Source organism: Coenobita brevimanus, chromosome 51 (genome assembly GCF_032717465.1).
Source record: "Coenobita brevimanus isolate Jiangsu-jjx chromosome 51, ASM3271746v2, whole genome shotgun sequence".
Classification (NCBI taxonomy): domain Eukaryota; kingdom Metazoa; phylum Arthropoda; class Malacostraca; order Decapoda; family Coenobitidae; genus Coenobita; species Coenobita brevimanus.
The window spans coordinates 42177499-42249587 of record NC_137004.1 but is presented as its reverse complement, the minus strand read 5'-3'; the positions used below and the strand labels follow the sequence as shown (position 1 = coordinate 42249587).

General features: G+C 40.5%; 2 protein-coding genes across 2 annotated transcripts; one reads left to right on the top strand and one right to left on the bottom strand.

Annotated features, from left to right (window-relative positions):
• Window positions 1–13211: 13211 nt before the first annotated feature.
• LOC145400132 (uncharacterized protein KIAA1143 homolog) lies at window positions 13212–19834 on the bottom strand. Its single transcript, XM_080272645.1, has 4 exons — window positions 19557–19834; window positions 17460–17522; window positions 14315–14441; window positions 13212–13424 (listed from the first exon to the last, which is right to left on the bottom strand). Exons 1-4 carry the CDS (start codon window positions 19674–19676, stop codon window positions 13231–13233), a joined length of 504 nt encoding a protein of 167 aa, XP_080128771.1. The 5' UTR covers window positions 19677–19834; the 3' UTR covers window positions 13212–13230.
• A 385-nt stretch (window positions 19835–20219) lies between these two features.
• On the top strand, window positions 20220–42714 carry PIG-S (phosphatidylinositol glycan anchor biosynthesis class S). The gene is made up of 11 exons (XM_080272644.1): window positions 20220–20271; window positions 23261–23588; window positions 23903–24124; window positions 27709–27833; window positions 30469–30565; window positions 31028–31204; window positions 31428–31539; window positions 32371–32563; window positions 36547–36672; window positions 37344–37567; window positions 42576–42714. The coding sequence occupies exons 2-11, from the start codon at window positions 23330–23332 to the stop codon at window positions 42688–42690; spliced, it is 1650 nt and encodes a 549-aa protein (XP_080128770.1). The 5' UTR covers window positions 20220–20271; window positions 23261–23329; the 3' UTR covers window positions 42691–42714.
• The last annotated feature ends 29375 nt before the right edge of the window (window positions 42715–72089 follow it).

Here is a 72089-nt window from a genome sequence, read left to right as displayed (position 1 = left end):
CTGGCGAAATTTGCATGTCTTCCAGCACCATGACCCCCTACGGTGAAGTGATAATTGTTGAATGAAGGCTCCTGTCATAGTTTGGTATTTTTTTTCTAATGTTTTTCATGATCACAGTTAACTTCAGCGGTTGTACTGAAAAATGAGTAGGAAACTAGATACCTGTACGCTGATAATTACTAAAATCAGTCAGCTTCATGTACAGTTGCGAACATAAACATCGATTCACATCCTTATGATAAATAGCGAAACAGTTATTATTTTCGAAATCAGGCAGCTTTTCGTAACTTTGCGTGAACAGTTGCATAACTGTCTAACAAAAAAAAGATGTGGTGTGATAATAGTATCCATAATTTGCTGAGTAAAAATTGGAGCTATACCATTGTTCGCAACTGTACCATGCGAACCGTTGACGTCATGTGGACTGGTAAGGGTGTTGACGTCAAGGGGACCGTCAAGGGCGTTGACGTCAAAGGACCGCTAAGGGTGTTGACGTCAAGGGGACCGGTAAGGACGTTGACGTCAAGGGTGTTCAGGGCTTTGATGCCAAGGGAACCGTTAAGGGCGTTGACGTCAAAGGAGCGTTAAGAGTGTTGACGTCAAGGGGACCGGTAAGGACTTTGACGTCAAGGGTGTTAAGGGCTTTGATGCCAAGGGAACCGTTAAGGGTGTTGACGTCAAGGGGACCGTTAAGGGCGTTGGGGCGAGGTGACGTCAGGGCTCGAGGGGGGTGAAGTCACTTCCTCACTCGAACTGCGTCAGTGTTGCTCATACAAATTACATGTGTTAAGCGATGTTTGTGCCTCAGGTATGTTCTTTCAGTACTGTCTGTCATCAAACGATAGTCACACGTTGTCCCTTGTAGTCTGACCTTTAGTTACGTGACGTAGTGTGTCCTTGGCTAGATTGGTACGTATTTATATGGATCGTGTTCTGAGTGACCTTGAAGATGTCGTAACGCCTCTTCTGTAGCGATTTATTCTGTTCATCACACAACAGTATCGTCGTGTATATTATTGATGCAAACTGTCGGCATTAAAGCAATGTAAATAGCATACAGGAGAATGTTAACGTGTCTTATGCAAAATAAATCGCCAAGGAAGAGGTGCAACGATCTCCTGTGCCACAGTACGATCCAGTGTGTGTCTGGGTAGAGTCTAGGGCCGTATTCTAGTCAGTGTAGGAGGTTTCATAGCGCCTCTTTCTTACTAGTTTATTTATCTAAGACATTTATATAGGTTCTTGTATGGTATTTATGCAAACTGTATCGGTATAGAACAGATATAAATAACATACAGACGAATAATAAGGTGTAATATGTAAAATAAATTGCTACGTAAGAAACGCTACGAAGCCTCTTGGGTATAGGAACCTTCGTAAGCACCTCTTTCTCAGCTGTTTGTTCTTCATATTACATTACTTTTTCCTATTCTGAATTACTGAGGCAAATTAGGTCGATACCAGAACTATTTAAATATCACGAAACATTTCGAAATGTAATAGGCAAAATAATTCACAAAGGAATAGGTGCTACGAAACTTCCTGTGTCACCCAGAACACGGCCCTGTTATGGTGCGTTGTGCCTCGTCAGATGTCAGACTTCTTGTAACTCATCCTCCGTCTGGCAGTTATTTTCCAAGCTAAGAATACTCATGCATCCTGGGAATAGAGAGGTTGGCTTTCTTTTGTACATCATATCCACTCCTGCTGGAAAAACCACCGTGGGGCGTATTTATGAGAGATTCTAATGATTTTTTTTTTCTTAGGATAAACAAGAGAAACAGTTGACTCGTATTTCCAGATCATTTTCATTTTTTTTCTTTTCACTTTAATATTGACTCTGTTTGAGAAGTATTCATGCTGTTATTTTTTTACTCTTTTGGCCAAAAATTACCATCTCTCCAAATTGAATGCTGAGTTATAACAATAGACTACTACTGGAATATGATGGCATGGAAAGGATGTAGGGCTGTACCATTGTCCTGTTCAGCCATTGAACTACGTAAAATAAGCTGCAAAAGGATAAAAATCTGGGCCAAGCTGAATATATATATATATATATATATATATATATATATATATATATATATATATATACATAGAGAGAGAGAGAGAGAGAGAGAGAGAGAGAGAGAGAGAGAGAAACGCGATCTTATGTACAGCTTCTTTGTAGAATTTATAAGTACAGCCCCATGTGTCTGTTAAGTCGAAGAGTTTTTGAGTACAGTAGTTTTTTTTTTATGCCGACTTTGATTCTGCTACTTGACCTTTACTTGTCGTGAGACTCGACCGTGTAAATCGAGCGTCACCTTCAGCTTTCGTTTCGGCGTTAGGGACAATTTTTTCTGCTAGTGGGCGAACTGGAGTCGTAGCCTAAATTTAAGAAGGATCCAAACCAGTTTAAAGGTTGAACAGATTCCATAACAGTCTGCTATTTTCCCAATTCGTTTTTTTGCTTCTCATACCGTTTCATTTTAATATTAACAGTTAATTTTCATCACAGTTCGTTGTTCTTCGTTCTTTTGTCACCCTAATGTTCCTCTGATTTGACCGTAGTGTGTTTGAGAGTTTTTGAGTTAAGATAAACGTATATACAAACAATTCTGCACGCAGCTAGAGCTTAGGAGAGTTAATAAATACAGATCCTTGTCAATTATTAGTGGGCTGAGCACCCACGCCGGGGTAAAGGAGAGGTCAGCGTGCCAACAGCCAATCTAGACGCCTCACGCAACGCAATAGCAATCTGATCCCCATCTTACCATCGGCGGTCACTGTCACCCAAAATATCACAGCTAAGGTTCTTATAACCAGAAGGGCAATCTATGCAAAATTAATGCTGAAATAATCGTGAGTAATTTTTTTTTTTTTTTAACATATCAGTAACCAGGATTCTTTTCATGAACACTGAAAGATAGGAAATTTGATCAGCAAAAGCATTCAGTATTATGACCTGTGTTGGAGAAATTATCCGTTTGACTAAAAAAAAAAAAATAATAATAATAATAATAATTTTCAGTTAACGGAGAAACCGCATCTTTAAAAAGTAAAAATTAAACCAGTCTTTGGGGAACATAGAAATTTTCAGTGTTGTTCTCGAACATTTATGGCCTGAATTTCAGACATTTCAGTAACCTTGGATCCTCATAAATCCGATAAGCCTTGGCCCTCAAACACGAAGGAAATATTGATTATAAGCTCCTATCATCAACAGATCCGTCTCCGAGACCATTTTTTGCCAGCTGAATAATATCGTCCGTCGTAAGCTGTAATAAGATAGGAAGTGATTTGTTGTCGAGTAGAGCGTTATCCATGAAATTTATTCTCCTACGGTTTTTTTTTCTTTTCCTACGTTTCTTTTGAACTTAGGAAAATCGTCTGACGCTAGCTGTATTAAAATGAAAGTCTGGTAATTCGTCTCCACAGGATAAATCCGTGCTGTTTAAAACTTCATCAGAAAATCACACGACTGACTGAGCGGGTGAGGATCCATGAGGGCCGTGCATAAAATGGCGGTGACATTCTGACCTTTCCCGCTCCACAAGTAATTAAACTCCAGCCCGCCAGAGGTCTCCACCGCCTGCGGGGCGTGACGGAGATTAATCCCTTCACTCCCAGGACGTATTTCTCATTTTCAGTCCTCGTTTCTCCAGATGATTTAGTAAAACTTGAAAGACTTACATATTAAAGGAGTTAATGAAGCCCATACCCAGTGGCTCTAAATCGGAGCCTCTCGTATACAGAATCTAATCGTCTGGTAATGTCTAAGATCAAATATACACAAAAATAGAAATACGTCATCAGATTAAAGGGCTTAGGAGTCGTGCCGTATACATAAAGGATCTTAGCCTTTTTTTTTTCATTAATTAAGTCCCGAGTGCACTGAATTAAAATCAGGAATAATTTTCTTGTATATTTCACTTTGATTTATTCACCCCAAATTGATTGATGTTCCGTTGCTATATACGTGATGATGGAGGCATAAGCGATATTTTTATAAACAACTAAGGCTCAAAAAAGTTTGTGAATACACTTAGGATAATTGTCAGGGGCGACGTCTCAACAGTGATTTCGCCCCGAGTGTTTATGAATTTTTTTTGCAATTTTCGTTACCACATTTTGCTGATTTTTTTTTTTTAATGTTAACACGGCAGATTATTCTAGCTTTTTAAAACTATATTTCAAACTTAGGTTTCGGCTACAGCGTTTTATGATTTTTTTAAAGATTATTATTCATAGTAAAATATCTGTCATGTAATTCAGGCATGGCAAAATGTACTAACTTTAAATTATATTTCAACTTTGATTTCGGTCCAAGCGTTTTATGAATTTATTTTTATTTACATGTGTTTTATTATTCATAGTCTGGGTAATATTGTTCATAATGTAATTGATTATAACATGCAGGGTGCATTAAGCTTAGGTTGTATAGCATCTTACATTTCGTTCAAGGAGTTTTGTGAAGTATTTTTGCTATTATTTTTTAGCTGACTTGATCTTTACTCTGTAATGGAAGGTTACATGACAACATTTATATCTCAGCTTAACCTGCTTTCGGCCAGCGTCCCAAGTATCTAAAGTTGATACAGGGGGAACCCCGGGGCGCGGGCCTTTGAGCTGCGCGACAGTGACTCGATATGCGGAGGGCGGTGTGCTTCGTACCCTTCCAGCAATATCCCTCACACAGGAACCCTGGGCGCTAATGGGTTAAAATTCTCCCTTTTCTTTTTTCTTTTTTCTTTTTTTTTAATAAATTTATCTCGGGGTTATTCTTTGCTACAGTATTCCTGGGTAAAAATATTGACAGTGTAATTCATGGTACCGCGAAAAAATGTATTAAGTTTTCTCAGTGTTCTCATAAATGAATAACTTGCGTCTTTTCGAAGAATCATTCCCAAATGAGGTAATCAGTCCTTAATTATAATATTATTTGGTAGTTTTGGAAATAGGATGAAAGTTATATCATTATGAGGCTTTCCAGTAAATAAATAAATAAATAACAGACCTCATACTGAAGGATATGAAGCAGTAATTTAGTTGAACGCCAAGGCCATATAAATGAAACTTTCCGCAGGGATTTGACCTCTAGCATCAAAGAAATAATTCGCACCCTGGCTGATGCCACGAAATTCTAGTTCCACTGATATCCTGAACTAACATTCACAAACTATCTTTCAGCTCTTTTATTATTATTATTATTATTATTATTATTATTATTATTGAGCTGGTGCAGGTTTATATCCAAGGGTGGTTGGGGTAATGCTCACGTAATGCCACTCAGGGATGAGTGAGACTGGTCACTCTCATCATAAATATCAGGACCAACTTGCCAACCCCCGGGCATGTAAGTTCCTCATGGAGCAACATAGGATTTGATGATGGATGGATTTATTACAATGAAATACGAGGAGTGTAGACTCTTCCAATGTCGCATGTTATTTCCTTAAAAACAAGTCGTATTTATGAAAAAAAAAAAATCAGGAGCTGCTGTCTTTTTGCAGGAAGGAGGAGAGTGTAAAATCTTCCCATAACTTATACCCCTGAAAAATCACCGAGTTGATCCTGAATGTGAATCTGGTTAGGATCCTTTATAAATACTGCCCATTGGTTAGGATCCTTTATGAATGCTGCCCATTGGTTAGGATCCTTTATAAATACTGCCCACTTGTTAGGATCCTTTATGAATACTGCCCACTGGTTAGGATCCTTTATGAATACTGCCCATTGGTTAGGATCCTTTATGAATACTGCCCACTGGTTAGGATCCTTTATGAATACTGCCCACTGGTTAGGATCCTTTATGAATACTGCCCACTGGTTAGGATCCTCTATGAATACTGCCCACTGGTTAGGATCCTTTATGAATACTGCCCATTGGTTAGGATCCTTTATTAATACAGCCCTCGGACCCTCGTCGCTGCAGCTCCATTTCCACGTGGTACACCCGAATTATCATTCTGTTATTATGCATTTTTCATTGCAGTATAAAACTACTTCCTGAACCTACATGTTGTGGTGACGGAGAGGCGTATTTCAAGTGGCTACGGAGATTTCGTAACACTTCTCCCGTAGCGATTTATTTTGCACAGTACACCTCAGTGGCCTCTTGTACGTTCTATCTATCTATTGCCAGACGCTTTTATCCCGTAAGGGGTGGCCACAAACAAATCACCTCCATGTCACCCTCTCCCCTGCCATTTCACTGCCCTCCCCCCCTCACACTCTCCTTTCTCAAGTACGTCTCCACTCCATCCCTCCATCTCATCCTCGGCCTCCCTATCCCTCCCCCCCCCTCTTGTACGTTATTGGTGCAGATTATGTCGATATCAGCACTATATTAACATACTGTACAAGAAATGTTTTGGTATAATGTGCAAATAAATCGCTAAAATACAGGTGCTTCGAAGTCTCTCATGCCAGCTAGAGTACGGACCTAAATCCTGATATTGCTTATGCCAAGACTACCTTTCAGTTCCGTCATGGCACGGTCAGTTGTAAGTGTTGTAACAGCTCAAAATTACAGCCTCTGGTGTTCTCAAGATTTCACTGATAAGTACGTTTCTCTCTAACAAAACATATGAACATGTGTTCTTCGACCTTATCTAAGTACTGGAAAGTATAGTCTTAAGAACTCTTCTGAACAACTCAGAAATCAAATAATAGATAAGCAGTTTCCATCTATTCTATGGTAATGTGATTATATTCCTAGCCACAGCTCATAATTTTAATGCATATATATATATATATATATATATATATATATATATATATATATATATATATATATATATATATATTAATCCAAGCAAAGATAAAACTTGCATGTGAGATGAATGCCTTATAGCTCAAGCTTGAATGATGCAAAAAAATATGCGTCAAAGCAATTCATATCTTTTCCTGAACCATGCTTACAGAGATCTCAGCTCTGTATCAAACAGATGCTACCGACACTTTCTAGAGTATTGACATTCTTTGACTACCGATACCAGCGCTTGTCCTGACTTCAAAAACAATTCACTGTTGACAGAGAGAAGTTTTAATCAAGGAAATACCCACATAAAGGAATGTTGCGTACGTTAGAAAGTTCACTGATTTTATACAAAGTTAGAAAAAAAAAAAAATGCGACATGACGCGCTGCATAATGTTGGTATTACGGTCATCAGTTTGCTGACACTTTACTGCAGGCTGCGACGATAGGCGTTACATAAATATTTTTGCGTTACAGCACACAGCAAAGGAGTATGAGAAGGATGAATACTTTCTAATATACAAAGAGGAATAAGTAATAGGGAAGACAGGATACAAGTTGGCAGGGAATTGTTAGTGAACTTTTGCTTGTGATCGTACATCCAAGGTATCTGGCTTATCTTAACCTTTCTTTTGAATGAAGATAAATGTAGAAAGACTTTCTTTAACTCCATCCTTAGGATGTCATTTGTATAATATTCATACTACCTTTAGCTTGTGTTGTTCAGTATGGAAGGGACGACTTGTAGTGAAGGGGTTAATGGAGACTTTCTAACCCTTTCACTATGAGATATTCCCAAGACAAATACACTCGTCTGGAGATAGCAAAAGTGAACTGAATAGGCCGTCATTTTAGAGAAATTGTTACTATACCTGCCGTCAGGCAACTTGTCTCATAAAGTCCCTCCCCCTTCCTGATGATTGCGACCGTCCACTCTCTGGGTAGTGGGTGAGAGAGCGGGCCTTAAGAGACAAGTTGCCTGTTGACGGGATTATCGCCGATGATCAGAGTACATGCAAGTTCTCATGAGAGTATGAGCCAGAGAGCGTATTCAAAAGGTTCTTGGCCATTTTGTACAATAAAGCAGCCTCTGTGGAAGTGAGTCTGTTGTCAGGAAAAATATTTTGTCGTATATTACACATAATATATATTTCGGTTTGATTATGAAGTGTTCGGTAACAAATAGAGTGAAGATAAAGTTATAAACAGTTGACTACTATGTTCACTCAAAATTTGTTGAGAAACGTTTGGTTTCTATGAGTGGAGATAAAACTATAAACAAATGATTTAATGCACAATTTTGGCTGAAGAAAATTTATGAATACACCCCCAGGTTCTAAGCCTTCGATTTCTTCTTTCAGTGCTGCCTGTAAAGTTGATTTGTTGCTTTCTCCCAGTTTAAACTTGTATCGGAAGAGTTGTGCTATTTTGGAACACATCCTTGTCTATAGTCTCGAAGTGGTTCTGTTTGTTCAGTTCTCCTAAACTTGCAGTACTAGCTTCATGAAAGAAGTTGTAGTAATATGCAGTCGTGGGCTTGCAAACCACTCCCATCCCATCCAGACCCACATTTGCACGCCAGTGTAAGTGCAGGATTAACCCCTTCACTACGATACCTTTCTTCTTTTAGTTTTACGATATCCTGATCATTTTAGTCTTTTTACGATACTCTTTTCGAGTCCCAGGGGATGGATACAAGGTTCATTAATCCCATCAATACTAGCTCAAAACTTTTAAAAATTATCTTGTGGTGCCGGTACGCAGATTGAAAATATTAAGAGCATTGTAGTGCGGAGGTTAACCACTTAAGTGCAATAGCGTCATTTACTTATTTATTTACTTATTTTGCCACCGCCAGACGATTAATTACCGCTTCAGGGAGACCATTTTTCCGTGAGAAGATTCTTGAGAATTGTATGTAACCCTTCCAGCTCACAGTCACATTTAAATAAAATCGTGTGAAAGTAGCCAGAGGTAAACGAAAGTGAGTGCATTATAGGGGTAATTAAAACAAAAAAATTAGCTAACATGGAAAATCGATCTTCATAGAGTGAATGTAAAGGAGCTACCTGCATATTGGGTACGTGCAGTAAGTTCAGAATATGGGATTGTAAAAATTATGACAATCCTTTCTCGGACGACTCACGCACATAACATTTTACTCAGGCTGCCGACAGACGATTAATTCAGTCAAGGTTAATCGATAGGAGGTAACGGGTTAAGCAGCATCGACTACCCTTCTCAGTGCAGGAATGTGGCTTTGCTGAATAAAATCGTAAAATTAAAATGCATCACATTTTCCAGTTTAACTAGGCCAAAAATTTCCATCTCTCCAAATTGGATGATGAATATTACCAAGAGATCGGCATCTAATATGCCAGTCACGAAGAAGTGCTATGGAAAGTAAGTAAAGCCGTCACAGAGCTACAGGAAACAGGCTGCCAAAGGAAGACAGTGCCCATCAAGCTAAGGTGGATGAACTCTTTAAGCGCGTCTATAATATGCGAAAAGGTTAAATAGCATCACAAATCACGAGTCATTATAGTGGCAGTACAGTGAAGGGGTGTGAGGGTAGCAGCAGGATTATCTGTTTGTTTAGAGTTGCAGTCCCCATGTGCAGGATACGTGGGCTTTCTCATTTGGCATAGGAAACTTCATAGCACCTCTTCCCTAGCGATTTATTTTGCATATTACATTTTAATAACTGCCATGTTTGATATTGGTGGAAACTACATCGATTAAAAAATAACTTAAAAGGAAATACTGGAGTGTAATATGGAAAATATAATGCTACGGAGCCTCTTATGCCACCAAGAATGCGGCTTACAATGTTCTTGGGAAACCCACCAAAGTAGCACCACCCAATGGTCTCTCTCACCACCATCACCACCACCACAACTCACCCTTGCTCACCTCTCATCACCCTTGTTTCACATCCCTTCAGATACCTTCTCTTCTCGCTGTCTCTCATCAGCTTAGTCTCTCATAGTAAAGTTATCTTAATAAAACAGCTGTTTTATTTTCCTTGATGATAACCAGTGTTTTTCCATAGCATCCACACATAACCTATTGTATTTTGTTATGGCCAATGTTGGGTGTACCACAGAATGCCCCAGCTCTGTAATAAGACTGTAGGCAACGTTACTGATGACAGCATAAAACGCATCGTTAAAGGCAAGAGCATCCTGATTTTTTTTTTTTCCAGGCATTTGCAAATACTGTACAGGCAAGATTTAAGATTGGCTCTGGCTTCTTGCTGAAAATGTCAGTACAATATGGTACTGGATAGCTAGAGGTAGTTTGCATGGAGCCTGGGAATTACTACCACAGATATACTGTAGTATGTGACTAATAACAAGTCAGTTATCACTCGGGCGGAGAATTGATCGCACGCACACAATGAAAATCCAGCCTGATACCTCATAGATTACTCATCAATTCTTTCTTTTTCTCCTCCGTTTCCAGCAACAGTCGAGAAGTCCTTCGCTATTTCTTATTGCTTAAGCTTCCAACCAGTACAGCCAATGCATGGAGATCCTTAAGAGTAGGAATGGCATCACTTCTTTAAGTCATAGGGTTGACATATGGACCAACAACATATGGGTTATTTACTGAAAAGCAGGCATATAATAAACTAGCAAAATGAACTGTTTAAATAAAGGCTAATGATGATGACAATTAACACTTTTTTTTTTGGAAACTCCCATACTGGTAGTCCTGTGTTTTCTGTGTTCGGTAGGCTTAAACAAGGATTAGAACCAATTACTTGCTGTAATTCTCAACAATTAATATGTAAGAAGCAGAAGGTAACACAAGAAAAACGGTTGCACTATTATTTTCATGTTAGCTCCCCATTCTATCAATACATTCACACAAATGTTAAAAAAATGATGGTGTTATCAGCATCTGGAATCAATTTCATTAGCTGTCAGCATATGATGGAGGTTTGGACGGTGAAATGCTTGAAAGGGTACAGCAGGGAAGAAAGGTTGCTGGTTCCTTGAAGGCAGTGATAAGAAGCAGGGAAGTGAGCATGGAAGTGAAAAAGTTACTACATGACAGTATTGTGCTACCAACTCTAACGTATGGAAGTGAAGCTTGGACGTTGCTGGAAGGACACAAGAGTGAGAGCTGTGGAAATGAGTAATTTAAGAGGAGCCTGTGGAGTCACATGGAGTGATAGGCTGACAAATGAGGATATAAAGGAGCGTTGTGGTGTGGATGTGGATGTGATAGGAAGCGTTAGGAGGAATACAGTGAGGTGGTTTGGCCCTGTGGAGAGGATGGAGGGTGAAAGACTGACGAAGAGAGTGTATGTGATTGAGGTGGAGGGGGGAAGAGGGAGGGGGAGGCCGAGGATGAGATGGAGGGATGGGGTGTGGAGAGGTATATGAGAGGGGGGTGTGAGTTGGGAGCGGGGCAGTGAAATGGCGGGGGACCGGGCGACGTGGAGGCAATTTGTTTGTGGCCACCCTGAACGAGATTGAGGAGTCTGGCAATAGATAGATAGATAGATAGATAGATAATGTTCGTATCATAACTTAGAAGGATAATAATGATTGCAACATATTCTACAAGACTTATCAGGTTATGCGAAGTACGCATTCAAACCCCATTTGATGTAGTAGGATTATTATTTTGTTCCTCCTTTACCTCTTTTTTTTTTTTTTTTTTAAGGTACGAAACAAGTTTGTTAAATATCCTTTATCAAAGTCCATACGTGCGATGTCTTGATTTACGTATCGTTCTTCTTGTGTTTGCGCTGACGGAGAATATTAGCTGAGTTCTGATTGGTTGTGACGTCACTGGTTTCCTAGATGTAAATATTTTGCACACGCGCTGCGCATCCATTCCAGTCAGTCATCAGTGTACTTGTACTGTTCGAAGTGGGTGGACGTGCCTTTTTCTCTCTCCTCGGTTTGGTTGTCACAGGTATTACCCACTTTTTACTGTTCTTCATTCCTACTGTCATGATCTATCCAGGATATTGTTAGAAAACCAAGAACTGCTGAGATTATATAGGCACGGTACCCTCACTGTCAGCATTATCGTCACCGTGGTTACCATTAGTAAGTCAACGATTACTCTCAGATCATTCATCAGTGCCACTACATTCATATACCGGTAGGTTAAGTTGCTGTCGTCACAATCAGTAGTATCATTAGATTTATCATTACCACCACTTCCATCATTAGCATTGTAATGTGACGAAGCACCACTGAACCATCTCATGAATCGCTGAAAATCTCTGTCTCCCTCCTTCCTTCCACACCCCATGCTGCTACCCCACGTCACTCATTCCTTATATCCTCTCACCCCCAAATCTCTATTCGATTTCGTAAAGACCTTCCGTGTTGAAGGAGTTAATGACTGCAGTATCTAAGCTCTTAAGTTCAAAAACTTTCGCCTGAATAAAATTATCTTGAGACAGCAAAAATAAAAATAACACATTAGGCATCCAACTAGCGAAGGAGTAGTACCTGTACCATTAACCCCTTCAGCCCCAGGACATAGTTAATATTTTGTGCTTGATATCTTCAGAGGATTTTACTTAGTTTAGGATAGGCTCTTCGAAATGGAGGCGTTATATTCATCCTTCATTTAACCGCTTCACGACCAGGCTGCTGGTACAAAACACCAAATTATGACATGGGATGTGATCAGGAAATAAGCTGTGTGGCTTTAGGAACATGACACACAAAAAATACATAAGGAACACAAGGTTTGATTCTGATAAATAGTTTTCTCACTTGATTTTGGCTGTGATCCACAGCCATTTTTCACCTACAAAGATAGGAATAAGAAGAGATCAGATTCAGTAAGACCTCACTATAACGGACTAATTAGGGCCCAAACCATTCCGAAAAATGCAAAATTCCGATGAAAGCTACATCCGGACTTCTCCTCTGCTAACCTGGACTGTTTCGGATGTATCAGACATTAGTCCGGATCGCATGAACGGTCTTTAAACTGTTTTGACTACCATTGCGGGACTCTACTGTGTTATAACTTCGCTATACTAATCAAATGGTATAATATATATAATAATACTGTACTGTACACTGATAAACATGTCTTTTATTTACCTTTTTGTGGTGAACATAGCTGAAGTGGTCAGGCAATTCGGACTGCTTCTGGCTTTATCGGACTTTTTCTGGTATATAGGAATTTAATCCGGTAGCTCCTGAGTCTGATAAAAGCGAATTCCAGTCTATTGAAGTCCATTATATCAAGGTTTTACTGTATAATGAAAGGCATACGTTCTTTGTGGAAATGCGTATTTCTTCAGCATGCCTCCTGTACTGAGCACTCTTCATTTTGTCAGGGCAAGAAAAGAAGTACCAGTAGCTATTTATAAACATTTATCTTAAACAGTTTTATATATTAATATTAAACAATTTATACCAGTAATACACAATGGCCACCCCTAACGGGATTATGGCATCAGGCAATAGATAGAATACACATTCACACAAGGTTCACATCAACCACCTTCTTCATCCTCTTCATTAAAGGAAAGCAGCTTTATTTGTTGTGCAGCTTTCTTTTTATCCTTCTTGGATTGCTTGTCAGACTTCTCACCATCCTTTAACTTCTTTGTTTCCACTTTTCCTCCATCATCCTCACTACTACGCTTCACTGGTTTACGGAAAAGAATCTTGCCATCTGGTGGAGGATCTGTAATATTATTCAGACATTACACTCAGGCAAATAAAGCTTTACAGAACATGGGTACATCACCATCGTCATCATCACCTCCATCATTATATCCTCTCTCTCCCTCCCCACTGCATGGGATAACCCTTCAGGGGTGATTGCTTGTCTGTTGGTGGGTCGCCAGACAGTCTGGGGTTACATGACTACTACTACTACCTCACACAAGCTGTCACAGTAATGCTTTTATTCTCACTAATGCTAGGGTAATCCCACCAAACCTTGAATGAATACCAGTATATAATGATCTGAGGGGTGCTACAGCAAGATCTCTCTGTTGCTACATCCCAGTAAATTGGTGTTCCACAATTCCATCCTTGGTTTCTCCAGAAGCATATCTTATACCAAGTGTGTATGCATTTAATTTTCTATTTTAAAGTGAACCTTATACAGTTTAATTTCATACAATTTGAATTGGACAGTCAGCCAGTGCCACTTCTGACCATATTCTACACTAGTTTTTTCATGTCATTCCTTCCTTAATATTTGAACTGCAAAATCAACAGCAGCAGCATAGACCACACAAAAATGTGCAGATATAGTGAAGTATTCATATTCTTGATAACAGGTTGTGTTATCTGGATAACAGGACTTCCACAGCAACTAGCTGTAAAAGACCATGTTTACCCATTTGCTGTTCAGTTGGCATATCATCCTAACCCTAAGTATCACTTAAAAATGGGGAGGTAAGGATCTAGAATTTTGACAAGTAATGTATAAAATTAGAATTACTGTACTTTATTAACAGTGATAGAGAAATGGACTACACATCCAGTCACTCATTCCAGCATATATCTTGGTTCCACCTTACTGTTAAAACCATGGTTACCGATATAGGCTAACCTGATACCAACCTTCATCCCTTTCTTTACAGCCTTGTACTTCTTCCTGCTCTCCCTTTAGAAGATCACCCAGTTTACCCTCTTCTCGCAGTTTATCTACTTCCTCTTGACTCAGGTCCCCTGAGCGTAGACTCACTACCTAGAGAGCCAGAGGTAATAAGCATGGCTGTATCATCTCAGTATATCATTACCAGCTACTTTAATAAAGGTACACCTATAGGTCATATAAGAATACACCATTATAGGTCATATAAGAATACACCTATTGTTATACAGTAATTAAGTACCATACCTGACAAGTACAGTACTCCACCAAACTACTGCTTTCAGTGTAAATAAAGTACAGTTAGCATATACTATGCACCAAAGGAGTCATTTACGTGGTACCATCAGGCCTTGGTATACGTCAGTTTGGTATGCGAGAAATCGACAGTGGTGAACAAAATATTATACCCAGTTTTGCAATAATGATGGCAAAATTCACTGATATGATAAGTGTGGTGGCCACATATGGCAATCCTGTGTGTACTCGGTGCCTCCCAAACAAGCCAACAATCAGACATTTGAGCCAAGATGGCTGTGCAGTGCATATAATTGCTGTGATCATCTCCCTTTCATTCTGTTTCAGGCATGCAAGGCCAATAAAACAGCACTGCTATTGCCAAATAATAGGGCAAATGTGCAGTGGAAAAAAAATAAAATACTGCAGTGTGGTGTTTGATAGGTGTTTGATATTACGTGAAGTGATAACTTTTTGTGTGTGAAATAATGAACTTTGTGACCTGGAAACTGTGTCTGGCAAGGAAACCAACCCCAGTGGAAAGTGTGGTGTTACTGAGGGCACTGGGGGCAAGCCAAAAGGGTAGGGTTTTTAGAGATTTTACGTTAAGTGGCCCTTGATTCCCAACGTATCCCCACTGAACCCATATTAAATCAGCCTCAGTATAAGATAAACCATTATGTGATGAGTTTTCACTTGACATAACCCCATCGCATACCAAGGCATGACTTTACAGCACTGTAGCCTAATTCCATTCTGACACTACACTGCATTGATGATAACCAACCTCCCATCCAAAATCTACCTTTTTCCCAAAATAATCCACTTTACCCTTCCTAGTAATTTCCCCCAGTAAACAAACTACTGGTTACAATCAACTAAAATGCTCACCTGTTGATGCTAGGAGTTGGGAGGATCTAAAGTTATATTTAATGCCACCACACTGACACAACCACTCCTCATACCTATTCATAACACACTATATTGGTGAATGCATAAACCAGTTAAAATGGTACAAGCAAATAAGTTACAAACACACATGACACACAGAAGGGTCAGTTGAGGGACACTGCTGATGTCATTAAAAAGTTAATTACTTACTTGCACCAGAAATTAATTTACCGTACTACCTTTTGCACATCAGAAACTGTGTATTGCCTGTTTTATGTAACTGCATTCATAGTACTGTATGTTTTTATTAAAGATTACATTAAGCTACTGTACTAAAATTTAGGTTACAGAGATAAAGGTCATAATAAAATATCTTTCCTGTATACAGTACTAGTAGCAATACAGTACTGTACACTGCACTGTACAACATAAGCTGCCCAGCACAGTTATCCACAGCTGCTGTAGATAGGTAAGAATGGGAAGCATATTACAGTATACTATACTGTACAAAATAATCCATAACACAATAGCCCACAGAGCAAAAAAATACTGTATTGTTTAGTAAATGCAGATAAAACAAAAGTGATGTGGTAGGTGGGGGCACTCACCATCCACTCACACAATGTAGTGCTGCTTTGGGTGTCTGCCCTCTCCTCTCTTCCTTCCTCTTCTGTCTTTCTTTCCTTCAATCTTTCCTCCCCTTTCTGCCTATGGGTGACTTGACACTCCCTCTTCTGTCTTTCTTTCCTTCATTCTTTCCTCTTCCTTCTGCCTATGGGCAACTATACTGAGTGACAAGCCACATGGTTTCCTGTATACCAGGAAACCATTTACTATGCTGGGTGGTAACCATATAACCAAATTATGGCACCTGGTGGTTTAGTGAGTAATTAAGGCACTCCAATTGGATTGAGCTGGTAAATGTTTAAAGCCAAGGTGTGGCTGGGGTTATTGCTCATGTAATGCCACTCAGGGATGAGTGAGGCTAGTCATTATCATCTTAAATGTCAGGACCAACTTGCCTAGGCCTGGGGTCCTGTGCTCCTCATGGGACAACATAGGATTGGATGATGGATGGATGGATGAATGGTATCTAGAGCTGGGGGTGATACTGTCAGAGAAGAGGGAGAGTGGCTTTGTGCGGTTTGTCACAAGGGTGTGGGAAGTAACTCTATCTTGTGCAGTGTTTGTGATAAGTGGGTGCGTAAGAGATGTAGTGGTATTAGAGGTAGACTGCGAGATAATGCTGATTTCATGTGTGCGGTGTGTCAGGGAGAGTGTGTGGAAGAATTTTGGGAGACATGTTATGTGCAGCAGATGGGGTAGGAGCTAGCTCTGTGGCTAGAGTGAGGAGTGGTTGGAAGAAGTTCGGGAAGCTGTTGCCTTTCCTGACACTGAGAGAACTCTTCTTCCGTGCTAAGGGATCTTTGTATGCGGGATGTGTTAGGAATATAATGCTTTATGGTAGTGAGTCCTGGGCAGTAAAGGAAGAGGATATTTGCAGGCTCAAACGTACAGAATGGCAGTGATTAGGTGGATGCGCAGTGCGTCCTTGAGTGCAAGGCCTGAGGGGGCTAGATTTATGACGGAAGACTTGAGAGGTAGGATGGGGCTGGAGTGTATTGGTATTGTGATGAGGAGAGGTAGATTTAGATGGTCTGGGCATGTGGAGAGGATGGGGGATGATAAAGGGTGCAGAAAGTGATAAATGTTAATGCTGGGGGTAGGGCAGCAAGAGGTAGACTGAAAAAGACCTGGGACAAGGTCTTTAAGTGTGACCTCAGAGTTAAGGGACAAAATAGGGAAGCTGCCAGAGACTGAGCAGCATGGAGAGCCGCCATTAGGTGACAAAGGCCAACGCATGCAAGCATGCTGGAGCCTTCAAAAACAAAAATGAATAAAAATGACAGTCATACAATTAATGGAAATTAAATAACATCAGAAAATAATGCTGAATGGTAAACATAAATGAGTGCATTAACAAACCTGTGGTAACTCATCTTCTTTGTCTGCCAAATCTTCATCTGTGGCATCAGGCATCACAGCAAACTGGAAAAAACATCAGTTTTAAATATAATGACTAAAAATAGAGTTAAACAATCTCCATGCTTTGAACTGTTATTCACATGATAATCTACTATAGCTATATACGCTAGTGTATTATACTATGCCATGACTTTCTCTTACATCGGTGCGATGCAATATTGAATCAACAGTCATTTACCGAATTGGCACTTTTAGCTTGAAAATATTATGATTTTTATCACCATATATATTCATACACACCTAATTACCATAAGTCCACTAAATTTTTTTTAAAACTTTAACTCTTAATACAAATCAGGATTCAGAGATAAAACTTGCTAAAGTTAGAAGGTGTTTCCCCTGTAGATAGCCAGTATGCCTTGACAGACTTTTATTTTGCGTAAATACTGATTTAATGTGGAAATAACTTTATTTGCATCAGTATTTATGCAAAACAGAAGTCTGTCAAGGTGAGTTGGTGAGCTAAAAATGAAACACTTCTGCTAATTTTATGGAGTTTTTGCTCTGAATCCTGATTTTTTTTTATTTATTAATAGTTAAATACAAAAAATGTTTGCCCAGTTTTTTAATAATTAGGTGAGTATGAAGCTATATGGTGATAAAAATTACAATACTTTCCAATTAAAAGTGCCCATTTGGTGATGATTCAGTAATCCGTCGCATTCTTTGTACACAACTGGTACTCACTCACGTACAGTACTGTACCAGTCTTTATCTATCCATAGCCAGATGCCTTGATCCTGTAAGGGGTGGCCACAAACAAATTGCCTCCATGTTGCCCTGTCCCTCACCATTTTGCTGCCCTCTCCCCAGCTCACACCTCCCTCTCTCATATACCTCTCCACTCCATCCCTACATCTCATCATCAGTCTCCCCTTCCCTCTCCATACCAGTATTTATCATACAATAAAATGCATATTGCATGAATAATAAAGTAGTGCTGCTCTTGGGTGTCAACCCTTTCCTCTCCTCCATCCTTCTTTCTGTACATCCTCTTCTGTCTTTCTTTCCTTCATTCTTTCCTATGGGTGACTTTACACTCCCTCCTCTCTCTTTCTATCCTTCACAATTTCCTCTTCCTTCTGTCTGTGGGTGACTCTACACCGAGTGACAAGCCAAATGGTTTCCTGTACACTAGGAAACCATTTACTACACTGGGTGGTAACCATATAACTAAAGTTTGGCAGCCAGTGGTTTAGTGGGTAATTATGGCGCTCCAATCGGATTGAGCCGGTTTATATCCAAGGGGTGGTTGGGTTTATTGTTCACGTAATGCCACTTGGGGATGAGTGAGGCTGGTCACTCTCATCTTCAATGTCAGGACCAACATGCCTAGCCCTGGGCTCATACTCTCCTCATGGGGCAACGTAGGATTGGATGATGGATGGATAGATAAAGCAGAATATGAGCTTCAACTGGAGGTAGTAGATGCTTCATTAACTTCTGGGTACAGATAATTTATCCTGTACAGTATATGGATACGATATTACTACCAGAGAGGAAGTTCTGATATGAGTGGTTGGTTTTAAGGTACAACAGTATAACCAGCTGAATACAGTACAGTACATGGCTGTCATATTCACTGATATACTGCTCTGTACCATTGTACAGCACTGCATAATTAGGCCTAATTTCCATATTGCTCATTGATTATACACACACTGCTGTTAGATCGTAATAACAGGGCAGTTAAGTGAAAAAACAAGAAATACAATAGTCTCAAATGAACTTAATAAGGATGAATCCCCTGAGCAAGGGCCAATGGACTGTTACAGTACATCTCTCGCCAGAAACACACTACCCTGGTGCAGGTTCAATCTGCCAACCCTATGGTTATGAAGTGTAATGTGCAAGCGCTACCCTTAAGCTACTCAGGCCCTGCTGAACATAACAGGAAAGCTACTTTTGCAGATGACCAAAATAAAACTTTTACTAAATATTTTTGTCAACGTTGCATCTTTGAAGGTTCCTAGTAGGTACCCCAGGGTGTTGCTGACCTTTATCATGACACTACCAGTGTCCTTGGACTACACTAACCTTGTCTTGAAGCCCATGGTCTTCCTTGTATCCTACTCGCTCCTTGAATCTTTTGAGAAATGCTGGTTCCTCTGGCCTAGAGAATGAAACGTTTGCGCGTTTGCCAGTCCAACCTGCCATGTCAAATGAAGTGATTATCAGAGTTTATAACATAACATGGATATGAAGTTTTGTCCGGGGTGATGATTTTGGGCCAATTTTCCGCTCACTGTCTGAAGTTTTCTCGTGTTCAAAGGCTTGTCATTTCAGTTTGTTTACATCTCAGGCAGTAGGGCTGAGCGTTTCTCAACGGAGATATTTTCCCATTATACGTTTGAGAGGAAAGATCAGTCACTAATTTTTTAGTAATGATCAGCCTCTGCTCAACATCAATACCTATATTTTTTATTTTACAGTAATGTATAGCCAGTGCTATCATTATACACAATGTATTGTTAATATTGTACAGTGTAATATTTATCATGGGTTTGCTGTCTGGGCCACATTTACACTGAACAAGAAAACGAGCAAATTATGATGATACTTGTCAAAACTGTTGCCATTGCAAATGGTCATTATAAGTAATGCAAATAGTATGGCAATTATAGTGTTATATTATGAAATATGAAGTCCTACATGACGGAATCGGACGTAGGTAACCAAGGGACCGGGTCCCGGTGTAAACAAACTGGAGAAGCTCAATAAAGAAGAAGAAAGAAACGAAATTTTTGCTTTCGTGAGTTGAAAAATCCGTTTCTTCTTGCAGTGCCCAATGTAGGTTAATTTATAATCAGGATTTGCTTCAGATTTGATAGTTCCTGTTTGGATGTATTAAGGTTACTGTTCATAGTCTAGTGAATTAGGGGAAAATTCCAATCAGTAGCTTTCTTTCTCTCAGCATAAAGAACTAGGTATAGCCTAACCTTCCTCATCTGGTAGGGCCACCAACCAGAAGCACATAAAGTGCTAGGGACCAATTGGCCCAGTTTGCTAAACTGTCACACCAGTCCAGTCAAGGTGGGTATAGGCCTATTGAACTCAATATCTGAACATGGAATTCACCGGGTCGGTCAGGATCTCTTGATGGTCGTGATCGTCAGCTTTTTACCCTTCCGGAAGGGAGCTGAGAGCTCATATAGTCCGATCTAAGGGCAAGGCTGTGACCTTCACACACGCACACACCTGTCCCCTTGCTCCAGGGGGACAGTAACCACCCACTTCGTCAGTGAAATTTTGCAACCTGAGCGAGGCGCGAACTCCCGTCCACCAGTTGGCAAGCGAGAGCGTTACCACTGCACCAGCGAGCGGTTGAGTGCATCAGGCATGAAGTTGATGAGATAATACTAATCAATACACTACATAGAATGACTAAGACTTGGTTGGGAAATAGTATTATGAATTAAAAAAAAGTAATCCTTCAAGAAGACTGGACCACCATATTTTGCATTTTAAATTTTTCTTTTCTAACTTCACTGTTCATGGGATTGTTTCAGCATTTTCAGTGTTTTCAGATTTCATTGTTATTTCTTTTAAAAGTGATGATGCATTTTAAAAAGCCGTGTTTGTTTACAGATGTACCGTACATTATCTTGTGCTTTTATTTCTTTTAAAAGTGGTGAAGCATTTTACAGATGTACCGTACATCATCTTGTGCTGTGTGAAGACAGACAGACGCTATCTTAGAATGCTGTTTTTTTTTTTATCAGTGCCATTTATCGAAACCTAATCTAAATTTTCTTACACTTATCCCAACCTGTTTTATGCAGACCTAACCAGACATTCTAACCTAATGTAACCTGTCCCTTGCGTAATCATATTTTCCTTGTTTATTGATCGATCCTCTTCGTACTTGAAAACATTCTTCTCTATACCTTTTCAGACTCACTGAATTAGTTAAGAGGTAGGGAAAAAAATAAATTGTGCTAAAGGTGTTCCTATGTCTCCTTAAGGGTTACCCCCCAAAAAAAACATTATGCAGGATCTGAATAAGCTCAATTTTAAACTGAGTTTGGGAGGGTGCATCAGCTAGCCTACATCAGCAGGAAGGAAATTCCATTGGGGAATGACATGACAGGAGAAGGGTGCAACAAAAAAATGAATTGGCAGTTATATACTGAATTGGCACTTTTAATGCAAATACTGTAGATTTAGTTGCATTGTAAATCAATATTTATGTAAAATGGAAGTATGTCAAGGCGTGTTGGTGATCTAAAGCGGTGATATCAGCTAACTTAGCACGTTTTCGCTGTGAATCCTGATTTTTTATGAATAGTTACATTGAGCACAATTTTTTTTACCAGATTTTTGATAGGTGTCTATGAACCCATGTGATGCAAAAATTATAATATTTTGCTATTAAAAGTGCTGATGACTGCTAATTTGGTATTTCATTGCACCGACAGGAGAAGAGTAGTTTATGTGCCTCACTTCCTGTACTTGAGACAAAGATCTTATATTTTTGGCCTCTTGTTCCAACAGGAGGAGACAAAATAAGTAAGTCATGGGGTTTAATAGGTGGAACACTGAATTAAGTCACTCCTAAACAGTCTCCCTTTCATAAAGAAGAGATTTAAATTGGATAGTCTTTCAGGATAGGATAGATGAGAAAAGATTTCATCTTGTATATTCCACTGACATTGGACAGATTCAAGTAAGGTACAATCCCCCAGGAAGCCAGTGTTCCAAACAGAAGAGGTAGAGATGCGGGCATCATCCATCCCTCTTGAGTTATCAGAAGAGGCTGGATGACACTGTTGCTGATGCCTGTCCATGATGCAACACAGCACCCCTTACTGTTAAGCACATTATGGATGACTGCATTGCACACAGTCACTTGTTCCAACAACGCAACATAAACTCCTTGGGAGCTCTGTGGGAAAGCCCGGTCTCTTTCTTGGCCATCATTAGGGACTCGGGACTGTTCAGCCAGACTGCCTGGGAAACAGCTACTATTACTACTACTATAGAAGAGGCAGAATTGAGTACCAATTTAATATCAGAGATAAACAGAGATGTCATGAAGAGTGGGGAGCAGTAAATGGTTTATTTTAGTAGGTTGGTTGCAACACCACCTGCTCTGGCAAATTTCCCTGCTATGAGGGTGAAATCTCAGTTTGTAATCAAGATCACTGAGGTTTTTATGGGAGACAGCATTATGAATATCATTCTCACCCATATGGTGCAATTTATCATTATAGGTATCATGTCTGCATAAATTGCAAATGAATGCACTTGTTTGGAACAAACTTAAGACCTCCATGAGGTTGCTGTGGAGACTGGAATGTTAGCTAATAATATTTGTAGTTCATAAGATGTGGATAGGGAGGATTTGGTGGGTGATGGATATAAAGTTTTAAGTCATCAGCAAGCACCATATAATTAACTTAATCAAACATTGACAGTAACATTAGGTCATCCTAACCTTGGTATCTTATCATCTGTTTCTGTGGGATTTGGGTATAATAAAAAAATTAATGGTAAAACTTAATCCATGTCACAGGTTTTCAACACCTGTGATGTAAAGTTATCAAATATTGTCCTTTTCCTTGTCTTTGTTTTCAGTAATTTTTTGATTACCGGTACAAATTGTATTGTCTAGGTGAAGATCTAGGGTTACTCCATCCAGTATACAGTATTCTGTACAGTAGCCAGTTGGGGATCAGAGTGAACAAAACAAGTTAGGTTTTGATTGTACAGACTTTAACAAGAAAACAATTCTGTTTCAGTGTTGATCAGGATACATGTAATATCCATCAGTGACAAGCAAAGTGAATGGAGAGTAAAGCTGCATTATAATGAGCGATCGCAAAGATGACAAGAGTGACAGTGAGGGTCGGGAGGGTGCATTGGCAGCAGCAGGGTTTGCAGTGGTGTTGGTGCTTGTGGGATTACCAGTATGGTGGTACACTACTACAGTGTATCGGGCTCACCTCCCGTACTCCACAATCGAGAATTTGTCTCATCAACTTCGCTACCACACAGTAGGCCTTAAGATAATAAGTTCAGCACCACCTCCCTTCACTGAAGAATTGAAGAAGAAATTGAAATCAATGCGTAAGTTTTATCTATGGTATAGCATTTGCAGTATTTTCAGTGCTTAAAGTTCGCTTTTAGTGAAGCTTTTCTTGCTGTTTCATATCATGCTGTTTAATATGGCTGGATACAATGTGGTATTTATTTATGGATTTTTTGTACTGAAGAACAATGAAGTATTTGAAGTACAGTATCTTACTGTAGGTACAAGTTTTGTAAGTTTGCCCATCTGACCGATGCATTCCTTGGCTCATCACGCGCAATACTGTACATTATGTCTGTGCTGTATGTACTGGTACGATACAGCTGTCACTTACCTTGCCATTTATTTACAGAAACAGTCAAGTTTTTGATAACAGAGAGGATTCCCAGTAAGGAAGAGGATGACTTAATAAAATCAGCTGACTCCCTCATCAATCTGGATTCTAAATTGACCAAGAGGCTGTATGTTGCCAATGGTAATCTGGCTGTTGTGGTTGTAGATGACACCAGCCTCTTCCAAGAGAGCAGAGTGGTGGTTGGGAGAGACCGTGCTGTCTTTGTGAAGCCTGATGTTGGTAAGAGCACTGTGAGGTGGATAACTTACTGTAAGTACCAGAGCCGGACACTTCCATAATCACTTCTGCAAACTGCAAATTCCGTACCGTAGTTGTGGAAGTGTGATTATGTTTGCGGAATTGCGTTTGTGACAAATTTTAAGCAAATTTGCGATTTTGCTTTTGCAGAATGTACTTCCGCAAATGCACACCTGCCCGCAAACAAGCCTGACCTCTGAGTACTTTGAGCAGTTTGTTTTTATGAAGGGCAACATGGACCTACTCAAGATGGAGTTGTCTCAGTTGTTGGAGGAGTCTGACTGTGACTGGAGTGAGGACTGAGAAGGTTAGAACCGAGGAATAGTGGTGGCGTAGTGTGTCAGCTTGTCAAGTGTGAGCTATGAAGTGTAATAATTTAATGCATTTATCTACAACAGTAGCTGATTTACCCTTGTTTTGTAGTAAAAACGGTCTAGTATACTAATTTCATATTTAAATTATTATATATATTTTAGTTTTACTATAAATATTATTTTATATATCCCAGTCAGTAATACAGACATTTCCAAACTTCATAAAGGCACCTATTGTTAGTCAGAACAGAGTAAATAAAGATATACTGGATGAGTAACTAGAGATGATTTTTAACCCATTGATTACTAAAAATATCATCTTAAATTTAATAAAATCATCAAATGGTATCCAGAATAAAATAAAACTGATGCCGTGGTACTGGAAGATATATATGGTTTGCGTTTGCATTTGCGGAACCTCAAATTTCAAGAAGTTTGTAGATTTGCAGTTGCGGAAGGTAATGGTTTGAGTTTGCAGAAGTGAATTTTTGTTTGCAGTGCCCAGCTCTGGTAATTACTGCTGTAGGTGCCTATAGGATTCTATAAGGTATATATTGTTCTGATTAGCCCTTTTCATTTTGAGTTTCCAATTTTATATTTACGCCATGAAATCTGGTCTGGTTGCTGCTAGACATTTTTCTTGTTTTCAGCCAGGAAACCTAGATGCAGTAATTTTTCTATCAAAGGGTGTTGGAAGGGTATCAGTTATGCAAGTTGCAGTTTGATGAGATATACAGGTTGAAAGAGCAGCAGAATAAAAAAGGGGTTGGATTGGATGCAAGAAAAGGGTTCTGGTGAAAGCAGCGACTACCATATATACAGGCAAACCCCAATTTGCAATACCCCACAATAATGATGAAGTTAGAAATACCACCCTACCCTGCCCATTGTAGGCGTACCCCCGATTTTGCGATGGGTTTTGATATTTTTTTTTCTACTGATTTTGATGATATTTTAGACTTAAATTTTGGGTTTTGGTTGATTTATAAGTTGCTATTAGATAAATGTGTTTTAGTCATAAGTGGAGTGAACACTGTCATTTGGGGTAAGGATTCTTACCCATCAGACAAGGTACAAAACAGTGTGGACAACTTGGTGCTCAACGAAGAATATTTTGTGTTTGACTGTTGAACTGTCATCTAATCTTTCATGGAGTACATAACAATAATTTTAAATAAATATTAATAATTATGAAAACCGTAGAGAGTAAATATTTTATGCATTGATGAAAACTGTGACATTGATAAATCATGTGTTTACATTCGGAGGGAGGGAGAGGGAGGGGTAGACCGAGGATGAGGTGGAGGGATGGAGTTGAGAGGTATATGAGGGAGGGGGGGGTGAGTTGGGGGGAGGGTAGTCAAATGGTGGGTGACAGAGTGACTTGGAGGCGTTTTGTCTGCGGCCACCCTTTGCGGGATTAGGGCGTCGGGCTATAGATAGATAGATAGATAGACATTCGGGCTGTTCGAGGAAAAACGCTTTGATAATACAAAGGAATTTCTAAATAAATGTTGGAAAATAAGAAAATAAAGGAGCTCAGGAAGCAGAACAGTAACAGAAATGACATAAAGAGGGGCCATTGAAAAGGCTGTCTCAATTGCATCATGAGTCGCATATCCCTGTCAAGAGAATTCCCTGTCATAACATCAACGATTCTCTGTCACAACAATTCGCACCTTGGACGATTCTGCGCCATTCATACATTATTATTATGCATAACAGATGTTTATTTTATTGTCCTGGGACCGTCTGATGGTGGGATTGTATACAGTGCTGCTGCTTCATCTCTACCGAGTTTGAATACAAGTCAGAGATTGCATTCTCCATTGACCTTGACTGGGTACAAGCATGACGGGCACTTGTTTTAGGTTTAGGTTAGCTTCTTTTACAGCTGTTAGGCCATTTAGATTGGCTTTAAACTTTTTTTTTTCGACTCATTTGTGTGGGTTTAGGACTTGGTTGGGGGGGAAACCCAAAGCTCAAAAATGCATCCCTATACTTTACACGTTAAACCTACCCTGATATACGATACCCTGCCTAGCGATGGATTTTTACTTAACCAATTGCATTGTTTAACCGGGGAATGCCTGTATTTCGAGAGTAAGTGTGTGCAGATGGCATTTAAAAAAAAAAAAAAAAAAAAAAAAAAAAAAAAAAAAAAAATAAAATAAATGATGTCAAAAGAAAGGTGAAGACATCCATTGCTCACAGATGTGGTCATTGAATGGTTTATTCAGACAGATATGAAGTGGTTGTAGGACTGAAGTTAATCCACCAGGAATAACAGCAGTGTCACTGTTGTTCCTTGCCATGTAGGTTTTTGTTCCCTCCGTTAAATGACTTTTGAACATGTCCCATACCATCAGGCTGTGCTGTTTTAGCCAGCCACCATGTTGCCTACACCACACATGCTCAATCAACAATTTCATACCATATTTGTCCATCCACCCTTTCTTATTGCTGTGAACAAAAAGTCCAGCTGGGACCTTTATTTTTGGCATCATTTTTCACTTGAAAATAATCATTGGACTCAGCTTGGTTCCGTCTGCCATACACAAAGGTGCTATGGTACTGTTAAGCATATCATCGTGTATCGTGTAGTTTTTGCTAACACTTTTTGCACCTTTCTTCTTAACAGTTTAATTTCCAGCCATATCAGAATTTGGTATCATATAAAAAACAAGTTGTGTCTGATGATGAAGTTAGTAATATCAATGGTTTTTGGAAGTATATGTACTAAAGAGTGCCTCATATAGATGTTAACACTTATTGGAACAAAACTGACAATACATGAGATGCTAACAGATACCTGTTCATAGCTCTAAAGAGTCAGACAGTGTCTGCTCTTCTGCCTTCATTATCTCAGCACATTCGTGGACCAGTTCAATCAGGGGGGATTTTTTCATTCTTTTTAATATTTTCCATGCAAGTATTAACATCATATTGAAGCACCTTGTATATTCAGTGAAACAAGGGTCAAGGTGGGTGTTTGGCGATGTTCCCCATCACACCTATGGATCCCATAACCACGGGATGTAGAAGTTAGGATTTTATACACAGTGTTTAGGATGACCCCCAATTTGGGGCATTTTTTTTATGAGGTTCAAGAGTTGTCTTAAACACCGGTAAATACGGTAATCATATACCATAACATCCACTGACATATCTGGGCAAGAGTCCAGCTTAGTACTGTACTGATGTATGATCATGTGAAAGTATGCATTTTTAATAAGTTTGTACTCTTACAAGGTGGGGAAATGCTGGCAAATGTGCTAAAAGGGATGGTGATGGACCCCTTGGCCAGTAAGAGAGCGCATAATTCTCGTCCTCTCCACCAAATCCCTGGACAGCATAAACAAGAAGCCATGAGGCAGGTATGTGCACTTAATCAGTTATGTGCACTTAATCTGTTGGAACAGGGCTACTCCCAACAACTTGAATTCCCAGTTGTGGTTACATGAAATTTTTTTGAGCCTTCATTATGAGGTATGTCAGATCCATCCTCAAGTCTGACTACAATTAACGATCAACTGATCTAAATGAGGTTTGGGTCTCTGTCAGGTTAGAACAGATGCTTTCCATCATCCAATATTCTTTTGCCCCGACGGGAGCGCAGGGTCTCTGTAGTTAAAACTTTTTATCATCATTCATTCATTCATCATCCAATCCTATGTTGCCCTAAGAGGAGCGTAGAAGCCCAGGGCTAGGCAAGTTGGTCGTGACATTTAAGATGAGAGTGACCAGCCTCACTCATCCCTGAGTGGCATTACAAGAGCAGTAAACCCCAACCATCCCTTGGTTATAAACCTACACAGGCTCAATCTGATTGGAGCCCTTTGATTACCCACTAAACCATCAAGCACCATAATTTGGTTATATAGTTACCACCCAGTAGTGTACAGTAAATGGTTTCCTGGTTTACAGAAAACCATTTGGCTCATCACTCAGTGTAGAGTCACTCATAGGCAGAAGGAAGAGGAAAGAATGAAAGGAAGAAAGACAAGAGGAAGGAAGGAAGAGATGACGAGGAAGGGCAGACACCCACAGCAGCACTACATCGAGTGAGTGGATGGTGAGCATGCCCACCTACCACAATATAGTGTATATATATATATGAGTGACAAGCCAAATGGTTTCCTGTACACCAGGAAATCATTTACTATGCTGGGTGGTAACCATATAACCAAGTTATGGCACCTGGTGGTTTAGTGGGTAATTTAGGTGCTCCACTTGGATTGAGCCTGTGTAGGTTTATATCCAAGGTAGGGGTTTATTGCTCACATAATGGCACTCAGGGATGAGTGAGACTGGTAACTCTCATCTTAAATGTCACGACCAACTTGCCTAGCCCCGGGCTCCCACACTCCTGGTGGGGCAGCTTAGGATTGGATGATGATATATATATATATATATATATATATATATATATATATATATATATACATATATATATATATATATATATATATATATATATATATATATATACATATATATATATATATATATATATATATATATATATACATTATATATATATATATATATATATATATATATATATATATATATACATACATATATATATATATATATATATATATATATATATATATATCCATCCATCATCTAATTATACGTTGCCCCATGAGGGGCGTAGGAGCCCAGGGCTAGGAAAGTTGGTCCTGGCATTTAAGATGAGAGTGACCAGCCTCACTCATCCCTGAGTGGCATTATGTGAGCATATATATTTATATGGGACTGCTGAGGGATGTATGTGGAATACAGAGAGTGGAAAGGATACGAAATAATGTGATTCGTGAAAGATGTGGAGTGAGGAAGTCTTTGGACACCAGAATCAAAGAGAGTGTACTGAAATGGTATGGTCACGTGAAGAGAATGGATTACAATAGAATGGTGAAAAAGGTATATCTGAGCAAATCTGAAGGAGGGAGGAGGCAAGGTAGGCCAAGGAGAAGGTGGAGGGATATGGTGGATACGGAAGAGAGGTATGGAAATCAGTGAGGCTAGGGGACTGACAAGAGATTGAGCTGGCTGGATGAATGTTGTGAGAAGTGCATGATCAGGGTTTTGGCACCCCATTTTAACATGACATCATCAGGATTGACTCTGTTGGACACATCTGTGTGAAGGTACAGAATGTAGTGAAAATTTTTGGCGTATCAGATAGTCAGGATTCTGGGGGCTTAAATGATGAGTGAATGGAAGCGTGGCTCATTGGATTGGGCAAACTTGGGCTGTCTGGATGTTGCTACTCCTCACCCTGCCCTAGGATGGGAAAGGAGGTCCAGATGATGATGATGATGATGAAACCCATTTAATCTGATTTTTTTTTTTTTTTTTTTTTCTCACTCCAGTATCATTCATGCTGACTCCAGATGATCTTGTTAATTTTGAAGAAATAATTTTGACTTAAGGAGTTAGAAAAAGTCTCCATTAACCCCTTCACAATCTGACTTCTCTTCCCGACTTCAATAAAATCTTTTTTGAAGGTAGTTAGAATATATATATATATATACTGTTTTTTTTTTTTTTGTGGTAGATAAGTTCATTTTATTTGCACAAAGCATAATGAAAATTACTTCTCTGAGAGTAGCATGTGGAGTTTTGTGGAGAGACAGTCAGATAAATAAGGAAGTCCATGAGCATTGTGGTGTTGATGTGGATAATTTGGCTTTGTGAAATGATTGGAGAGTGAGAAATTGACTAGGAGAGTGTGTGTGAGTGAGGCAAAGGGAGAGAGGGGGAGAGGGAGACCAAGATTGAGGTTGAGGGAAGAGTGGAAAGGTATATGAATGACAGTGGTCCGAGGTGGAGTGAGGGTAGTTTGATAATAGATGATAAGGCAACATGGAGGCAGTTTATTCAAGGCTATCCCCTCTGGCAGAAAGGTGTCTGTAAGTGCATGGATAGATAGTGCAGACATTTACTTTGACCTTTCTACTGTACTACCTACTAATTGTCTCTGTTTCTTTCTTTGTGGTGCAGGTGCCTACAGAACCTGGCTATGATGTGACACTAACATTGATGGTACCAGAGCCTCATCGCTACAAGATTGACTGGGATGCAAAAGCTGCTGTGGAAGGTATAGCTTCACACTACGGCCAGTGTTCTGGCACACGGCACACATGTATATAGTGCATAGGTAGTACTGTAGATGGTTGGCTGCCATTAACCATATGAGGTAGTGAACCTCATCACTCAGGCAGGAAACTCAGCCTCAAGTAAACAGTCAAAATCCACACAGGGACTTATTCATTGTTACAGATCTTATTACACATCTGAAATGTCCTTTTCTTCCTGCAATTTCCAGCAACTACCTACTAATTGGCACTTTATTTAGCTCCCAGACCATAGAAAGAAAAAGTAAAAATGATTCCTTCAGAGGTAACATGGCATCATTTAACTTTAATTTTATTTGATTTGTGAATATGTGAACATGGAGAAACTAAGGAAAGTGTATAGGATTTATCATATGGAAAGAGTATACAAGTGGTGGTGGTGATAATGTACAGTAATAGTAGCAGCTGCGATTCTTGACTTCCAGAGTATCTTGGTCCAGTGGTACAGCAACTAAAGAGTGTGGCAGCAGTGAATGTAAGGTCTCAGATGCTGTACATGACTGGGTTAAATGTAGCACCCCAGTGGTCTCCCCGCCACAACCACTATGCCCTGCCTCATCATCAGCTGCCCCTCACTATCAATGCCATTGAAGCCAAGCTGGGTAACATCCCTTCCTTCACCTTTTTATAATACTGAAAGTGTATTGAAAATACTGTATGTTAATTTTTTCCCTGAGTTACCATAATAATTTCTGTGGGTGAATTGTTTCTCACCTGTTTTCTCTGTCTTAAATGTGGATTAAAATATTAATGAAGCTAATGCTTTGAATAAATGGTTAGAGCTTGTACTGTATTGTCATATGTCTTTTTTTTTTTTTTTGTCAGGATCATTTGTGAATACTCGACCATCACTTCACTTTGTCATATACATCCCACGAGAGAAGCAGATGCCTCTTGTTATACATACAGCTGATGGTACACCACTTTCTTCAAACAGGTAGCTATGTACATGTAATGATTATTTTAGTAGTTTTATTGGAATATACTGGTAACAGCATGAATAGCCTGGATTTCCATACCCTTGCATACCCCACGTTCAGATGGGAAAAAGAGGCAAAATAAATATATTGTATATACAGTCAGGTCTTATTATATCATTGTTCCCCGTGCAATGAATTGCTGTAACAATGAACAGAAATTGAACCCATTTTCGGAATAACGATGGCGAAATGGTCGCAGATTTGCTAGAACGATGCCTCCCAGTCATCTCATTGAGACAAGATGGTTGTCCAGTGTTTACATTTGCTGTGATCACATGCCTTTTGTTCCATATTGTGCATTGAAAACCATTGAAACACCATTGCTTTTGCCAGATAGCAGTGCAGATGCATAAGAAGTTGAGCAGTGTGCAGTTTTAAGTGAAGATTTTTTTTTTTGTGAAACTGCACCTTGTATATATATACCGTAGGTTATTTATTTATTTATTTATTTATTTAATTAATAGGTTACATTGTCATAGACATCCTCTCTATCCCCACTGAACCCACGTTTTATTGACCTCGTTATATAACAATTCGTCATGCAGTGGGTTTCTCTTGACTTAACCCCATCATATAGCGAGTCATGGCTGTACAGTATACAATTTATAGAGAGAGAAAAAAATTGAGAAATTATAGTTGAGGGTTTTCAAAGACAAAAAAGATAGAAAAAAATCTGTGTACAAATACTTGATTTTCAGCAGTTACTGAGTATATTAATTTCAAGTTTAGCATGGCAGTGTGAAGTACCCTCTCCATCTTACCTTTTTTCACCTTTTTTAATGGATCAGCTTCTTGGTGCCACGGTGGGGTGGTGTCATGATCCACAATGTGCCAGCTTCTGAGAACACAACCACCACAGTAGCATCCAATACCACCGCCACCACAGGAGCCACGGGTCCACGTCATGTCATTGTGGATTCCCATTGGGTTATGAGCACCATTATCACTCATCTTCACAGCCTCCTGCCAATCCCTGTGCTGGTGAGTGAACAGCACAGTAGAGAGAAACGGAATGAAAAAGGACAGTGTTTAAGGGATGATGTTAAAGTAGTTTCAGTGGGAAAGATCATGGATTAAAGGATGATGCAAAAATAGTGTGACTGATAAGGAACAGGAATTAAAGGATGATATGAAAGTAGTGTGAATGGCAAAGAACATGGATCATATGAAGATATAAAATTAGTTTAGTTGGGAAAGTTCAAGGATTAAAGTACAGTATTGTGTAAAGGGTAGTGTGATTGATAATGAACAATGGTCAGTTAAATACAATGGGGAAACAGATATAACAAGACACGTTTATTTATGGGTAATGCATTACAATATCAGTGGTTCATAGGCTATGCAATTTCTGATAAATGTTATTTTCAGGAAGGTGTCAAGAATTAGTGAGGTGGTTTGAAACGTAACCCTCACTGATTTAGGGGGGTTACTGACATATTTTTTGTTTTATTCTTGCCTTCTTCAGATGCTTTTATTCCGTTCAGGAGGGACTTTTTGAACTGGAGGGGTAAGGTAATAGCATTCATTAAGGCCTCCACTGTTAGACATCATTCCAAAGTTGAGAAACTCATCTGGAAGTATCAGTAGCAAGAATTAACAGTAACCATACATCATAGTGCATGGGATTAATGGAGATTTTCTTTGTTTAAAGGCAGTACTTAGGAACCTATTGCTGTATTTTGTCCTATAGCTACAGGTCACCAGTGTAGGTCACAACTCTTAACTTTGCTTTTGTGACACAAAACCCCTGAATTATTCAACTACTTTACACCTTGACTGTCAGTTCTCCTAAACTGTGCCTAGAAAAAAAAACATCTCAAACTTTTTTTTAAATTCTGTTTTCAGTGGAAGTTACTTCATTCTGTGTAATGCTACCAGTAGGTGACTATACTGGCTAACAAGCTAAATGATTGCCAGTAACCCAAGGAACTATTTAATATTTCGGGTAGTAATCAAATAGCCAACAAATGCTTGGTGGTCGAGTGGATTAAGGTAGAACAAACCTGATGTGGCCCGTAAGACTTTGTCTAAAGGGTGGTGAAGGGCTGTTGCTCACACAGTGCCATTCTGGAGTGAGTGACTGGTTACCATTGCCCTAACCCCTCAGTGGCTGTGGGTTCAGAAATTTGCGGGCTCCCTTAGCCCACCCCGGGACCATTTTTTCAAAGTTCTAAAATCAATTTCTTTTTCTCGCAGATGTGAAGGGAATCATCTGGCACACCTGTTTTTTTTTTGTTTTTTTAAAATAGCTTCCTAAACCCATCCTATGATTTGCCATGATTTGCAGAAGATATAAAATTCACTGCACATGTGCCATTAACATGTAAACATATGGGCGAAAACATCCAAGAAAAACTGACCGCCTGAGTGCTTAGGATGGTAGAATACATACATACACACATCATCTAATCCCATGTTTCCTTATAAGGAGTGTAGGGGTCAGGGGCTAGATAAGCTGGTTCTGATGCGTATGATGAGAGGGACTAACCTCACACATCCCTGAGTGGCATTACATGAGCAATAAATCCCAACCACCCTTTGGAAATAAACCTAGATAGGCTTGATCTGGTTGGAGTGCCTTAATTACCCACTAAACCACTAGGCGCCATAGTATGGTTATGTGGTTACCACCCAGCGTACTAAATGGTTTCCTGGTATACAGGAAACCATTTGGCTTGTCATTCAGTGTGGCATTACCTGTAGACAGAAGGAAGAGGAAAGAAAGAAGAGGAAGGAAGAGAGGTAAAGGCAGTCACCAGAGAGCAGCACTACAACGAGTGAGTGGATGGTGAGGCCCTCACCTACCAGTAATGGTAGGTGGGGGCACTTGCCATCCACTCACCCTATGTAATGCTGCTCTCAGGTGACTGCCCTTTCCTCTCTTCCTTCCTTCCTCTTCTGTCTTTCTTTCTTTCTTTCCTCTTCCTTCTGTCTACAGCTGACTCCACACTGAGTGACAAGCCAAATGGTTTCCTGTACACCAGGAAACCGTTTACTACGCTGTTTGTTAACCACATACAGGTCGTTCCTGCTATAACAATGAGATGCGTGTGGGAAAACCCATTGTTGAGCTGGGGTATCATGAAAAGGGGATGTTATAACGTTGAAATTATAGAGATGCGCTGGGGAGCCTTGGGATTAACTCCTGCACCCCAACCAAGTCCAAAACCCACCCAAATAAGTCCAAAAACAAGTTCCTAGCTCACCTAAACCTCAAATAGCTTTAAAACAAGCTAAACTAAGCCTAAAAGCAGTTTATAGCTCACCTACCCCCAAAAATAAATTCTGAAAATCATCAAAAATAGGTTGGGAAAAAATCAAACTTAGTAAACCGTATCCCAAAATGACAGTGTTCACCGCACCTGTGACTAAAACATATTAATCTAAGTCCAGAAACAGTTTATAAATCAACCTAAACAAAATTTAAGTATATAATATCAGCAAAATTTGTTCAGATAAACAAAACCCATCGGATAACTGGAGACTGGCTATTGATGGGTGGGGAAGGGTGTTAGTTTTTGCACATTGCTAAGGCGGGATATCATATAACGATGGATCATATAGTGGGGAATCCCTGTAACCAAACTATGGTGCCTGGTGGTGTAGTGGGTAATTAAGGTGCTCCACCTGGATTGTGCCTGTGCAGGTTTATATCCAAGGGATGATTGGGGTTTATTGCTCACGTAATGCCACTCTGGGATGTGTGAGGCTGACCACTCTCATCTTAAATGTCAGGACCAACTTGCCTAGCCCCAGGCTCCTATGCTTCTCTTGGGGCAGCACAGGATTAGATGATGTATGATCGTAGGTGTTCTGCCATCCCAAGCCCTCAGGTGGTCACTTTTTCTCAGATGTAATCGCCCATATGCTTACGTGCAAACAGGGTCGGATAAACATACCAGTGACCTTCGTTCCCCTCCCATAATTGTTCGCAGTTTTCTTTAGCTCATGCTAATTCAGTGTCAGCGGCACACTTATGATAAAGCAGTGCTCAATGCCAGTGGTCATTTAGGGGTTAAAATATGTTGTAACCTAGCTCTGGACCCCAGTGCTCCTGATGAGGCAGAAATAATATTGGATGATAAATAGATAGAAGCCGGTTATTCCCTGTTTAGTTTACCGTTACTAGTTCTAGATGAATTTATTTAAGTAAAAAAAGGTCTCAGTGTGTGTGTGTGTGTGTGTGTGTGTTTTAAAGGCTATGTGCAACCTCTCCATTTTCAAAAATTCATATACTGTTATAAACTTGAATATGTATGACCATCAAGAGATGGCATGAATCAAATGAAAAAGACATCCCAGGTCTCAGTGGGTTAAACTTTAGAGAGAGCTCGTTGTATATGATATTAAGTCTGTTCTGCAAGTAATATTTTTTTGTACCATCCACTCACTCGATGTAGCGCTGCTCTTGGGTGCCTTCCCTTTCTTCTCTTCCCTCTTTCCTGCCTTCCTCTTCTGCCTTTCTTTCCATCATTCTTTTCTCTTCTTTCTCCCTATGGGTAAGTGTGCTCTGAATGAGAAGCTAAATGGTTCCTGTGCATCAGGAAACCATTTACTATGTTGGATGGTAACCATATAACCAAATTATGGCAGCTGGTGGTTTAGTAGGTAGTTAAGGTGCTCCAGTTGGATTGAGCCTGTGCAGGTTTATATCCAGGAGGTGGTTGGGGTTTATTGCTTACATAATGCCACTCATGGGTGAATGAGGCTGGTCATTCTCATGTTAAATGTCAGGACTAAATTGCCTAGCCCAGGGCTTCTATGCTTCTCATGGGGAAACACAAGATTGGATGATAATGATGATGAATAGTATATATATATATATATATATATATATATATATATATATATAGATAGATAGATACATGGCATCTGGCAATGAATGAATGAATGAATAATATATATATATATATATATATATATATATATATATATCATGCAATTTATTAAAACAATTTTATTAGACAGAAACGGTTGAGGTGAGTGTACTGAGCCCAACAGCCCCATATCAGCTGACTGAGTGGCAGGTGGATGGCCTGGCTCGGGCTCGGGTCTCAGCATACCTTGCCAACATTCGCACTACTCTACAAGTAAGCAAGATATACATTCAGTGTTCTTATTCAAGTTGTACAGTAGAATCCTGCCATGCAGTGGTTTTAAAAATCCTATGGACTCATTTAGACATACATTACATTCAGTGATATAGGTATTCTGATTCCACTGTGTAAAATGTAATATATATTGATAAAAATACGGTACTGTTGAAAGTTATATTCTGACTTTACTCTTGAGCTCTGATTATGTACCAGATTTCATTAAGTACTGAAATATTACAGTAGACCCTTTTCAGGTTCCCAAGTTCTTAAATAGGATCTTTTTATAGGTCAGGGGTATGTCAAAAAAGAATATATATGTATATGTATATATATATATATATATATATATATATATATATGGAGCTGGTACTGTATACTGAGGGGACTAGCAGATCACCTTTATAGGTATCAGTGTAGTTCCAGTAGTTAATTTTTCTGTATTTTAAAGTGGACTGATGACAAAAATGTAGTTAAAAAGGTGATATAAGAAGAACTTGATCCACTTTTCCATCTCATAACTCCATTTATATAGTTCCAATAGGCAATTTTTTTGTATTTTACAGTGGACTGATGGCAAAAAAGTAGTTAAAAAGGTGATATATGAAGAACTTGATCTACTTTTCTGTCTTATAACTCCAATTAGTCTGATATGCCTTGTATTGCAGTCGTTGTGTGAGCTGGTTGGAGAAATCAGTAATATGGTGATAAGTGACGAGGTGGGTGGGTGGGTGTGGGGTGCTGTGGAGGAATGGCGTCACTGTGGCCAGGCAGCCAGGGAGGGACGACTTCAAGAGGCCATGTTGTTCTGCACACAATCCTTTACACAGGCTGATGCAGCTTTCTTCCACCCATCTATGCTTGCGTTACTATACTTCCCAGACAACCAGAAGTAAGTTCTATAAATCCGCATGTATGCAAGAGTTGTAGTTAAAAAAAAAAAAAAAACACTTGCATCAGGGAACTGATGTTACATGTAAATATAGCCATCTTGTGCCAGTGTTTGGAGTTAGATTATTGGTGAATCCTATGTGATGTGGTGATTTTGAAATATCAGCCTCATAGGAAATCTAAATCTAAATCATCAGGACCTCCTTTCCCACCCTGGGACAGGGTGAGGATTAGCAATGTCCAGACCGCCCAATTTTGCCCACTTCTATGGGCCATGCTTCCATTTACTTATCATTAAAGCCCCCAGCATCCTGGCTATATCTGATATGCCAGTCTAAGATTAAAGGAAAACTATTTGCTGAGAAATATACCAAACCCTTCGAAAATAAGTAAGCTTAAGATGCATAATGATTAATGAACAATCCCTGACTGCCTTGGAGAGAGCTCCAACATACTTGACCTCTTCCTTACAACTAATCCTTCTGCTTACACTGTTAATCTTTTCTCTCCGTTGGGCTCCTCCGATCACAACCTCATCACCTTATCCTGTCCTATTGCTCTGGTATGGTCTGTGGACCCTCCAAACAAACGTCGTCTGTGGCACTTTGGGGCTGCGGATTGGGAGGCCGTCAGGCAGTACTTCTTTGATTTTCCCTGGAATGATTAATGCTTCCATGGCTGGGAGCCATCTGAGTGTGTCTTGCGCATTACGGAGGTTATTCTCTCGGGCATGGAAGCATACATTCCTTCTCATATCCTTTGACTGATGCAAGAATGCCTTGGTTTAGTCACACTTGTTCTAATGCTGTCCACAACAAGGAGAGGGCCTATAAAAGGTACCGGAGCCAACCCACCCCTGAATCACATCTTTTACACGTTTTTGTCCAGAATCGTTCTAAGTCTGTTCTTCAGTCTGCGAAAAATAATTTAATCCGTACCAAATGCTCTCAACTCTCCAACTCGAATTCTTCCCGCTCCTTCTGGCACCTTGCCAAAAACCTTTCTAACAACTTTACCTCACCATCCTTCCCTCCTCTTTTCTACCCTGATGGCTCTGTAGCTCTTTCTTCTACTAATAAAGCAGCTCTCTTCGGTCAGACTTTCTCCTCCAGTTCCATCTTAGACGATTCCGGTGCTGTTCCTCCATCACTTCCCCCCTCTGACTTCCTCATGGCTGACATTAAAATTTCTTCAGCTGATGTATTTTCTGCCATCACAGGCCTCAATACTAATTAGGGATATGGGCCTGTTGTTCTCTAGACCTGTGCTTCTGTGCATACACCCTGCCTAGGCAAACTTTTGTCCCTGTCTGTCAACTTGTACCTCTCGTTCTTGCTGGAAGTTTACTCTCCGCCAGTCCCAAAGAAGGGTGACCATTCCCAACTCTTTGACTATCGTCCAAGTGCTTTAACATCCTGTATCTCAGAAGTTTTTGAGTCAATTCTTAATAGAAAAATTTTAAAGCATCTTTCCTATCACAACCTTCATTCTGATCATCAGCATGGGTTCCGTCAGGGACGCTTCACTGGCGATCTTCTCACCTGCCTTTCAGACTCCTGATCATCCTCCTTTCGGGACTTTGGCGAAAGCTTTGCCATTGCACTTGACATCTCAAAGGCTTTCGATCGAATCTGGCATATATCTTTCATTTCCAAACTGCCCTCTTACGGTTTCTATCCTTCTAGCTGTGCCTTCATCTATGGTTTCCTTTCTGGTAGTTCTGTAGCCACTGTTGTAGACGGCCATCGTTCTTCTCCTAGTTCTTCTCCTCAGGGCTCTGTCCTATCACCAACTCTCTTCCTTTTATTCATCAATGACCTTCTAAGTTGTACATATAACCCTATCCACCCATATGCTGATGACTCCACCCTTCACCTTTCCATTTGGTTTCTGCAGTGTCCATCTCAGCAGTTACTTCAACAAACAAGGGATGAGGCTATGGCACACCTAATGTCTGACTTGGCTCGTATCTCTGACCAGGGTAAAAATAATCTGGTTGTTTTTAATGCATCAAAGACTCAGTTTTTACTCCTATCAACCTGACAGAATCTTCCACAAGTATACCCACTAATGTTTAATAATATTCAGCTTAATCCTGCATCATCCTTGAACATGTTTGGGATTTCATTTACTCGGGACTTATCTTGGAAAGATCATATTGCATCTCTTGTAAAATCTGCTTCCATGAGTTTAGGTGTGCTAATCCGACTCCGTTCCTTTACCCCTGCACAATTGTTGACTCTATACAGGGGTTTTATCTGCCCCTGTGTGGAGTACAACTCTCATGTGTGGGGAGGCTCCCCACATACAGCTCTTCTCAATAGGGTGGAGTCAAAGGCTTTTCGTCTCATTAACTCTCCTTCTCTTACTGACTCCCTTCAACCTCTGTCTCTTCGTCGCACTGTTGCATTTTTATCTCTTTTCTGTCGCTACTTCAATGGTCACTGCTCCTCTGAACTGTCTGCATGCATTCCTCCACCTCTGCAACGGGCGCATAGCACCCGTCTAGCAGCAAACTCTCATCCCTTTTCTGTTCAGCTCTCTAATCCAAGAGTTAATCGTTACTCCCAGTCCTTCATTTATGCAACAGGTCAACTCTGGAACTGTCTCCCTCTGTCTGTATTTCCTGCTTCCTATGATCTCCAGTCTTTCAAACGCAGTGTGTCCAGGCATCTCAAAATGACCAGATCTTGAATTTGGCTCTCTTGTATTTTGTTTTTGTCTTGGAAGGAACGATAATTGTGGGCTTGTGGCCTTTGGTTCCTTCTTTGTCACATAAGAAAAAAAAAAATCATTTATCCAAGATTCATTTATGGGTAGTTATATGTACTGATAGGCTTTTATTTTTGTATGTAATCCAAATTTTACTTAATGAGATGAGTCCTTAAGTTTCTTTGTGGATCTTCATGAAAAATAATTTGTTATTTTCATCATCAACAGCATCGTCATCTTCCCATCCTCTTTGTTCCCATTTAAGGATGCAGTGAGGTAGGTTCCAGACTGTATAGCAATGGAAGAGAAAGCTTGATAAAGGGAGAACTATCAGTTCAGTGCCAAATGACGTCGGCCAGACACTGTCACTCATCATTGAAGCTCCAAGAATCGTGGCTTTACCTTTCAGGCTTTACCATATGCTCATTTTTTTTTCTCACTGTCAGTGTTACTGGTATTCATATTACCTACTAGATTGTCAATTTGTTGACTGTCAAGTTAAAAAAAGGGTTCCAAACACTTGTCATGTGCTCTCCCATATAACTTGATCCTGTCAATTCCCTAGCCTCATCATCGTCCATATTTCTCTTTCTGTCGCACTCATGTACCATATCCGTCCACCTTCATCTTGCCTTGTTGTACCTCCTCCTGCATTTACTCACATAACTCTCTTGTTTCGTTTGGAACAAGTTTCCAAACTGAAACTTATAAATTCCCACCCCATGAATCAGACAGAATTGGCAAATCTGGTTTTACTGTTAAACAACAGTAAATATCCCAAGAAAGTGAATTTTGATGAAGTAAATGATCTGTATGCAGAAAATAAGGCTCATAAGCAGAATTCTGAACCTTCTCTGTTTGCTTCAGAAGAATTGACTGAGCATTGATACTGGTTTTCCTTCATTCTTCCCTCTTTGTTCTGCCTGTGGGTGACTCTACACTGAGTGACAAGCCAAATGGTTTCCTGTACACCAGGAATCCATTTATTACTCTGGATGGTAACCATATAACCAAATTTTGGCACCTGGTGGTTTAGTGGGTAATTATTGTTCTCCGGTTGGATTAAGCCGGTGAAGGTTTATATCCAAGGGATGGTTGGGGTTTATTGCTTATGTAATGCCACTCAAGGATGAGTGGGGCTGGTCACTCTCATCTTAAATGTCAGGACCAGCTGCCTAGCCCCGGGCTCCTATGCTCCTCATGGGGCAACGTAGGATTGGATGATGGATGGATGGATGGAATAAACTGAAATTAATTATTAGTCACTGAATTTTTTATGTATTGCATTATTCTTATTTCTGATCTGCTTATTATAAGGTGGTTTAGTGGGTAATTATGGCGCTCCAATCGGATTGAGCCGGTGAAGGTTTATGTCCAAGGGGTGGTTGGGGCTTATTGCTCACATAATGCCACTCTCATCTTAAATGTCAGGACCAACTTGCCTATCCCTGGGCTCCTACACTCCTCATGGGGCATCATGGGATTAGATGGTAATGGATGATGATTATTACAATAATCTACTGTTAAAAAATTTGCTTGCAAACATTCATCTGTGTGTTTAAATTTTTATATTATCTATGGGGGTGGCAAAGAAAGGATCTGCCTGGGCTTCCAAATACTTTGAGTATCCCCTTGTTCATCATAAATATCATCTTATTCATTCCCACTGCTTTCCCTCTTGAATTTCCATCTTCATTTCCTACCCTTGTGTCTTATAAGTGACTTGGAAGTGATCTGACAGCTTTTGTCATTGGTTTTCCATCTGGTATCAAGGCTTCTGTAGTACCAGTAATCTTTTTCTTTGAGTCACCATTCTGTACTTTTACACATGTGCCTCATTTGTCCAGAACATCAGTGTACTATATTTGATACCCACCAGTTCAAGTGCTATGCTCTTAATTTGCATACCAGTATTATATGTTGAGGTTGTCAGTTTACACTCATCTTTACTGTGCCCTTGTTTACATTCATCATCATCCTCGTCATTCTGCCTCATTTTTCTTTGTACAGGTAAAGTGAGTTATTGTCCAGAAAATAAGGAAACATGATAGTGATAGGAGACATGATAGTTTGAGAAATAGTGAATGATACGTCCAGTGAAGTGGGCCACACTCTCATAAAACAGTCTGCATTAACTCTAACAGATTATCACTCATAGACATTCCCCAGACTCTGAATGGTTCTACAAAGCTCCACATCACTATTGACAGACCAGGCAGCATGGTGAAGCTAGCAACTTGTAAAGGAATTAAGATTGTTGTACAGCTGGGAATATCTTCTTTCATTTTTTCCTACAGATACGCCATCTATGTGCCACTCTTCCTCCCAGTCAGCATTCCAGTTCTTCTGTCTCTGAAAATGGTGTTTGGCCTGTTCAGGAAAGGATGTAAAGTCAAGGAGAAGGAAGATTGATACAGTATTAGTAACATCATTCCTGTGCACAGAGTGAATGTGAAATTGCTTTCTCTGTATGCTGCAGTTTTCTTTTTTACTAATTCACATCGTAAGTAGTCTTTTTTAATTTTGTTTTTGTTAATAAGCCTTCAGTAGATTTGTAAAAATTGCATATTAAACTTCCATTGTCAGCTGAAGATTATCTGCCAGGTCATTTAGGTTTACGGTAGCAAATGTAAGAAGTTGGGATACTTAAAAATGCATCCTTTATAATGAGGACTGCCTGTATAGCATTTTCTCTCTTGGCACTATGGTGTGATTTAAAATATTGAATAATATTCTGTAGTGGGATCTTGGACTATTACAGTTTTTATTTCTAGCTATGGCCAGACACTTTAATCACAGAAGGGGTGGCCACAAACAAATTGTCACCATGTCATTTTGTCTTCTCTCATGAGGCTAACACTGCCGTCATTCTTATACCACACCACTCCATCCCTCCACCTAATCTGCAGTCTCCATCTTCCCCCTCTTTCACTTAACCTCACATACATTCCCAAGTCAATCTCCTCTTCTCTGTTCTCACCTCGTTGCCAAACTATCTCCAGATATTTTCTACACTTTAGCATATCCACATCAACACCACAGTGCCCTAAAACTTACTCACTTGTCACTCATTCTCTGTACATATCTCCACATAACTCACTTCTGCTGCTCCTACTCTTGATTGTTTCTTTCTAGCAGAGTCCAGGTTTCACATCCATATGTTAGACCTGGGATCACATTGTTGTACTGTGACTTGTCACATTTCAAAAATTGCTAAGTCCAAGACTCCACTGTATATGCAGTACTGTTAAGAGAAACTTTTCATAAAATAGAACAAAATCATTACTGTAGAAAAATGTATTGTATTGCTCTCCCATGTAATAAGAAATATTTAAATAAATGACTTACTTTATTGAGTTTAAGTAAATTAAGCCCAAAATGATGTACAACTAAGGCTGATTATTTGAAGGGGCCAAGGAGTATATGCATCCAGTTTGTGCCTTATTAATCAAAGAGTAGCTACCCCATTTTATTTGGCTGTACTGTAAATTGTCTGAGAAAAACGTGGATAGTAAAACTTGGAAAAAGGGCACAGAGTGGAGTGGTGTCCCAAATATTTGTGCTTCAACATTATGAAGGCTGAAATTTAAATAAATTAGGCTCTGTTTTATATATATATATATATATATATATATATGCAGTACTGTATATGGTATTGTTTATGAAGTCTCCAACATGATTGCATGTGTCGGCCTTGGTCACTTAATGGTGGCTCTCCATGCTGATCGATCTCTGGCAGCCTTCCTTTTCAGTCCTCTGTCCTTCAGGTCACACTCCATGACTTCATCCCAAGCCTTTTTCAGTCTGCTTCCCGCATCCCTACCCCCGACATTCACATTTCTCACCTGCACCCAAATTGTCATTCTCAGTTCTCTCAACATGTCCAAACCATTTCAATCTCCCCTTCCTCATCATGACAGCAATACCTTCCATTTCCGTCCTTCCTCTCAACACTTCATTCATAATCCTAGACCCCCAGACTTCACATTCAAGGTTGCACTATGCATCCATCTAATCATTGTCATTTCTGTATGTTTGACCCTATAACTATCCACTTCCTCTATCGCCCAGGTCTCACTGCTATACCGAATTACACTCCTATTGCATGCCTCATACAAAGATCCCTTTGAATGGAGGGAGAACCTTCTCAGTGTTGGGAGAGGCAACAGCTCCCTGAACTTCCTCCAACCACTACTTATCCTAACATCAGAGCTAACTTCACCCCCACCTCCAACAGATAAGCATGTCCCCCAATAACAAAACTTCTCCATGCACTTGAGAGACTCCAGCAAGATCAGTCTTTTCATGCCTGACATTTACTACATGCTCTCCCTTACTCACTGCGCACACAGAATCAACATTATTTTGCTGCTTAACTTTAATACCTCTTCAGCTCATGCATCCACGTATCATAAACACTGCACAAGATGGAGTTACTTCCCATACCATTGTGGCAAATTGCACATGGCCACAATCCTTTGCTTTAAGAGTACTGCCACCTGCCATAGACATCATCACTTTTCTTTTATCCACATTTATTCTCAAATCCTTGTTCCCCATTCTGTCTCTCCATTTCCTAAATGTTTTCTCAGCCTTCTGTTCATTCTCACACTCAACACCAAGTCATCAGCATACAACACCTCCCATGGGAGTCCATTTCCAAAGTCATGTGAGAAAGCTTCAAGCACAAGGGGCTCGAGACTGACTCCTGATGCACACGAACATTCACAGAAGGCTCATCACTCAAATCTCCAGTCACTCTCACCTGGGTGTGAGCACCCACATACATAGCCATAACCACTCTGACCAACCACTCCTCTATTCCAAGTTTTCTTATTGTCTACTACACTACCTCCCTAGGGACTCTGTCAAAGGCTCTCTCCAAATCAACAAGAACAAAGTACAGCTCTTTTTTCTTTCCTATATATATTTCCTGAAGCTGTCAAACAGTGAATGTGGCATCAGTGGCCCCTTTGCTTGGCATAAACCCAAACTGCTCATCAGTATTCACTCATTCCCATATCATATCTTCTAGGACTCTACCTTCATTATCTGGTCCAAAAGTTTTATGCCTATTATTTCCTCTTTCCAGGGCATCACCTCTTCCTGAGTACACATTTACAGTCACACTCTTCAACCAGTCATCTGGAAGGACATACTTATGTATAATTGAATTTATCAAATCAGTAACTAAAGCCACTCTTACATCTCCTGAGGCCTTGAACATTTCAGCAGTCACTTCAGACACACCCACTGCCTTCCCCAACTGCATCCTGCTTATTATCCTGCTCACAGTAGCAGCATCAGTCAAAGGCCAAGGGCCAAACACTGGATATGGTGACTCCAAACCTTCCCTGTTCCATGCAAACTCCTCATTCCTTCATCATTCTTCATACACTCTTCTGCAATATCCCTGCTTTCTCTCTTCATGTAATTTGCCACCAGATTCATCTGATTTGCTAAGTATAATTACAGACACTACAAATGCAGATGTTACAGAGGGATAGTATATGGAGACACTACAAAGGCATCAACAGGGTCTGCTGATTCAGCAAGGGTGTCATTCTCAGCTGTCAGTCACTTCCTGCATGGTGAGTTGGATGGCATTTTCAAATCATGACCACCTTCAGTTCCACCTCAGATGAAGTGCTACCAGCTGCAGCTTCTAAGCTGGGAATATCTCTACCTTCAAAATTAGACAAGGGACGTGATACTAGGCCTGATAAACAGCGTGACTGAGCAGGCATTGATATCAGTGACTATGACCGATTGCAAGTTGTAGATGCAAGGCTACCATTGACCCTAGGAGGTAGTAGTGTGATTGTGAAATGTAACTACAAGCTCGGTAACATTCAGCTACAAGTACAGTCACTCAGTGATTTTTCTTTTGTGTGACAATATAAAGTTCAAGTTGAAAGTCCCACACTGTTACAAATATTATTACACATCTTGAATATCTTACATTCCAACAGCTTCCAACAACTGATGGGAAGTAGTCAACATAGCTGGGTTTGGTACTTCGTTTAGCCTCCAGTCCATAGAAAATATCAGCTGTACCATGGCAAACCTCAGTATGAGGGTTCCTTAAGAGGAATTGTGAAGCACTCTTATCACCTTTTTCCTAAGCGATTTTTTGCATATCCTTAAGTCCTGTTGTTTTATAAATCCTTTGTGTCGTCTGTCACTTTTTTCTAAGCAGCTTATTGTCCATGTTACTAAAATCCTTCCAGTATCGTCGTATTCTGCATAAATAACGTACAAAAGGATATTAACTCGATCCAAAAACAAATCGCCAAGGAACGACGAGAGTACTTGGACATATGGTATAGGCAGCCTAGTCATTAGTATCTTATATACTGCTGCTACTACTACGTCTGTTATTGCTACTACTGCTGCGACTATTACTAGTACTACTACTAATATTGGATTTTTTGTTTGGTGCACGATCTCCCATTTTTGTTAATTTATTTATTTATTATTTTTTTTTTACCCATACCACGCTATCGACGTGGAAGAGGAGGAAAGTAAAGAGGAAGAAGGCTTGACTGTGACTAGTAACCATCCACTTACTTCCTGTATCTTTTTTTTTTTCTTTTGTTCTAGATTGACGCAAAACTTGATTGCTTAACTTTTTTTTTTTTTACTTGTAACCATCCACTTGATGTATCACTAAATTTAGGCTTTTTTCCAGGCAAATATTAAACTGAAGACGAAGGAGAAGAAAGAGGAGGAGGAGAAGGGAGAGGAAGGAGAAACATGGTTGGCTAAGTAACATATGTTGCTATCTACACACTTGTATATATCACTAGTTTGATTGAACTTTTGTATAACTGATGTGAAATATTTGATTACTGGTTAAATCTTATAGTTACCATCCACTTACTTCATGTACTGGTATCATTTTTTTTATAACTTGTCTACTTAACCATCCACTCACTTGATGTATCACTTTAAAATTGCATTTTGGTTTGATACAGAATTGTTTGATTACTTGTTCATTAGTCAGCTTATAACCATCCTCTCATATGTGACAGACTGATTAAGATTTTGTATTATTCCAGGCAGATATTAGACTGAGAAGAAGGTGACAAGGAAGATAAGACGGAGGGAAGAGGAGGAGAAGAAAGGGAAAAGCAAAAGGAGGAAGAGAAAAGGGAAGAGGAGGAGGTGGAGGAAGAGAGAAGGGAAGAGGAGGAGGAGGAGGAGGAGGAAGAGAAAGGTAAGAGGAAGAGGAGGTGGAAGAGAAAGGTGAAGAGGAGGAGGAGGATAAAAGGGAAGAGGAGGAGGATAAAAGGGAAGAGGAGGAGGATAAGAGGGAAGAGGAGGAGGATAAGAGGGACGAGGAGGAGGATAAGAGGGAAGAGGAGGGAGAGGAAAGGGAAGAGGAGGAGGAGGAATAGGAAAGGGAAGAGGAGGAGGAGGAAAAGGAAAGGGAAGAGGAGGAGGAGGAGGAAAGGGAAAAGGAAAAGAGAAGAAAAGACGTACAGGAAGAAGAAAAGGAAAGAGGAGGAGGAGGAAAAGGAAGAGGAAGAGAAAAGGGATGAGGAGGAGGAGGAGAAAAGGAAAAGGGAAGAGGAAGAAGAAAATAGGGAGGAGGAAAGAGGAAGAGAAACATATCTGGTTGCATAAGAGTTTGATCAGTAACCATCTGCTCACTTGATGTAATGCTTGGAAAATGAATGGCAGACTTAAATGGAAAAAAAATCTTGGCTGAATGTTAATGATGTGTAACGACTCACTTAATTCATGTAGTGCTAGGAAATGAAGAGTGGCAGACTACAGAGTTTTATTATGAACAAATCTTGTCTTTTAGTGACGTAACCATCCACTTACATGATGTAGTACGTCATTAGTACTTCATTCAACTGACAATGTTGATTTAAGATTCTGTTGTGTTGCAGAGATGAAACCAGCAATAGGAAAAAACAGAAAATGAGAAGGAATGGCGACAAGAGGAAGAGGACGAAATGGAGAGGAAGATGTGGCAAGAGGAAGTGGAAGAGGCTGAGAAGAGGACAGTGATGAGAGGGAGAGAAGATGAAATGGGAGAGGAATTTGAAGAGGAAAAGAGGAAGCAGTGCATGTGGGGGAGGAAGACAGAGAGAAGAGGAAGAGGACAAAACAGGAAAGCAGGAGAGAAGAGGAGGAAAAGATGATAATGAGGAAGCGGACAATAAAGAAGGAAAAGTCACTTGGGGGTTAGTGTTCATATCTGGTAATCATCCACTCACTTGATGTATCTAATATTCTAGACTGATGCAAGGTATTTTGATGTGCAACCATCCACTCACATAATGTATCACTTATGTTAGCTTGTGTTTCAGACTGATGAAAGATGATGGAAGAAAGGGAACAAGAGAGGAGGAAAGGAAGAGAAGGAGGAGGAGGAAGATGAAGGTAAAGAAGGAAGAGAAGAGACTTGGCTGGGTTAGTGTTAATTCCTTGTAACCATCCATGCACTTGATGTAGCAGTAATATTTGGCTGTTTGCTGTGTTCTAGATTGATGCAGGATATGACTTTGACATGTAATCATCCACTCACGATGTATTAAATATTTGGTTAAGCTGTGTTCTAGATTGATGGAGATTTTTTTTCCCTGTAACCATCCACTCATGTAATGTATCACTTACGTTAATTTGCGTTGCAGATTGATAATGGATGGTGGGAGAGGAGGAGGAAGAATGAGATGAGAGAAAGAAGAAAGGGAAGAGGGCGATAAAAGAAAAGGAAGAGGGAGGAGGAGGAACAAGAAATAGAGGAAGAGGAAGGAGACAAAGGAGGAAGAGGAAAAACCACCCAAAGAACCAACATCACATCTCTGCTGAGTATGGTAAGTGTTGATTTTGTCATCCACTCATCTGATTTAGAACTAAGAATGTGTGCTTGGAAAATGTCATGCTACTGATAAATGGGAGCAAATCTTAGCTGTGTAGATGTTAAGGATTTGTAACTGTCCACTTATGTAGTGAAGTTGACTCCACTGGAGGTTTTAGGCAATTCTTGGACAACATTCTCTCTCTCTCTCTCTTTCTCTCTGTTTTCGTCATTTTGCAGCCTATTTCACGTAGCTCAGTGGCAGAAAGACAATACTACAGCTTTGCATCCTTTCCATAGCTCTTCATCATGACTAAAGTGTTCCTCCTCGTAACATAGGGTTTGGGTGGAGTCACCCCCTCCCTACACTATTGCCATGTTTCCTAACCCTACGATGTATAACGCCTGTGGTTTGTGTAGTAGGAATGATACATAAACATAACTCATACTAATATAACTGTAATGAAAGTGCTGACATGTATCAAGGAAGAATAAAACTATTCTGCATACTATATTATACGATAATAGAGAAACGTGGCATAAAAATTTGGCAGTGTTGCTCTAAAAATATTCTAATTATTATTTACTTCCCCAACACTTCTAACATTGCTAATTAATTTAGCAAGTATAATTGCAAGAAAATTTGAAGGGATAAAAGTGGGAAGAGGCGATCCTTTCATAATTAAAATAAATATATCAAACAGCTCTGGGGTGGCAGCACTCACGCGACACGTGTTTGTGTGTACGCTGTGGGAGGTCACCAACCCCCTACAGGATTTAGGCCTATTGGGGAAACCTCTATAAAAAAACGCGCCGTGACTTTTACCTCAAGGGTGGTGCGGAAATAAAGTCAAAATTATAATCCATACATAAAAATGGAAGTAAAAAACCATGGATGACACATAACAAAATCTAGCGAGAGAGAGAGAGAGAGAGAAATAATAATAATAATAATAATAATAATAATAAAACTTTATTTCCACTAAACAGTGGGTATTCTTATACATTATACAGTAGTACAGCATACAGTATGAAAGTTCTATACACAATATAATACAAGTTGATACATATGGTGGAGAATAGTGACAGAGAGGTAAATGGTTTAAAAGGTGTGGGGACACTTAGGTTAAAAATAGATCAATTAAGGGATTTAGGAACGAAGGCAGTGGGAAGGATTAAGACAGATGGGATTGTAAGATTAGGGAGTTTGAGCAATAGGGTAGAATGTATGCTCTCAATAAAAGTATAGCAATTATCAACGGCTAATTATTATACAGGTGTTGATGGTGGGGGTCTATATTTATAGGAGGTGTTGGTGGTGGAGGTATAGCGGGTGTTGTTGATGGGGGTGTTGTTGGGGGTAGGGGTATAGGGGGTGTTGGTGGCAGGGGTATAGGGGGTATTAGAAAAACGGAGATCACAAGAGGGAAACAGTGTCAAGGTCATCGCTGATGGAGAGGTCAGCTCGGAAACGTGGCAACAGTGCAGGGAGGGGGTGACTCCACCAAAACCCTACGTTTCGATCTGTCAGACTATAACGTGGTAATCTGTTAGTCTGTATATACTGTATAACCACGAATTAAATATGGATAGATAGCAATTTTAGGCCGAAGTTAGAGTAAAAAGAGTACAGTGGTCTCTCTCTCTCTCTCTTTCTCAAACCAGATATCAGATGCCCTTCATTAAAAAAACAATAACAAAATGTAATATTTTTTACAGGTGGTTGTTGCTCCATACACCTCTAAATTTGGACACCATGGACTGCAGGCTGAAGTTCCTGTCCACCTCCATCCTCCACCATCTTCCTTTCATGGGATAGGGGGGAGAGCAAGGGATGTACCGGCATAACTGAGCAAGGTCTCAGCAGTGATAAATTGGATGCCGAATAGGGAGGCTGCCGGAGATCAAGCAGTGTGGGGAGTGGGTGGCCTCAGGGAAAAGGCACTGAATAGGAAGGCTGCCAGAGATCAAGCAGCGTGGAGAGTTTGTGACGTCAGGGATAAGGCACTGAAGAGGGAGGCTGCCAGAGATCAAGCAGTGTGGTGTAACCTAAGGAATAAGGCATTGAAGAGGGAGGCTGCCAGAGATTGAGCAGTGTGGAGAGCTGTCATTAGGACCTCAAGGATAAGGAAGGTATGGAGGCCGAGGAAAGTTAAAAATTAAGGAGTTAAAGGCCAAGGAAGAGTTCAGTCAAGAAGTTCAAGGCCAAGGAGGAGTTCAGTCAATGAGTAAAACAGGTCAGTAACTTTGATAAAATGGCCTGGTTTGGAAGCGGATTTCGAGGAAGACATACACGAGCAAGGAAGAACTGCATGTGCCAGGGTTCTAGAGCCAAGGACCACCACACTCTTCTCCCTTGGTGCCAATGCAGAGGATGACCTGAAGATCGTTTCATCTTCTACATCTGTGGCACAACCTTCGAGCGATGACAGGGTTTGTAAAGGAGAAACGTGAGGTTATTTGGAGAAGTAACCTCCAGGCCTGGCTGACCTCTGCATTCTGCCAATTTTTTTGTATTGCAAGGAAGAAGGAACCAAAGGCCAGGAGCTCACAAATTGTTCACTGCAAGAAAAAACAAGAGAGTCAGATGCAGTCCATTTATTTCAAGATGCCTAACAGACCCAAATTCAAGATCCATTCATTTTGAGATGTCTAACAGAGAGCCAAATTCAAGATTCGTTCATTATGAGATGGCTCTCCCCCCACCTACGTGACTATACCAACAGGAGCAACCTTGCCATCAGTTTCCTCTCGCTGGTTGTCAGTGCCCGATCCATCCTTAAGGCATACAGGGAGTAAGAAAAAGGCCGCACAACAGACCACCATCTCCTCCTCCTCCTCCTGCCAGCAGCACCAAGGAAGAACCAATCTCACTGAGTGGTGTGCAAATTGAGCATCGTGCATCACCTGCCTCCATCTTGTCTGTTTTATCATCACTGTGTGGCATACCCATACGCTACACCGCCACACTTTCCTTCAGCCTCATCGCTCTTCTCTTGGCCTCACCATGCCTCTCTCCATTGGCCGCATTGCTCCTTCTCTCCATTGGCCGCATCGCTCCTTCTCTCCATTGGCCGCATCGCTCCTTCTCTCCATTGGCCGCATCGCTCCTCTCTCCATTGGCCTCATTGCTCCTCGCTGCATCGGTCTTATCGCTCCTCTCTCCATCGGCCTTATCACTCCTCTCTCCATCGGCCTTATCACTTCTCTCTCCATTGGCCTTATCGCTCCTCTCTCCATCGGCCTCATCACTTCTCTCTCCATTGGTCTCACCGCATCTCCACTCCATCTCTCATCACCGTATCTCTCCTCCATCTCTCCTCACCTTCTCCTGAGGACTTGCAGTGATTGTTCAAGCCCTCCAGTTGTCCTCCAGCCTTGAGGGGGACTCTTGGTTACAACGTGTACCAGCTTACGACATACTTCAGGTGAGTGGAAGATGTTTATTATTATTATTATTATTATATGAGAGAGGGGGGGTGTGAGTTGGGAGCAGGGCAGTGAAATGACGGGGGACAGGGTGACTCGGAGGCGATTTGTTTGTGGCCACCCCAAACGGGATTGAGGCGTCTGGCAATAGATAGATAGATTATTATTATTTTTTTGCTTGTAGGGGTATGGATCGTGTGGAAAGGTAGAGACTAAATAGGAGAGTTAGGTGGAGGGGGAAACCGAGGATAAGATGGAGGAATGGTGTAGAGAGGTATACAAGACTATTATAGGAGTGTGTGTGTGTGCGTGGAGTGGGAGACCAGTGAGAGATATGAGAGGGTGGGGTGTAATTTGGGGGGGAGGGCAGCAAAATGGCAGGGGACAGGGTGACATGGTGATTTGTTTGTAGCCACCCCTTATGGGATTAAAGCGTCTGGCAATAGATATTGACCATAGGATAAATTGTTAGGTTTTTATTTGACGTAGTCCTAATGTAAAGCGAGGGTTAGCAATTTTCACTCACCAGTTTACTCCTCATACCACACCTCTGTATCCCTTTGTGTGTTATATCACTTTAAAATAATAGATCATCACTAGAATATGGTGCCTGTCATGAAGAAGTGCTATGGAAAGAAGTATAACAATAGATTAGCACTAGAATAATGTGCTAGTCATGAAAAAATGCTGTGGAAAGGATGTAGAGCCATAGTATTGTCTTGTGCTAGTCACGAAGGAGTGCTGTGGAAAGGATATCAGGTTGCATAGCCTACTGTTTTTACTCTAACATGGCCTAAAATTGCCATTTCCATCTTAGTGCTGAGTTGTAACAATAAAGTAACACTAGAATATGATGTTAGTCACGAAGTGTTATGGAAAGGATGTAGAGCCATAGTATTGTCTTGTCTTTCTGTGCTAGTCTTTGAAACAGTGCTATGGAAAGGATGTAGAGCCATAGTATTGTATTGTCTTTCTGTGCTAGTTACGAAGTGCTATGGAAAGGATGTGGAGCCATAGTATTGTATTCAATATTCAAAGGATGACACGCTAGCATACTCTTTTCACTCTAGCCTGGCCTAAAATTGCTGTCCCTCCATCTTGAATACTGAGTTGCAGCAATAGTTTAACACTAGAATATGATGCTTGTCACGAAGTGCTATGGAAAGGATGTAGAAGGAGTATTGTCTTTTGTCATTGGACGTGAAATAGCTGCAAAAGGTGAAGGAAGCTCCGCAACACCTTCCCTAAGATTTATTTTGCTTATTACACTTTAGTCATGATTTATATAAATCCTACTGAAATCCCCTTACACCTTTTCCTAAGCGATTTATTTTGTTTATTACAATTTTCTGCCCTCTTCTGTTAAATAGAATCTTCCAGTATCACCTAACATCCTTTCTATCTAATTATCTATTGCCAGACGCCTTAATCCCGTAAGGGGTGGCCACAAACAAATCACCTCTATGTCGCCCTGTCCCCCACCATTTCACTGCCCTTCTCCCAGCTGACACCCCCCCTCTCTCATATACCTCTCCACTCTATCCCTCCATCTCATCCTTGGCCTCCCTATCCCCCCCTCCACCTCACTCACATACATTTCCCTCGTTAGTCTCTCACTCTCCTTCCTCCCAGCTCATACACCCTTTTCTCATAAACCTCTCCACTCCCTCTCATCCTCGACTCCCGCTCCCTCTCCCCCCCCACCCCTCCGGCTCACACATCGCTCTCTCGTAAACCTCTCCACTCCATCTCTTCATCTCATCCTCGGTCTCCCCCTCCCCCTCCACCCCACACACACACTCTCGTTAGCCTCTCGCTCTCAGTTTGCGAAAGATCGTAAAGTGGGAATCGGATAGTACTAAAAGATACCCTTATTTAGAAGAATTATTTCCATTTTTATCATTTGTTAGACTTGTGGAGGGGATGGAGATAGATAGATAGACTTCTTACTTATAAATAGACCTGCTGTGAGGAGGGAAATTGTGTAGGTAGGTAGATCGATAGATAGAATTTTGTAGATAGATAGATAATTAGATGGATAGACTTGTTAGAGAGAACTGCAAGAATTATGTTAAAATTCTAAAAGATCGTAAAGTGGTGGGAGTCAGGTTGTACTGAAAGAAAATAATAATTTCCATTTATTTTTATAGTTTGATGGATACATAGATAGATAGGTAGACTCATAACTTATAGAATTGCATGGACGAGGTAAACATAATTTCAAAAAGATCATAAGGTGGGGATGAAATCATAAACTGGGAATCTGATCGTAGGCAAAAATAACTACCGGTATCTATCGCCAGACGCCATAATCTCGTAAGGGGTGGCCATTTGACTCTGAGTTATTTGTTTTGCAGGGAGGGGCACTAGCCCTCCACCAACCCACTTGTTGACACATAGGGAGCACGTATGACTCGGTTATATGGTTACCACCCAGCGTTGTAAATGGTTTCTTGACTTATAGGAAACCATTTGTCTTGTCACTCAACATAAGCCACCTGTAATGGAAAGAAAAGCAATAAGAAGTGACAGGAAAGATGGGAGCAATAGGAAAAGAGGAGGGCAGGCACAGAAAAAAAATGATAAAAGCTAAGGAAGAGGTAGGCAGCACTATATCAAGTGAGTGGATGATGGTCGCCACCACCTACCCTTATTGAAAAGAATTTGCCATTTATTTTTATACTTTGATAGATGAATGGATAGATAGATAGATATAGGTAAAGACTATATTAATAGAATCGCAAAGATTAATGTAAATGGTAATTCCAGAAAAATCATAAAGTTGGGATGAGATTATACTCAAAATGCTTGATTGAGGTGAAATTTCTGCACTTGTTATTATATATATATATATATATATATATATATATATAAATAAATATATGCATATATATATATATATATATATATATATATATATATATATATATATATATGCATATATATATATATATATATATATATATATATATATATATATATATATATATATATATATATATATATATATATATATATATATGCATATATATATATATATATATATATATATATATATATATATATATCCCTCTTCACATCAGACAGTCACTCGTCCTGCTCTTCAATTTGGTTGTGAAGCCTGAGCACTTTTCCTTTCTTGATGATCCACTTACCTCCATCCCTCCTTCTATTTTGCAGTTCTTCTCTAAGCTTATCATTCTCTTCCCTTTCTTTTTTGTCAAGTCAGGTGCAGTAATGACTTTCTTGATAATAGAGTTTTCATTTTCTTTCAATTCCTTACTTCTCTTGACCAACTCCCATTTCACACCTACTTCATTCACCTCCACAATCACTGGCTGTGCTTTCTCTCCTACCATTCGCCCTATCCTGAAAATTTTTCCTACCTTTGTGTCTCTCACTTTCAAAACATCCTGAAACACTGTTTCACAAAACCTTTTGTCCTCTTCCTCTCTCTCATTCTGTTCACTCTTCTTACTCTCTGGTACGTTGAACACAATCACATTTTTCTTTTTCTTTTCCCTCTCTTGCATCTCTTCTATATTTTCCACCACTTTCTCGGTAACCCTTTTCACCATCTCGTTCTCTCTTTCCACCCATTTCTTTTCCAGGCCCTTAATCATATCTCTCAACTCATCATTTGCTGTCTTCAGCTTACTCAATTCCTCTTTCATTACAGACATTTCTTTCATTGTCTCAACCCCTGCTACTGTTAAGACTTCTTGGCTTCCAACCCCATCTTTGGAATCTCCTGGTTTCTCAGGTTGATTGGCCCCACTCCACTTATTTTCAATTTCTTCCATTTTGCTGTTGATTACAGTGTATTTCTCCTTTATTACCTTGAGCTCTTCTTTCATCTTTGTATTTTCCATCTTCAGCTCTTGTTGTTCCCTCACACTATTTTTCCAGTCATTGCTACAAGGCTTACAGAACCACACATTCATTCTTTTCACTGCATTTAGTCCCTCTTTGGTTAATCCTTCACATTCCTGGTGCCGCCAGTTACCGCATCTATCGCACTCAGCACCTCCAGCCTCCACCCAGCGATTGCAATCAGTACATACCTCCTTCTTGGCCCTCACTTCATCGTCACAATTTCTACACAGCATAGGTTTTTTGGTGTTGGAAACGTTGGAAGAGGGGGAGAGAAGTGTAGATGAGATGTGGGAGGATGTGAACAAAGTTTTGCATGAGACTGCTGAATGTACGATTGGAGGGAGACATAGATTCAGGAGAAAGAAATGGATATCAGAGGAAACGTGGGATATGATAAAAAAGAGAGGTGAGGCTAAATTGAGGAGTGAGATGCAATGCGTTGATGAACGAGAGATTGAATTAGCAAGAGCTGCGTACTGGAGTTTGAATTCAGAAGTAAGAAGGTTAGCTAGGAGAGATAAAAGATGATGTGTGGATGAAAAGGTTGCAGAGACTGAAATCTTAATAAACAAAAATGATGGACAGAGTCAAAGAATAGCATATGAATCGATTAGAGAACTGAGTGGTAATGCAGGTAAACGCAAGGAAATACCAGTTAGAGACAGGGAAGGAAATTTATTGACCAAAGATGGAGATATTAAAAATAGATGGAAAGAGCATTTCGAGACAGTTCTTAATAGACCAATACCACCAGAAGAGGATATACCGTCTGCTCAGGAAGATTTAAATATAGAAACAGGAGAGTTGAGGCTTGCAGAAGTGGAGAAAGCAGTAAAACAGTTAAAGAATAATAAGGCACCAGGGGAGGATGGTTTATTTCTGGAAATGTTTAAAGTGGAGGGGGATAGATTAATAATGATCTTGACCAAGCTATTCAATAAGATATGGGTGACGGGGTTACTACCATCAGTTTGGAAGAATGGTGTAATTGTTAAAGTTCCGAAGAAGGGAGACCTGAGTGAATGTGGTAATTAGTGGGGAATCTCTTTGTCACCGATAGCTTTGAAAGTTTTCGGTAGAGTGTTGTTAAATAGGTTGGAGCCGGTGGTTGAGGGTATTCTGAGGGATGAACAGGCTGGTTTTAGAAAGGGACGTGGTTGCAATGATCAGATCTTTATAGTTAGGCATTTGATGCAGCAAGTTAATGAAATGAGAGTACTGTTAAGTCTTTGTTTTGTTGATTTTGAAAAGGCTTTTGATAGTGTTTCGAGAGAGACTATGGGGAAGATCATGAGACATTATGGAATACCAGAGGAGTTTGTGAGGGTCATTATGAACATGCATGAGGACACATTTTGTAAAGTGATGGTTGATGGTTGTCTGAGTGATTCGTTTGAAGTCAAGTCCAGAGTAATTCAAGGTGGTGTTCTATCGCCTTTACTATTTATATTGGTCATTGATTACATTATGAAACGCGTTGGAACAGAAACCGATGCAGGTATACTTTGGGGAGAGAACAGGAAACTTGTGGATTTTGATTATGCAGATGATATAGTTTTGATTTGTGATGGGCCAGAAGAGATGCAGAGAGTGTTGGACTGTTTGGTGAGTGAAGGTCGCAAGGTGGGTTTGGTTATTAATTGTGGAAAAACTGAAATAATCAATATGAATATGGAAAATGCGCAGGAATGTGTAATTGGAGGTATGGTTGTAAAGCAAGTTGATAGGTTTAAATATTTAGGTACTTATTTAGCCAAGGATGGTTCTTTGAACTTTGAATTCGAGGAAAGGTTAAAGAAGGCTAATCAGGCAATGGGAATGCTTAAAAATATTTGGAATAATAACAGTTTTTCTGTGCATACAAAAATCAAACTTTATAAGGTAATGGTTAGGAGTATCTTAATTTATGGACACGAGTCTTGGTACAGCACAGTGACTATGGAAAATAAATTCTTGGTGTTTGAAAACAAAGCACTTAGAAGAATATTAGGAATTAAGTGGTGGGAAAGGATACCAAATAGTAGAATTAGAGAAATAACGGGAGTGCAGCCGGTCGATGAATATGTTAGGTTCTCCAGATGGAAGTGGCTAGGACATGTGTATAGGAGACAGGGAATAGTACGAGGTACACCAGGGTGGGTGGCACTTGGTAGGAGAGGTAGAGGAAGGCCAAAAGAGACGTGAGTGAGGACAATGAGACGGGAAGCTGGAGATGAGTGTTGGGGAGATCTTGAGGAGTTAGCACAAGATAGGATGTGGTGGTGTGAGTTCATCGAGGCCCTATGCATCCCCGAGGGTGCCACAGGAAATGATTGATTGATTGATTGTGTGTGTGTGTGTGTGTGTGTGTGTGTGTGTCTAATGAGAGAGGAGGGGGAGGAAAGGGGGGGATGGAGGGGAGAGAGGAGGTAAGGAGGGATGGAGGGGAGAGAGGAGGTAAGGGGGGATGGAGGAAGTGTTTTTCAAGGAGGAGGAAGAGGGAAGGAAGACTGATGACAAGAGATGAAGAGAGAATGAGGAGAGAGGAAGGAAAGAAAAAAAGAAATAGGAAGGAGAGAGAGGTGGAGGAAAGAGGGGGGGGAACTAGTGGGGGTGGAGGGAAGGGAGGATGTAAGGAGGGAGAGAAACAGGAGGAAGAGTGCTTTTCAGGGAGGAGGAAGAGATGGAAGGAAAAAAGGAAGACAAGGAGGAGAAGGAAGGAAGGAGAGAGAGAGAGGGGTGGAGGAAAGAGGGGCTGTAGAGGGGGGGAGGAAACTAGTGGGGGGGACCAGGGAGGGAGGGAAGGAATGGTGGGGGTGGATGGGAGATGGTGCTGGGCTTTTTGATCAGTCAGTCAGGCTGCAGCATGATCACAGGGGGAGGAGCTACCCAATTTTGGTAAGATATTTTTCCCTTTCTTTTTCCAGTAATTACCTTTCTCTCTCCATTAATTGCTTCTGTGTGGTGATGATATTGATTTTAATGTGGTATTGTAAACAGGCCTGAAGGTGTTTCTAAAGCATACTCATGATTGAAAGGCTAAGAGTGTATCATGACAGAGCTGGGTGTGAACTCTGGGGTGGGGTGTGTGTATGTGGAGCTTGGGGTGTGTATATGTAGTTTTTTGGGTGTGTATGTGTGTAGATTTTGGGTGTAGATTTGTATGTGGAGTTTGGGATATCTGTGTGTGTGGAATTGTGTATGGATATTTTGATATTTTTTGTGATTTTCTTGTGATGGCTTATAAGGAATATTCTTTTTCAGGAGTGTGAGTTGGGGAGAAGGCAGCCTGAATAATGAAGAAGAGAAAAAAAGATCTGGAGGGTTCAGTAATTGGCCAAGTATCTGTAGAGAGACTGCTACCACAACCACAACTACCCCCTACCACAACTACCACAACCACAACCATCTTTGGGGGACATTTAATTGGATACTTACTAGGTGAATATGCTAGAACCTTCTCAATTTTATTATTATTATTATTATTATTATTATTATTTTATGCATGCTGCCTGTAGGGGTTAGGAATATAACTTTCCCAGCTAATTTATAAAAATAATTATGAGTTTTTAGTGACACCCCCAGCCTTCACAGTTTATGGCCAAGTGTAGCCTGATTGGGAGGGTAATTTTGACTAGTAACCAAGGAGACTTATTCCATACTCATGACCAGGGCTCTCTGTAAAATCTCTAACCCCTTTTCTGTTAATGGCCAGGTGTAGTCAGATTGGGAGGGTAATTTTGACTAGTAACCAAGGAGCTTCATGACCAAGGCTGTTCGTAAAGATCCCTAACCCCTTTTCAGTTACTTTATGGCCAAGTGTAGAGATTGGAAAGGTAATTTTGACTAGTAACCAAGGAGACTCGTGACCAATGCTGTTCTTAAAGATCCCTAACCCCTTTTCAGTTACTTTATGGCCAAGTGTAGTCATATTGGAAGGGTAATTTTGACTAGTAACCAAGGAGACTCATGACCAATGCTGTTCTTAAAGATCCCTAACCCCTATTTCAGTTACTTTATGGCCAAGTGTAGAGATTGGAAAGGTAATTTTGACTAGTAACCAAGGAGATTCATGACCAAGGCTGTTCTTAAAGATCCCTAACCCCTTTTCAGTTACTTTATGGCCAAGTGTAGTCATATTGGAAGGGTAATTTTGACTAGTAACCAAGGAGACTCATGACCAGGGCTGTTCATAAAGATCCCTAACCCCATTTCAGTTACTTTTTGGCCAAGTGTAGTCATATTGGAAAGGTAATTTTGACTAGTAACCAAGGAGACTCATGACCAAGGCTATTCTTAAAGATCGCTAACCCCATTTCAATTACTTTTTGGCCAGGTGTAGTCAGATTAAATCATTCCATAACTAAGGTTCATAAAATCCCATGCAAAGACTATGTAAAGATTCCTAACTCCCTTATAGTTATTTTATGGCTGTGTAGTCAGATTGAGATGGTAATTTGGGCTAGTAACCAAGGAGACTCATTCTTTAACTAACTGAGCTAAGAATTCCATGTTTCTAGAATAATGTAAAGATCCTTATGCCTTTTTTCAGTTAATTTATGGCCAAATGTGAGAGATTGGAAAAGTAATTTTGACTCATTAACCAAGGAGACTTATGACCAATGCTCTCTTATATACTGTGTATTTCTGACCTTTTTATTCAGTTACTTCTTGGCCAAGTGTTTGTCAGATTGGAAAGGTAATTTTGACTAGTAACCAAGGAGACTCACATTCCCCTAAGACTCAAATTTCATGCAACAACTTTCAAGATCCCTAACTCCTTTTCTGCCAGTTAATGCCAGATGTAGTCAGATTGATGCTTTTTTGATGCATATTTTGACTAGTAAACCAAGGAGACTCATTCCCTAACCAAGGCTCAAATTCCATGCATCAACTATTCAGAGATCTCTAACGCCTTTTGAGTCAGTGGTTGGCCAGGTGTAGCTAAATTGGAAAGATAATTTTGACTAGTAACCAAGGAGACTCATGACCAAGGCCCTGTGTAATGATCCCTAGCCTGATTTCAGTTACTTTATGGACAAGTGTAGTCAGATTGGGAGGGTAATTTTGACTAGTAACCAAGGAGACACAACCAAGGCCCTACGTATTGATCCTTAGCCTAATTTCCGTTACTTTTTGGCTAAGTGTAGGCAGATAGGAATGGTAATTTTGACTAGTAACCAGGGAGACTCATTCCCTAACTAAGGCTAGTATTCCATACTGGAACTATGTAAAGATCCCTCACCCCTTTTCAATTTAATTGGATACTTACTAGGTGAATGCCAGAACCTTCTCAATTTTATTATTATTATTATTATTATTATTATTATTATTATTTTATGCATGCTACCTGCAGGGGTTAGGTATATAACTTTCCCAGCTAATTAATATAAATAATTTGAGTTTTTAGTGACAGATTCCCAGCTTTCACAGTTTATGGCCAAGTGTAGCCTGATTGGGAGGGTAATTTTGACTAGTAACCAAGGAGACTTATTCCATACTCATGACCAGAGCTCTGTAAAATCTCTAACCCCTTTTCTGTTAATGGCCAGGTGTAGTCAGATTGAGGGGGTAATTTTGACTAGTAACCAAGGAGACTTATTCCATACTCATGACCAGGGCTCTCTGTAAAATCTCTAACCCCTTTTCTGTTAGTGGCCAGGTGTAGTCAGATTGAGGGGGTAATTTTGACTAGTAACCAAGGAGACTCATGACCAAGGCTGTTTGTAAAGATCCCTAACCCCTTTTCAGTTACTTTTTGGCCAGGTGTAGTCAGATTGGGAGGGTGATTTTGACTAGTAACCAAGGAGACTTATGACCAAGGCTTTTCTTAAAGATCCCTAACCCCTTTTCAGTTACTTTATGGCCAAGTGTAGAGATTGGACAGGTAATTTTGACTAGTAACCAAGGAGACTCATGACCAAGGCTGTTTGTAAAGATCCTTAACCCCATTTCATAAAATTCCATGCAAAGACTATGTAAAGATTCCTAACTCCCTCTTAGTTACTTTATGGCTGTGTAGTCAGATTGAGATGGTAATTTGGGCTAGTAACCAAGGAGACTCATTCTTTAACTAAGGCTAAAATTCCACTAGAATAATGTAAAGATCCTTATGCCTTTTTTCAGTTAATTTGTGGCCAAGTATAGAGATTGGAAAAGTAATTTTGACTAGTAACCAAGGAGACTCATGACCAATGCTCTTTATATACTGTATTTCTGACCCTTTTATTCAGTTACTTCTTGGCCAAGTGTTGTCAGATTGGAAAGGTAATTTTGACTAGTAACCAAGGAGACTCATTCCCTAAGACTCAAATTTCATGCGACAACTTTCCAAAGATCCCTAATCTCCTAACTCCTTTTCAGTTAATGCCAGGTGTAGTCAGATTGATGCTTTTGATGCATATTTTGACTAGTAACCAAGGAGACTCATTCCCTAACCAAGGCTCCAATTCCATGCAGCAACTATTCAGAGATCTCTAACTCCTTTTCAGTCAGTGGTTGGCCAGGTGTAGCTAGATTGGAAAGATAATTTTGACTAGTAACCAAGGAGACTCATGACCAAGGTCTTGTGTAATGATCCCTAGCCTGATTTCAGTTACTTTATGGACAAGTGTAGTCAGATTGAGAGGGTAATTTTGACTAGTAACCAAGGAGACACAACCAAGGCCCTACGTATTGATCCTTAGCCTAATTTCCGTTACTTTTTGGCTAAGTGTAGACAGATAGGAATGGTACTTTTGACTAGTAACCAGGGAGACTCATTCCCTAACTAAGGCTAGTATTCCATACAGGAACTATGTAAAGATCCCTCACCCCTTTTCAATAAGCTGATGGCAAGTAGTAGTCAGATTGATGGTAATTTTGACTAGTAACCAAGGAGACTCATTCCTTACTCATGACCAAGGAGGCTCTTCATAATTTTCAGTTAGTTTATGGCAAAGCTGTCAGATTTGGGGGGTAATTCTGGCTAGTAACCAAGGAGACTCATTCTTGACTCATGACCAAGGCTTTGTAAAGATCCCTAGCCCCTTTACAGTTAATTGATGGCCAGGTGTAGTCAGATGGGGAGGGCAGTATTGACTAATAACCAAGGAGACTGTCACAATAGCTTTGCCCTGGTGTTCATGCCTTTGTATATTATTTCACATAGCGCATTGGCAGAAAAAAAGCAATGGTATGGCTGTACATTCATCCCATAGCACTTCTTTGTGACTAGCATCATGTTCTAGTGTTTATCTGATAACAATTCAGCATTCAGAATGGAGAGATGGCAATTTTAGGCCAAGGTAGAGTAAAAGCAAGCTAGTAACCAAGGAGACTCATTGCACTTGTTCAGGACTAGCATCAAATTTTAGTTGTAAATTGGAATAGTAACCAAGGAGACTCATCCCTGACTCATAACTACAGTTCGTCAGATGCAACCACATCTTCGTATTTTGTGTGGGAGTGACCAGTCAGATTTTAGTAGTTGTAAATTGGAATAGTAACCAAGGAGACTATTCCTAACTCATAACTACAGCTCGTCAAATGCACACACATCTTGGTATTCTTTTGCAGGAGTGACTGATTCAGAAGTGGCTATAGGTATAAAAAAAAAAACATTCACTTTGAATACCTGGCTGTAACAGTTATATTAGAATATGATGCTATGCCCTTCTTTTTTGGTTTAAAATATCATAGCATCATGAATTTTGAATTGTAACTGTAGATGAGTAGAATGTTGCTAGTCATGAAGAAGTGCTGTGGAAAGGGTACTCTATAGCATTACCTTGTTCTGCCACTGAACTGTGTGAGATGGACTGTGTAAGGCAAAATATAGACCAAGTAGAAGGTAGAAGTTGTGCTATATACTGTATAACTGTCTACTCTAAATGTGAATAATTTGTATTATATTCCTACAATCATTGCAGTGGTGTTCCTGTGGCGGCCTTGGGTTCGTGTGGGTGTAAGTGAAGTACAAGAAAGCAGGGTTCCAGAGAGATGGCAGCGTGATGGCGGTTCAAGAGGAGTGAAGGGAGACTGCCTGGAGAACTCAAGAGTAGCAGAGGGGACACGACTGCTTGGAGAGGTTGAAATCTGTTGTGATTGGTATAGTACTGTCTCACCTGTCTGTTTTTCCTGTCTCTTGTCTTTGTCTCTCTTGTCTGTCTCTCTCTCATGTCACTTCTCATGTTTGTCTCTCATGTCTGTCCCTGTTGTGTCTGTCTGTCTTGTCTTTCTCTTTTCTGTCACTCCTGTTTGTCTGTTAGTGTAGGCAGGTAACTATGGAGGGTTGAATTGAGCAAGGACACTCATTCTTACATTATAGCCAAGGATGAGATGGAGGGATGGAGTGGAGAGATGGGAGGGGGTGTTAGTTGGAGGGATGGAGAGTAGATACAAGTAGATATGGGAGAGAATGTGTGTAAGAGGGAGGAGTGTGGGTAGATATGGTGGAGGGAGGGTGTGAGTTGGAGGGATGGAGATGAGAGAGGGTGTGTGAGTTGGAGGGATGTCAGAGGACAGGACAGTGTGGAGGATATTTGTGGCCACACCTTACAGGATTAAGATGTCTGGCAATAGATAGATTAGATAGATATATAACTGAATTTCCATCAAGCACACTGTATTGATGTGGGGGTGGTAATGTCCAGTGAAAACATATAGTAACCAAGGAGACTCATTCCAATCTCCATAACTATAAAATTAATGAAACTGTAATCAATTAAGTACTATTGTGAGAATGGGCCAGTTCCATCAGGTGAAGGACAGACTACAGTATAGCTAAGTGGCAAGATTATTTTTTCCTTGGTTAAGAAATCTAAGTGAGATGGAAGCACCGATTTTAGCCCATAAATTGGTATAGCTTTTTGTCCTTTTGTGGAGGGATACAGCTTAATGCCAGATTGACCTGACCTTGCCTGTACACCTTTCCCATAACCCAGAGGTCAGCAACCCATAAAGCTACAAGAGCCATTTGTTTTAAAGTTTCATAAAAATGTAGTACTCTTGGAGCCGCAATGCAAAAAATTCTGAAACTGAAATCTGCAGTATTCTAAACAAAACATTACGGTGATACTGTATGATCTACTTATATTATAGATCTTTTCAAAGTTTCATAAAAATGTAATACTCTTGGAGCCGCAATACAGAAAATTCTCATAAACTGAAATCTGCAGTGTATTCTAAATCTAAACAAAACATTACGGTGATATTGTTTGATCTGCTTATAGTATAGATCTTATCAAAGCTGAATGGAAAATCTAATGTTGCCTTGCATGTATAATATGATGCCTTTGTTTTGAAAGAATAAATGGTTACATGAAGCTCCTGGAGCCACAAAAGTGTCCTAAGAGCCGCGTGCGGCTTCTGAGCCGCAGGTTGCCGACCTCTGCCATAGCCCTTCTTTACCATAATTAACAAGTCATTTAGGTACAGGTGTTAGAGCAGTTAACAGACTATACAGTAGACTATGCAAGAAAGATTAGGGAACAGTTGGTACGTTATGCCCTAAGTTTTATCCAGTGTGGGTGAAGGCATTGGTTAAGTATATATCTACAGAGGTGCAGTCATAGAAATTTACTGTCCATTGCATTGGGCATGTGGAGAGAATGAAGGATGGCAACTGGATGCAGCAGGGGAGAGATGTGAGTGTTGAGGGGAGAGTTAAGGGGTAGATTGAGATGGTTTTGGGAGGAAGGATGGGGCTGGAGTTCCAGTATTGGTGTGATGAGAAGGGGGTAGACTAAGATAGTTTGGGAGGAAGGATGGGACTGGAGTGTAGTGGTGTTGTGATTAGGAGGGGTAGAGTGAGATGGTTTGGGCATGTGGAGAGGATGGGGGATGACATTTGGGTGTGGAGGGTGAGAGGTGTGAACATGGAGGGTAAAGTTGAGAGGCCGACTGAAAGACCTGGTATGAAGTCAGTGTCCTCAGGGATAAATGGCTGGACAGAGAAGCTGCTAGAGATCAAGCAGCATGGAGAACTGCCATTAGGTGATCAAGGCTGATGTATGGAAGCATCTTGGAGTTTTTATAAATGAATGAATGAAGGAAATAAGTTCCCTTTTCCTGCTCCATTAGGCGGGTAAAGATGTTGAGGTATAAATGTAAGTGCTTCCTCTATTATTTCTTTCCCTGTCCTTCCTTTCTGCACCCTTCCTCACTCCAGCATTAGGTGGAAAAGATCAGGATGAAGGAAAATGATGATTGTTCCTAGCTAGTTTGCTGTTTGCATTTGCCTAACTTGAATAGGGAAGTAGCATTATACTGTATAGGAATAAATGCATTGGTTACTAGGCATATTTGGGTGTTAACATATTTCACTGAGAAACTTACCTACTAGAGCCCTTAACTCAGTTGTGGGTTCATGCTTATCTGGATATGAATCTAGGAGACTTCATGCTAAAATTCCCCTTCTGCAGTCCACCATCCTCCTCCTGAGAGATAGGTACATATGTGTATGGCAAGAATATTAACTGATAGACTCCTTGAAATGGCTGGTTTGATACAGCCTTCAGTATGTTCTTCAGCCTAAGATTTAACTAGTGTTGATGGTTGAGGTAGCACTGGCATTGTAGTTCAAGGGTGGAGTTGTAAAGCATGTTTGTACTTTAGGGCAGTATGACGAGGGCAGCTTGATGGCAGAGGAGGCCACCCCTGCTGTGTTGGGTGTCTGGTGGTAGACATCCACCACCACCACCACCACCACCAGTGATGAAGGGGAGCAACTTGGCTGAATACTACAAGATGAGTACATTTAAATATGTTATGCATACTCACTTAGGTGCCAGTCTGTTGAAATAACCATTGATGGGCCAGTGGAGTGTTTCATACATAACTTATAGTTTTCTGTAAATCTTGCTGTGGTGCTGCTTTTGTTAATTGCCAGTTGGTTGCAGAACTGGCCTCAATTGGTGTTAGTCAAAATGCACTGCAACTTGTGCTTAAATAGCTGAGGAAGCTAAAGTTGCAAGAATCATGCAGAACATTAAAAACTCAATTTTGCTAAGTGGAATTATTTGCAGTAAGTGTGCTGCAGTTAAATTGGCAGTTCTAACAACCATATCCCAGGAAATGATCACTGCCACCCCTTGTGCCTTAGGAGTCATTCTTAACTTTTCCATATAGTTTTAAGTCTTTGGAGACTTGCAACAGAAGACAGATGGCCATTATTACCCCATCAGTAAATAAAATATCCCCAGAGCTGGATAAAACCATTGGCTGTGGCAGGAGTGAATTAACACACAACAGGAAGCTCCCTGACATCTCTTCTGTAATTATTTATTTTAGGGGTTAAACTTAAGTCAGTTGGAGACACCTGCTTTCAAAAGGAAGTTCCCTAACACCTCTTCCTTAGCTATTTATCTAGGGAAATCAGTGGTGTGATAGTAAAGCCTTGTCTTATGTGCAGATTTCTAAGTTGCATTGGTACTTGTTCTTCTCTCAAATGCCTTGATTTTATTTTTAATGGAGAGTACCGGTAACAGTTGGGTGCGGAAGGTGATAAGTGGCAAGGTTGAGGGTAGGGGTGAGAGGCAGACTGAAAAAGACCTGGGAAGAGGCCATAGGGTGTGACCTCAGGGCTAGGACTGAATAGGGAGGCTGCCAGAGATTGAGCAGTGTGGAGAGCTGCTATTAAGTTATGAAAACCGACGCATTCAAGCATGTTGGAGCCTTTATAAACGATATGATAGCAGTCAAAGGCTTTTCGTCTCATTAACTCCTCCTCTTACTGACTCCCTTCAACCTCTGTCTCTTCGCCGCACGGTTGCATCTTTATCTCTTTTCTATCGCTACTTTAATGGTCACTGCTCCTCTGAACTGTCTGCTTGCATTCCTCCACCTCTACGACGGGCGCGTAGCACCCGTCTGGCAGCAAACTCTCATCCCTTTTCTGTCCAACTCTCTAATGCAAGAGTTAACCGTTACTCCCAGTCTTTCATTCATGCAACAGGTCAGCTCTGGAACTGTCTCCCTCTCTCTGTATTTCCTCCTGCCTATGATCTCCAGTCTTTCAAACGCAGTGTGTCCAGGCATCTCAAAATGATCGGATCTTGAATTTGGCTCTCTATTGTATTTTGTTTTTCTCTTGGAGGGAACTGTTACTGCGGGCTCATGGCCTTTGGTTCCTTCTTCCTCGCATTAAAAAAAAAAAAAAAAAGTATTTCCAGAGTCTATATAAACGATACGATAGCTGTATTTCCAGAGTCTATATAAACGATACGATAGCTGTATTTCCAGTCTATAGAAATGATACGATAGCTGTATTTCCAGTCTATATAAATGATACGATAGCTGTATTTCCAGTCTGTATAAATGATACGATAGCAATATTTCCAGAGTCTATATAAATGATACAATAGCAATATTTCCAGAGTCTCTAAAAATGATACGATAGCAATATTTCCAGTCTATTAATCCTGTATTTTTTGAACTGAAGATGTAGCCTTATTAACCCCATCAGAGCTGTAAGTCCTCCCTGAGTTTTAAAATGCCTGGTGGTGGCAAGAATAAAACAATAAATCAACAAGGAAGAGGTGTTAGGGGAGGTGCTTCAAGAGTACCAGCCCCTGAGTTGTAAAAATTGCCAAGTAGTAGCAAGAATAAAACCAAAAATAAATCACTAAGGAAGAGATGTTGGGGGAGTCAGGGAATTGGAAGTACTGGGTAAGTTTGAATTAATCTGACTTATTTTTTTTTACAAAATGCCTGCGTCTTTCTCCTTCTGCCTGTGTCTTTCTCCTTCTGCCTGCATCTTTCTCCCTCTGCCTGCGTCTTTCTCCCTCTGCCTGCGTCTTTCTCCCTCTGCCTGCGTCTTTCTCCCTCTGCCTGCGTCTTTCTCCCTCTGCCTGCGTCTTTCTCCCTCTGCCTGCGTCTTTCTCCCTCTGCCTGCGTCTTTCTCCTTCTGCCTGCGTCTTTCTCCTTCTGCCTGCGTCTTTCTCCTTCTGCCTGCGTCTTTCTCCTTCTGCCTGTGTCTTTCTCCTTCTGCCTGTGTCTTTCTCCTTCTGCCTGTGTCTTTCTCCTTCTGCCTGTGTCTTTCTCCTTCTGCCTGTGTCTTTCTCCTTCTGCCTGCGTCTTTCTCCTTCTGCCTGCGTCTTTCTCCTTCTGCCTGTGTCTTTCTCCTTCTGCCTGTGTCTTTCTCCTTCTGCCTGTGTCTTTCTTCTCCTGCCTGCGTCTTTCTTCTCCTGCCTGCGTCTTTCTCCTCCTGCCTGTGACTTCTTTTCCTTTTACCAGTGACTGTATCTCCTTTCTCTCCCCTTCCTCTCCTCTCTCTACTGGTCCACCTTTTCTTGATATTTCCATAATTCTTTTGGCCCTACATTGCCCCCCTACTATCAGGCTAGACATTTGGTATTATGCCATGGCTAGTTTAAGGCCCTGCCATTAACACTGCCCCATCCTTCCTTCCTCCCTACCCTCCCCTTCCTCCCTATCCTGCCTTCCTCCCTATCCTGCCTTCCTCCTTGTGCATTAACACCAAACTGTTTCATGGCCAAAGCTGCTTCCATGCCAGTCTTGGTGCCATGTAGCCAGTGTGACTTGGTGCTGGTTCCCTGGTGCTGGTTCATTGGTGCTTCCTACTGTGACATGCTCTTAAATGCAGTGGCCAGGCATCTTGCACTGAATGGTTCCCTTACCTGTTCATTTATTGTTTGGGAAGATTTTTCTGAACTGTAGTAGCTTCCTCATGTAATGCAGACTTTGAAATAGTCTCCAGAATTACTTCAGTAGATATAGATTAATAGATATAGATGGATAAAGCACTCAGGGAGTATTTGTGAATTATCTTTAGGTGTATTAGCAGTGGTTACAGTTTCTGCCATTTTTCTAAATCTGGCCATTGTTTAAGTCGTTCAGTGGGTTAAGATGGTGTTGGCTGATGCTTTGTGTCAGGTGGTTGTGCTGCTGTGTTTACTGTAGGTGCCTGGTGGTGTAGTGGGTTAAGGTGGTGTTGGCTGATGCTTTGTGTCAGGTGGTTGTGCTGCTGTGTTTACTGTAGGTGCCTGGTGGTGTAGTGGGTTAAGGTGGTTGGCTGATGCTTTGAATGTGTCAGGTGGTTGTGCTGCTGTGTTTACTGTAGGTGCCTGGTGGTGTAGTGGGTTAAGGTGGTGTTGGCTGATGCTTTGTGTCAGGTGGTTGTGCTGCTGTGTTTGCTGTAGGTGCCTGGTGGTGTAGTGGGTTAAGGTGGTGTTGGCTGATGGAATGTCAGGTGGTTGTGCTGCTGTGTTTACTGTAGGTGCCTGGTGGTGTAGTGGGTTAAGGTGGTGTTGGCTGATGGAATGTCAGGTGGTTGTGCTGCTGTGTTTACTGTAGGTGCCTGGTGGTGTAGTGGGTTAAGGTGCTGTTGGCTGATGCTTTGTGTCAGGTGGTTGTGCTGCTGTGTTTACTGTAGGTGCCTGGTGGTGTAGTGGGTTAAGGTGGTGTTGGCTGATGGAATGTCAGGTGGTTGTGCTGCTGTGTTTACTGTAGGTGCCTGGTGGTGTAGTGGGTTAAGATGGTGTTGGCTGATGCTTTGTGTCAGGTGGTTGTGCTGCTGTGTTTACTGTAGGTGCCTGGTGGTGTAGTGGGTTAAGGTGGTTGGCTGATGCTTTGAATGTGTCAGGTGGTTGTGCTGCTGTGTTTACTGTAGGTGCCTGGTGGTGTAGTGGGTTAAGGTGGTGTTGGCTGATGGAATGTCAGGTGGTTGTGCTGCTGTGTTTACTGTAGGTGCCTGGTGGTGTAGTGGGTTAAGGTGGTGTTGGCTGATGGAATGTCAGGTGGTTGTGCTGCTGTGTTTACTGTAGGTGCCTGGTGGTGTAGTGGGTTAAGGTGGTGTTGGCTGATGGAATGTCAGGTGGTTGTGCTGCTGTGTTTACTGTAGGTGCCTGGTGGTGTAGTGGGTTAAGGTGGTGTTGGCTGATGGAATGTCAGGTGGTTGTGCTGCTGTGTTTACTGTAGGTGCCTGGTGGTGTAGTGGGTTAAGGTGCTGTTGGCTGATGGAATGTCAGGTGGTTGTGCTGCTGTGTTTACTGTAGGTGCCTGGTGGTGTAGTGGGTTAAGGTGGTCCAGCCAGATGTGCTTTGGAATATTAATGGGTCTGCTCACCTGTGGCAAAGCTAACAGGTCTAGAAGTGGTACTTTTTTCTCTCTTCAAGGAAAGTGTAAATATCTGCTCTTGGAGAGCTTTGAGTGATTTTATGAAATACAAAGCTGCTCAGCCTGAACTTTTATTGGTTTATCATGTCAGCCATTGCCTAAGCTGACTATTGGCTGCATTTCAGGTTGACTTTAAGGAAGCATTGTAGTGGCTTATGAAATACAAAGTTGCTCAGCTTGAAATGTTGATTTGATTTGATAGGTCAGCTGTTGCATCAGCTGATTATTAAACAGTTGTCAGTTTTGGCCATAAGGAGGCATTTTAATACAAGTTTCTCTGAGTTTGAAAGAGAAACTTAAATATTGACTGCAGTCTGTGCAGATAGGCTCTTGTTGTTTAGGTACAGAATTTAAACTTGTGATCTTGAGTTTAGGTAATCCAGTTGGCTGGTGTTTGAAGGTTAGGTGTGTGTGTGTGTGTATGTGTGTGTGTGTGATTAGGTCAGTGGGTGTAGGTGTAGAGTAGGTTAGTGGGTGTTGTAGGTTAGGTCAGTGGGTGTGGGTGTAGATAAAAGCACAGCTAATGTGTTGTTGTATTTGCAGGAAACAGATGGTGTCTAACAAGATCTATGAAGATATCAAGATGGCAAGATGA

What these genes read in the sequence shown, in the direction of transcription:
- LOC145400132 (XM_080272645.1), bottom strand. Translation starts at nt 19,676, where the DNA reads ATGGCAGGTTGGACTGGCAAACGCGCAAACGTTTCATTCTCTAGGCCA. An exon ending in ACCATGGGCTTCAAGACAAG is followed by an intron (nt 17,523 to 19,556) that starts GTTAGTGTAGTC and finishes TGTTTTTTCCAG; the next exon opens with TTTGCTGTGATGCCTGATGC. An exon ending in AAGAAGATGAGTTACCACAG is followed by an intron (nt 14,442 to 17,459) that starts GTTTGTTAATGC and finishes CTGGCTCTCTAG; the next exon opens with GTAGTGAGTCTACGCTCAGG.
- PIG-S (XM_080272644.1), top strand. Translation starts at nt 23,330, where the DNA reads ATGAGCGATCGCAAAGATGACAAGAGTGACAGTGAGGGTCGGGAGGGT. An exon ending in GAAGAAATTGAAATCAATGC is followed by an intron (nt 23,589 to 23,902) that starts GTAAGTTTTATC and finishes ATTTATTTACAG; the next exon opens with AAACAGTCAAGTTTTTGATA. An exon ending in TCCTGCCAATCCCTGTGCTG is followed by an intron (nt 32,564 to 36,546) that starts GTGAGTGAACAG and finishes CAATTTTATTAG; the next exon opens with ACAGAAACGGTTGAGGTGAG.